At 46.5% G+C, this 70,495-nt stretch overlaps 5 protein-coding genes, 1 long non-coding RNA gene and 1 other non-coding gene across 7 annotated transcripts; 1 reads left to right on the top strand and 6 right to left on the bottom strand.

The window, feature by feature from the left end:
* Positions 1-11,316: 11,316 nt before the first annotated feature.
* On the bottom strand, positions 11,317-14,575 carry LOC127306423 (uncharacterized). The gene is made up of 5 exons (XM_051337058.2): positions 14,300-14,575; positions 13,546-13,888; positions 13,099-13,367; positions 12,399-12,598; positions 11,317-11,965 (listed from the first exon to the last, which is right to left on the bottom strand). Exons 1-5 carry the CDS (start codon positions 14,487-14,489, stop codon positions 11,519-11,521), a joined length of 1,449 nt encoding a protein of 482 aa, XP_051193018.1. The 5' UTR covers positions 14,490-14,575; the 3' UTR covers positions 11,317-11,518.
* Positions 14,576-25,507: 10,932 nt separating this feature from the next.
* LOC127306424 (beta-amyrin 28-monooxygenase) lies at positions 25,508-27,215 on the bottom strand. The gene is made up of 3 exons (XM_051337059.2): positions 26,768-27,215; positions 26,493-26,680; positions 25,508-26,200 (listed from the first exon to the last, which is right to left on the bottom strand). Exons 1-3 carry the CDS (start codon positions 27,213-27,215, stop codon positions 25,889-25,891), a joined length of 948 nt encoding a protein of 315 aa, XP_051193019.2. The 3' UTR covers positions 25,508-25,888.
* On the top strand, positions 26,515-28,164 carry LOC127306425 (uncharacterized). The gene is made up of 2 exons (XR_007854653.2): positions 26,515-26,634; positions 26,787-28,164. It is a non-coding gene; the product is annotated as an uncharacterized lncRNA (long non-coding RNA).
* Positions 28,165-47,771: 19,607 nt separating this feature from the next.
* On the bottom strand, positions 47,772-47,843 carry TRNAQ-CUG (transfer RNA glutamine (anticodon CUG)). The gene has a single exon. It is a non-coding gene; the product is annotated as a tRNA-Gln (tRNA).
* A 102-nt stretch (positions 47,844-47,945) lies between these two features.
* LOC127306427 (cysteine protease XCP1) lies at positions 47,946-49,664 on the bottom strand. Its single transcript, XM_051337061.2, has 4 exons — positions 49,165-49,664; positions 48,790-49,025; positions 48,562-48,702; positions 47,946-48,444 (listed from the first exon to the last, which is right to left on the bottom strand). Exons 1-4 carry the CDS (start codon positions 49,625-49,627, stop codon positions 48,211-48,213), a joined length of 1,074 nt encoding a protein of 357 aa, XP_051193021.1. The 5' UTR covers positions 49,628-49,664; the 3' UTR covers positions 47,946-48,210.
* Positions 49,665-50,699: 1,035 nt separating this feature from the next.
* On the bottom strand, positions 50,700-53,032 carry LOC127306428 (ribose-phosphate pyrophosphokinase 4). The gene is made up of 6 exons (XM_051337062.2): positions 52,743-53,032; positions 52,238-52,649; positions 52,067-52,135; positions 51,815-51,943; positions 51,252-51,351; positions 50,700-51,172 (listed from the first exon to the last, which is right to left on the bottom strand). The coding sequence occupies exons 1-6, from the start codon at positions 52,892-52,894 to the stop codon at positions 51,039-51,041; spliced, it is 996 nt and encodes a 331-aa protein (XP_051193022.1). The 5' UTR covers positions 52,895-53,032; the 3' UTR covers positions 50,700-51,038.
* A 781-nt stretch (positions 53,033-53,813) lies between these two features.
* Positions 53,814-59,979, bottom strand: LOC127306426 (uncharacterized). Its single transcript, XM_051337060.1, has 9 exons — positions 59,434-59,979; positions 59,161-59,222; positions 58,858-58,972; positions 58,591-58,714; positions 58,342-58,422; positions 57,458-57,799; positions 57,190-57,353; positions 56,279-57,111; positions 53,814-55,562 (listed from the first exon to the last, which is right to left on the bottom strand). Exons 1-9 carry the CDS (start codon positions 59,778-59,780, stop codon positions 54,097-54,099), a joined length of 3,534 nt encoding a protein of 1,177 aa, XP_051193020.1. The 5' UTR covers positions 59,781-59,979; the 3' UTR covers positions 53,814-54,096.
* Between the last annotated feature and the right edge of the window lie 10,516 nt (positions 59,980-70,495).

The raw sequence follows: 70,495 nt of genomic DNA, 5'->3' as shown, positions 1-70,495 counted from the left end.
AAAAAAGAAAGAATGAAATGCTAATATACAAAATGAATTGCTGCCAGTGTAGGTGTTGCATGCTCATGCTCATAACATGAATGAAATGCAAAATTGATTGCTCATGCTCATGCTCCTAACAAGAATGAAATGCAAAAATGCTGCACCAGTTTGAATTCTCTCCATCTCTGACCACCTGGTTCATTCTCCACCAGTAGGCACTTAGGCTGTAGCTCTTTGATACTCGAGCTGTATGCAAGATATTAGAAATGAGGTAGACAATTTGGTGAATTTAGAAAATGATTTTAGTTGCAGGTTGCTAGGGTCTAAAAATGATTTTAGTTGCAGGTAGCATTTAAGTGGGTACAAGCTCTCTATGTTGATGTAAAATGGTTATGGTGTAAAATGCTAAAGATGGTTTGAATTCTGGTTTTTATTTTACTGTTTGAATTCTGGTTTTTATTTTAGTGTTTGAATTCTGGTTATGGTGTAAAATGCTAAATAATACAGAGAACATAGTCAGTAGCTACCGTAATGCTCTTTGTAATGCATGCTACTGATCGAGGGGTTTACTAGCAGTAGCTAGTATGCAAGGTTCTCAGTAGGTGCCAGGGATTTAAAGTGTTAAGTTGCAAATATTTCATTTGTTTATGTAAATAAGCAGTAATGCTAAGTTGCTAGCTACTGCTATGCTAGCAGTAATGGGATTTAAAGTGTTAAGTTGCAAATATTTCCTTTTCTGGTTTTAAATGGATGCTGTCAAGTGTTATTTTTATGCTAATGTAAAATGCCACTGTAATGTATATGCTGAAATGCTACTGTAATTTATATGGTGATGGTTATGGTGATGGCATGGTTATGGAGAGGTTATGGTTATGGTTATGGCATTTATATGTTTGCATTTCTGTTACAGGGATTGAGTTGCTATTGAGTGCCGGAATGTCGATTCATTTCCGTTCCGGCAATTCTAGCACTCGGCATGACCAATTTTTAGCAAAGGTCATGCCGAATTTTTCCGTGAATTCTAACTCTTTTTCATCTTCTATTAGTGCAAGCCACCATGTCGTCTCAAGAAGAGTTAGAGGAGCACTACAATAGGCACTTCTTTAGGACGGAGGAGGATGCCGAGGCCGCTGGTGTTGGCGGCGACGAGGACCATGAGATGGAGGATGCCGCTGGGGGTAGTGCCGACGAGCCGAGCGGCAACGAGGCAAGCGCCGCCGCCGGGGGTAGTACCTACGAGCCTAGCGGCGATGAGGCAACCGGCGCCGCCGGGGGTGGCGGCGAGACAAGCGGCGACGATCCTAGCGGCGCCGCCGGGAGTAGTGGCACCGGGACAAGTGGAGCCAAGAGGCCGCGGAAGGCAAGGCGCCAAAACACGGTCGGCACCGGCAGAGACACAGTCAAAGAGGTGGACCCCGCCAGTGGTTTGCCGGTGGAGCCTAAGGATGTTGCCAAGGGTACGGCAACCAGCGGCATGTATCCTCCGAGAGGTCGTCAATCTCAACGAGACGGACCTCCGAGCTGAGAGCAAAGCGCCTTTGCGAGCCCAGCTCATTGCGAGGTTGCACGCACGATACAAGTTCCTAGGCGACTACGCCTCCAGTCATCAAACCAACAACATTGTGAACTCACAAGCCCTCCTGAAGTTCACCAAACACCTCAGCAGCTATAAGTACATGGTGCGGAAGCTGATTGCGGAGGGCAAAGGTTTCGAAGAGGTCCACTCCGCCTTTCCGCATGTCACCCAGGCGGACTTTGATGCTTTTGTGGCCAATGAAGAGCTACAAGCAACCAAGAATCGCAAGTTGTGGGGGAAGGAAATGCGGGAGCTTAACATCGGCAACCACAACCTTGGGAGCCGTGGGTACGAGGGAAAGGAGCCCAATTGGGCGAAGGAGGACGAGGCGTATGTAAATGCCGGCATTGAGAACCCCTGGCTCAAGTACAAGGACCCGCTTGAAAGAAGATTCATCAGGTCCCGGTACCATAAGAAGAAACTAACCGGGGAACTTGTCACGGACCCGAAGGTCGTAACCGACATAATTTGGTTCACGAACGACCAGAAGGTCCTGGCGTTGGAGAAAAAACGGGTAAGCAATTTACCGGTTTAATTAGATCAAGTATCGTTCATATAATAGTAGCAACATTTCTAAATGGTTCGCGTTTCTTCCGCAGGAAGAAGAAAGACAAAGACTTTCTCAAGGTGACGAAGGCTCCTCGTCCCAGGCGTCGACGGGCAGGGTAGCATGGGACAAGCCTCTCGTACGGGCGCTAAACATCGTTAATGAGCATTCACCGATGAGAAGGCCGCATAGAGGCCGTGTGGCTGGCGCCGGTACAGGCTACAAGCATGGTCACTATGGCTTGTCGTCTGCGGCCGATAAAAATGCGCGTAATGAGAGGAAGCAGCGGGAGGCGGAGGAAATGAGGGAGTCAATCCTAGCCCAAGTCCAAGCTGGTTTGGTACCGCAACTGGTACCGCAACTCAAAGCTACACTCGTACCTGAAGTCAAAGCTGAAGTCACCGCTTCAGTCCAAGCAGATTTCAACGCTCTACAAGCGTGGTATGAGGGTGGCAAACAAGCCCCCCCCCGAAAATGCAAGTGGTTAGCTTCAACGGCAGCAACTCGATGGTGCCGCCGTCCGCCGGCAATGACAATTCCTCCGGCCGCCGGCAATGTCGCTGGTGCTAGGGATTCACCGTCCATGCCGGGTAGCAGCCCCTCCGTCACTTGCACGCCCGCCGCCGCATGTGCTGGCCCGTCGACATTAGCCGAGCTCAACGCCCTCACGGTAATTAACTAATGTGTACATCAAGTTAATATATTAGTTTCGTCATCCTTGCCCTCTCTCTAACGCCATACACATGTTCTCGCAGGCGCTCTCGACGCCATGCACCTTCTTGATGAGAGTAAACGACGAACTCAAAGACGTCGCGAGGGGGTCCATCCTTCGGCCCCTGGATAAGAAGTGGCACACACGAGATATGGCGGATGACGTTTACCGGGTTGAAGTGGATCGGGCGTTACCGGGCTATGAGGATTTGTTTCCTCCTAATCAACCGCATGGTGCCGATGACGATAGCCCGTTGAATCTGGCCTCACTGAAGGGTTGGGTACTGCTATGGCCGAAGACCCTAATTCGGATCAACACCTACTCGGGGTCGACGGCAAGCAAAGACAAGCACCTTGCGGCGCCACATGTCAGCGTCCCTCCACGACAGCCAGCGGCGCCCGTGGTCATCGCCCCACCAGAACGGCCAGCTGCGCCACAGGTCAGCGCCCCACCACAACAGCCAGCTGCGCCAGAGGCCGAGGAATACGAACGTGACAACTTCCAATGGGATATTCCTACGTCTTCACAAGTTGTCCATGAGGATGCGCCGGGCTTGAAATATGTGTGCTCCAAGAAGCTGTTCGATTCTCAAGAAACGGCTGAGGAGGTAACTCCTGAGGAGGTCGCCACCGCCGCCGTCAAAAATATGTTGAGCCCAAACACACTCCGTGCTACGGCCACTACGGCGATGGAGGGTCCATCAGTACAACCCAAGAAGAGGAAGAGGCAAAATAAGAAGGACGCCCAAGACAAGGCGGCGGCGGCCAAATCCAAGGACAAGGTCCCACTCCTTGACAAGTTGCCAAACAATTGGCGACCTCTGCATCACTTGGGTCAACCGATGCCGGAGCATGTCGTGAAGAAACTCACCCCGGATATGAGGAGCTTGCATGAGACTTGTCTTGCATGTGGAGAACCTTCTTCTCAAATCAAAAGATCCCGGTTACCCTCTCTTCGTGGCGAAGGTGCCAACTGGCATGAACTTTGTCGAGAAGTACCCCGCGGACTTGTGCTTCATCCGGTTCAACGACATCTTCAGCATCTATCGCATGCAAGCGCTCCACTTTAGTGTGGTTCGCCTAGTTGCTCTTAGCTTGTCTGCCCAGATTGTTAAGGAGGAGACGCCGACCATCGCGATAATGGACCCCTTCTATATGCGGGAGAGCATCATCTGCAACGCTGGGGATCGGGCGATTGCCACCCGGCAGGTCGAGGATTTCATGCCGGCGAACATTAAAAGGGCGCCATTCTCATCCCTTACTTCCCCGAGTAAGTAATCACTCGCTAGTCCCCCATTACCATTCTATCCTATATCTCCATTTGCATTTCCAAAGGTTAATCCGTGTGTTTTCCGCAGAGACAAGTTCTGCACCCTCATCGTCGTGCACCCGCAACACTCGCATGCAGTCTATCTCGACTCGGGTAGGGACCACAAGAAAGACTACACCCACATCAAGGCCCTTCTCAATGATGCTCTCACCGGCTTCGCCAACAAGGCAGGCCCCCTCAAAGTAGAGAGGAAATCCCGAGGAGGCTTGGTCTTAACCCACACAATCAACTTCCCCTGCCTCAGGCAGTCGACGCCCGACAATGGGATGGACGCGTGGTACGCCATCCTTCAGATGCAGGAGTACATAAAGTACGCAGATGACATGTTGCTGCCAGAGAATCTCAGAAACAGGTTTGCAAACATGGCGGATGTTCCTGATAGAGAGATTAGAAAGAACTGGGGTCGCATCCAGCAGTTCATTTGCACGATAATCCTGCAGGATGTCAACAATAGGTCTGGCGAGTTCTTCTACGGCTACGGTCTACCACCTAATGACGAGATAGAACTCCGCTTGGAGATGTCGCGTGATGAGAGGCCGTTCAACTCGCTTTCCCCCCTAGGCGTACAACCTGATCCTACGACGGGAACACTTGTTAAAGCTTGAACGATATGTCCTTGAACTTCCGTACTGTAATAATTGCTATATATTCCCATAGAATCGACTAGTTGCTTTTATTTAGTTGTATGAATGTGCATGTGAACATGTGTCTATAGTTTCATTTACTTTGCTATATATTTCAAGATTATGGCGTACATAGCTTAATAATTATTTGCATTTACTCGACCACTACTTGCCTCGTATTTGGAGTTCGCCGATGATTAGAATGTTCGGTCACTCGTACACTCGGGGGTGGAGCCAGTGAGCCTTGGTGCGACGGCCACAAGTATCAATCTATTGTGCATCCTACCTAGCCTCACTGACTCCATCCCTGGATGTTAATATTTGTTTCGACCGACAAAGTATGAGGCACGCTATTTAATTCGTACTACTTGTCTTCTATTTGAGTTCGCACTTCTTAATTGCATTGGCCGATGATTAAAATGTTCGGTCACTTGTACACTCCGGGGTGGGGCTAGTGAGGCTTGGTGTGATGGCCACAAATATCAATCTAGTGTGCATCCTACCTAGCCTCACTGACCCCATCCCTGTATGTTATTATTTATTTCGACCAACAAAGTATGAGGCACATGCTATTTAGTTCATACTACTTGTCTCTTATTTAAGTTGGCACTTGTTCATTGCATTGGTACTAACGTTTTACTTGTCTTGTGAATGGAGATGCCGACGACATATGTCGTGTACAAGGGGAGGGTTCCTGGAGTCTACGACGACTGGGAGGAATGTCGGAGACAGGTGCACCGTTTCAGCGGCAACAGCTACAAGGGATACCCCACTAGGGTGGAGGCGGAAGGAAGATACGCCCGTTATCTAGCGGGAGAGATGAGGGACATGAGGAGGAACCGGATGAAGACCATGGCCTTCGTGATGATGGTCATCATGACCATGTTGGTCATGTTCTATGTGATTGTAGTTTAGGTTAGGACCTACATTGTGAGGTGTATGACGATACTTGTGACGACTATGTACCGAGACTTCTAACTTTGTGAAACTTCGTCGTTCGGTGTTGCATATGCACATGTGTTGTATGAATCAACACATTCCGGAACGAGACTTGCGTAATTGTGTATTGATACCGAAATGAAACTTGGCTCTCTATGTGCTTCTCATATTGCATGTAATGCTGTCTAAATATGAACTGCGTAGTAAATATATACTGCTGTCAAATATGTATTGTAATATGCTAGAAAAAAAGCTGTAAAATGAATTTTCGAATATAATTACCGGCGCACCTAAATGCCCTACTACCGGCGCACGTGGCATGCGCCAGTGCTGGAAGACCTACTGCCGGCGCAGCTGCAGGTGCGCCGGTGGAATTTCGCTTTGCCGGCGAAGCTTGGGTGGTGCGCCGGCAGTAGCTGACATATCGCCGGCGCACTGCCTGGTGCGCCGGCAGTGGCCATTTATCACCGGCGCGTTCGCACCGGCGGGCTCGTGGTGCGCCGGCAATGGGCCTTTTAGGTTCACCGGCGGTAGGCCTTTTCCTAGTAGTGATAGGTGCTTATAGCCTAGGTTGAAGACGACAACATGATGTTGGAGACGACATGGAAAAGAGAGTGGTGGAGACGACGAGGGCTCGTCGGTGCTGCAGATATACGAGCCCCACCGCTATAATCACTGCACGGGAGGAAAATTGAGGATGGATATGTTCACCACTGGTGGTGACCGACTAAGAGAACGGAGAGGCTACATTTCACGTCAAACCGTGGAGCCAATTTTCCAGCTCCCGCCATCAGCAAGCTTGCTTCCCCACGAACGCCTTCTCTCTTGTTGTTCCAACCAGAGCCTATCCCAGCGATAACGCTCGATTCAACCGTACCTTGCGAGCCTGTCTTAGAGGTGCTTTAATGTTCGTGCTAGCCAAAAATGTGAAACCCGGTTAGCAACCGAACTACGGATTTTCGCATCCTTAAAGCCGGAAGCAAGTTCCCGGCAACCAAACTGACCCGAAGTGTCCTGTCCTGTCTGATCTGCACTGCTAGTATTCGCTGGAATCTATGATCAATCCATGATCATCTCAATGATATACAGGAGTAGTTAGCTCATATCTTTACCCCAAAAAAGGAATAGTTCGTATAAAAAGGCCCGGTAGCGGCTGCACTACGTTTGTGTTTGTTTGATTAGCTTTCGAATAATGTAGGCAGCTCCGGACTCCAGTCTCAGAAAACGCAAAAGGATGCACGGGAGAACATGGGGTTGTGCTAATCATCCAGACGCCATGCATGGCCCCTTGTTCCTACCGGAACGGTTTGTCATCTTCCAGGTACTCATGGGAGACTTTAAGGCAGGCCTTTCCATGAACAGGCGCCCTAGCTTTTGATCGTGGCAACGCATTCATGCGCACAAATGATGCCACGCCATACATTCACAACTCACAGGCATCTTTCGTAGAGTGGAAAAATTATACTACGGAGTACAAAAAAAATCTAGCACACTGCTCATCGTTTCAGCGCATTTCACGCCAAAATCAGGGGACGCCGGCCGCCCTACAGCCTTCCACCATGTGTTCCTTATGCGACGGTGACGCGCAATCCGAGCATGTTCCAGCCGGAGTTGTTTGTCCAGGGCGCCGGAGAGAGATGTGGCTCTGAAGGAGCGCGCGGCGGCGGCTGTACAGTTGCCGTTGGGAAGTCCAGCTCCGACACAACACTCGGCCGGCCCCCCACCCTTGTAGTATTCCCTATCGTCGGTTGCTTCCTCCCGCCGACACCAACCTCTGCTAAATGAGACGGCGAGGTAGGTTAGGTAGGTGGAAGAAGCATCACCCCTCCCGAGTGGAGGGCCACAACCGCCGCTCGTCTGTTCCTTTCTTCCCTCTTATTCGTTCTCTGCCAATTTCCTCTCTTCCCTCGTGGAAGCAGTTTGACTGACCCCCACCTGTCTTTCGTCACTGAACTGAAGCATCAGGTTGTAATATGCTCCGCTCGCGCTCCCGGTTCAGAAGTTGGTGGTGCCGTAGTGGTGGTGTAGCTACAAGCAAAAAACAAAACCAAGCAAGGCAAATACCTCAACTGAGTTTTTATATGCCTCTTCTGCACAGGCAAAGATAGAGACATTCTGCAGATGCTCTGGCTAGCTGTGGTACGCGAGCAAAACGAGCTGTGTTTAGTTCCCAGATACTATTATACAGTTCAGAGTATACACCTTTCACAATTTCATCCGGTGGACTGGACGCTCATGCTAATATGCTATACCTGCTAGTGACTTGTTAACCTCTCGAAACAAATGACATCAGATAGTTGTGATATGCATAGTATAACCCGGCCATGTGGCGATTTGCTGACACCTTTGTTCACGCAAAGCTCATGTAAAACATGGGTAAAGGTACCTTTGAGAGATGGCAAGGTCATGGGTGTATGTTAAAAGGGTATTTTACATAAGTAGATTACATATGTTACGGCTGTAGGAAGTGAGAACAGCTTAATTGGTTGGGAGAGTGGATGTACAAATCCAGGCTCTGAGTTCAAATGCTCACGGATGCAAATTTAGATTCTTATTTATATACTCGAGGACAGGCTAGACCGGGTGTGTGCATCCATCCCTGGCCGGCGTTGGTGGCGGCCGCCTGGATGCCAAAGGCAGCGGGCATGTTGGCACTCCTCTACGCGCGGAGGGGCAGCGAGGCAGCGGCCGTGCTAGGTCGGCTGACGGAGGACAAGGCGAGGTGGAGGCGTTGGGCTGCGGAGGTGAGAGCATCTCCAGCCATGTCCCCGGGAAGGCCCCCAAGGCCTCTTTTTTTCACCCGGACGGATGAAAATGGCCTAGTCACGCCCCCAGCCCTTCTCGTTTTCGTCCAAATTTAGGCTAAATCCGTCCGGACTCCCCAGGCCATCCTCGGTTTCCCGGGGTGCTGCCGGGGACTCCGGATGGAGCAAATTCAGCGCTCTGGCCCGCGTGTCAGTGAAGATTCAGTGCTCTGGCCAGCGTAAATTTCCCGGGACGGCTGGAAAATCGTTGCTCCCCATGCTAAAAATAGATCCAATCCGAACCAATTTCCATCCGAATTATAGCCCGAGGGCCTCGAACGGCTGGAGGCTCGATCTGGGCCTGATCTGCTGCTCGGTAGACAATATGCAAGTGGGGGCGACAACACTGGTGAAGTTCAAGTTCAGACTCTTACCTTTCATGGTGAAAATCCAAGATCTGGCCTTAATTGGTTGTGCCTCGCAATAAAACCTAAGATCTCGGACGACGATGGCGCTTGTGCACTGTTTTCTTTTTGGAGGTGTCGCTTTTGTAAAGTCTGGAGTTCATGTGTTGTATTGGTGGTGGATGTACTGTTGGAATTCCGTAGCGGGACTTTTATTTTCTTAGTTTCATTTTTCTCTATTTTGGCTGTGTGGCCATTAGGGTATTGCGTTGTTGCAGAACCTGAATATAATTGGCATCTCGGCGATATTAATATATTTTCTTTATAAAAAAACATAAGTTACGGCATTCTGGCTGGAATCTACTGTTATGGAGGTACTCCCTCTGTCGTCACTGAACTGAAGAATCAGGTGTGCCAATACGCTCTGTTCGCGCTCCGATTTCAGAGGTTGGTAGTGCCGTAGTGCTGGTAGCTGCAAGCCAAAAACAAAACATTGCTGGGCAAATACCTCAACTGAGTTTTATATTCCTGTTCTGCACAGGCAAAAGATAGAGACCTTCAGATGTGCCTCTGGCACGCGAGCCAAACGAGCTGTGTTTATTTCCCAGATACTATTATACAGTTCAGAGTGTGTATCTTTCACGTTTTCGTCGGTGAACGGTCATGTTCGACCTGACAGTGACTTGTTATAACCTCTCTCGAAACAAATGGCATCAGATAATTGAGGTATGCATAGTATAACCCAGCCATGTGCGGATGTGCTGACACCTTTGGTTCATTTTTTTTTGAGGGAAAAAGTAGGGACTTTATTCATCTGATAATAAGTTTACAAAGTCTGGTGGGTTTATAAACCACAAACGGCGACCAAAAACTTGGCCTAGAGCATTTCTAGCTATGACACGAGCATCGCCATTTTAATGCCTACTTTCGTGATAAAATCTAACTGAATTGAGATGACTAGACCAGATAACAATCTCAGCTAGGATGGAAGTGTACAAAAACATAAACTTTCACCTTTCACGAATTTATAACCTCCAAGCAGTGTGAGGAGACATGGATTCCTTATCACTCCCAGTTCCTCCGCAAGCGACAGCCGACAGGGCTTCAGAACATACCATCGCTTCTAGGGTCGCGCTCGATGTGAGATGCCATTAATTGTCCTTTGGTTCATGAAAAAAAAAGGTCATGTAAAACATGGCCAGGATACCTTTCAGGGCTTGTTGGTAACAAGGGACAAAAGACCCAGGGAACCAAACCCCCAACACTGATCCATGTCTTCTGAATTTGCCAACAAATCAATAAAAGCATCAAGAAAGAAGTGTGATCTGTCACATCCAACATATATAACAACTGGAAACAAGGAAAGTGCATTCTTCTAACTAAGATACTATAGAAAGAGAAAGGAAATGTCCTGTAATCTTGGCATTAAAGTTGATGTTACTGTACCTGACATGAAGTATGCACACAAAAAGTGCGAAAAAGGAGCCTACTAGAACGCTTCACACTAGTTTATATTACGTCAAGAGATTTTCTAAGTCATGTCTCAAAGAAGAGTATACATCTCCAAGACCACGGAAATATCAATAGCGATGATCATGATGTTCCATTGCCAAGCTCTACATCTCCAAGATCAAACCATAAAATTTGACTAATGCGATTTGGAACTGAACCAACAAGAACAGGGAAGAGCAGGCTTACTAATTGGTGTGTTCAGAGAAAGAATATTTTTTGTGTGTAGAAACAGTGGTCAAACACTCAAACCTCACTGGTGAATTATGTAAATGTGTTACAGCAAACTGAAGCAAAAATTGCTTCAACACGTAACATATACTATGGATATATAACAGTTATGACAACACATTATGTTATATGCCTCTGTTTTCGGCTTCATGTTGAGAGGTTGGTGGTGCCGTAGTGGCGGTAGCTGCAAGCAAAAACAAAACAAAGCAAAGGCAAATACCTCAACTGAGCTTTTATATTCCTGTTCTGCACAAGCAAAGAGACCTGCAGATGCGCCGGCTAGCTGTGGTACGCGAGCAAAACGAGATGTGTTTAGCTCCCAGATACTATTATACAGTTCAGAGTGTGTATCTTTCACAATTTCGTCCGCTGGACGGTCACGTTCGGCCTGACAGTGGCTTGTTACAACCTATCGAAACAAATGACATCATATAATTGGGATATGTATAGTATAACCTGGCAATGTGCAGATGTGCTGCAACCTTTGTCATGCAAAGCTTATGTAAAACATGGGCAGGATACCTTTTAGAGATGGCAAGGCCAGGGATCTACCGGAAATCACAAATCTAGCCCGAGCTACACATAGCTCGTTTTCTTTGAAAAAAAATCAAAAACGGCATTCTGAAGTTTCAAAAAGTTCCAAAAACAATCCCAGATGTAGATAAGAAAGTGTTCTATCAAGATGCAAGAAATCAACTCCAAATACATTTTAGTCCTGGCTGTGTAAAAACGATAAATCTGACCTCTAAAAGTGTGAACACATGCCTGCTATATATGTTACAGAAGCCTCAGAAAGGGTACTTTACGGTAAAAGATCACATCTGCTGTGGCATTTTGACTCGAATCTACTGTTATGGAGTTCCCAAACAGCATGTGAAGTAGTACAACACATATTTTACACAGCAGCCTCACTTTGGTCATGCTACATTTGCTTACTCTCTCTTGCTCTCTTGAGCAGAAACTGGAGGGAAAAGAACCCCAGGGCCGAGGTTTGCCAGAACCACCCTGTAGCGTTCCTTGGGTCGACCTTTCTCGCCAAGAACCAGGCATAGATGCCTTCCAAGACGTGCAGTGCAACCGAGACCACAAGGACGAGCCGAATCACAAGCATTGAGCGGAAGACAAATAAATGGAGGGCAAGCACCCATTTCAGTGGACCAACAGGCGGAAGGCAAGCAGCTGAAAACACAGCGAGCATCCCCATTGTTACTGCCAACCAGATGAATATGGTCGGCCCATCAAGTTCTCTCCTCTTCCGTTCCTGCCAATAGGAGATAGTTGCAGCCAAGCCTTCCTGGGGACTCGTTATTGGCACATAGCCAAGTTCCCCCTTAGCTTTCAGATATGAAAAGTAGTGTGTAACACCCACCTGTCACAGTGAACTACCAGCATTAGTATATGATTCACGTACACATGGACTATCATTTGTTTGTTTCCACTAATCAGTCATCAATACTAATACCATAGAAAGCCTACTCCCTCCGGTCTTTTTTAATTGACTCAAATTTAGTACAAAGTTGTACTAAATCTGAGTCAATTAAAAGAGACCGGAGGGAGTACTTGCTTAGACAGGCATACGTATTTCAGCAAACATATCCCTTGAATATGACTATTTTCAAAGCAAAGCAACACTAAAATATCCGTGGCTGGTAAACTGTATATGAATCATCTCATTTTATTAGGCGAATAGGTTCAAAATCATATCAAAAAAAGAACAGAAGCCCCAAGGATGACACAAATTCTGAATCAAGATAAGGAATTGCACTATGTAAACACATTAAAACATGACAAATAGACTTTACCTTGTATACTTCAGCAGGAAGAACAAGAGGCTGAGGAATCCATTTACTATCTAACCATGGATAGAACAGTGTGGATATGAACAAAATAATTCTTGAAATTGTGAGGGCTACCGAAGTATCAAGTGTAACTCGAGGAACCGTATAGCCCAATTTTCTGAATAAGGGGCTGATGATAAATTTGAAACTGTTAACAGGCTCTCCTGTAAAAACAATCAGTAAATACCATGCTCAATAAGCTAAATACTATACTTCTTAGAGGTTGTACCAAGTGTAAACAATACTAATAAAACATCAAGTACATGTCACTGACAAATTCGTAATGATGAGCTTTTAATTATCTGAGTTCAGCAAAAGGAAAAGTAGCAAAAGAAACACTTCCAGGGTTATGTAATGTAGTGTGAAACAAAAAAGTGCCAAATTATTTTCAGTACATAGTGTAGTGCTACAAGTAGAATAGATATCCTTAACAATGGCGCTATTGTGAACATCAAGGATCAAATCACCGACATTCTCTTAAGTGGTTTTTTCTCCTGAGCAACTACACTTGCAGTAAAACTAGATAAAACCAAAAAGGCCACAGGACAAAGCAGAAGCCAGGATTAAAATTGAGAACATACTTCATGAATTTAACTGGGTAAAAGTAAACAAATTTGATAATACTAAGGCAGCAGTAGATATCATGCAGGCTAAAAAGAATTACCATCAGATATGAAATATGCTTGACCGGCTGCTACCGGAGTTCCCTTCCTGCCAGGAATGTCATCTAAGAGTCCCATGCTTGCCAATATCAGTGCAAGAACAAGATTATCTGCATAGACCCAATCTGTCTTCACATTTGGACCCCCAATTTTAAAGGATGCTAATCCCAATTTTGCAAGGGACATGATCCTTGGTAGATGACGCTCTTCACCTGGACCATATATAGCAGCCGGGCGAATTGCACATGTATAAAGATGAGTACTTTTACTCCTGTAGAAAAATATGAAAGCAGTAAGACGGCCTGTTTGGTGTAAAGTACTGCCACATGCTAGTCTGAGTTCCAAACAAAACAAAATTTTGTTTGTTGCTTTGGACCTCAGACTAGCATGTGGAGATACTAGAACTAGCATATTGCATGGCATTGATGCAGAGGCAGACAACAACTTACTTAGCTTGCCGGCCATTACTCTTCAATACCAGCTGTTCAGCGATGGATTTGCTACGCCCATAAGCATCAACATGATCTTCGATAGGAAAATAAGGCAACGTCTCGTCGCCATTTACGATGGGCTTCCCCCCAAACACCACGTTATACGTGCTTACATACACAAGCCTTCTAACACCATGCTCGTGGCAAGCATCCAGTACATTGCACGTCCCGTTTATATTGACCTCGTCTGTCCGTCCTGCTTGTACCATTTCTTTCCCAGACATGCCATATGAGGCGAGGTGGAAGACACAGTCCACGCTGCGGACAACTTTCCCAACATCCTCCTTCTTTCTAACATCCCCTGCAACACGCCTCAAGACGTTTGATAATTCAGTACGCGCATAAGGCATGATTACATAATTCAAGGCATGATGCTAATCGAGACTGTTAGTGTTAGTTTTACTGTGTAAAGAGTAATCATCCCTACTTGAAGCCAAACAAATTAGCCGTGTAGTGACAGACTGGCAGTGAAGGCTCCTTGGAATAGACACTAATTTGCAGCTTGAGTCAGTGGTAGAAGTAGTATAACCTAGTAACAACTGATAGCAGCATGGTGTATCCTAATTCGAAAAGCAGATCTCCAAATTGCGTGCATCTAAATCGCATGGAGCAAGCTGTCTACCACATCAACTGAACTGCACTTGAGGGGTTTAGTTATACTGAAGCAGAACCACGGTAAGTTGAGCGAGTGAGAGGGAGGGAGAGGAGGGACCTTGGATCAAGCGGGCGCCGGCGTCGAGTAGCTGCTGGGACCAGGGGGAGGAGGCGCGCAGGTCGAGGGACCGGACCTCCTGGGCGCCGCGGCGGAGCAGCTCCAGGCAGAGGGCGGCGCCGACGAAGCCCAGCCCGCCCGTCACCGCGAACCGCGCGCCCTCGATCCCCTCGTTCTCGCTCAGATGCATGTTCAAGTCTCCCCCTGTATCTACACCCAGCGATGGGATTCGGGGCCGATGTACAGCGCGTCACTGACGGGAGTTCCTCTTTCCAAATCGTGGAGATGTTTTTTTTTTCTTCTTTTGAGCGAAGCAAAAGACGGGAGTATTTCGAGCTAGGTTTCTCAGCTGAATATGATTTCATTTTGAAAAATTTAAAATCTAAGAGCATTCTCAACTGCGTCTCTCAAACAGCTTCCAGCACCCACGCTGAATAGATAGTTTGGAAAGCATCGACGCGAGGTGCCACCTTTGGGAGACATCTCTCTAGGGACGTCCTCCAAAATGCCCTTTCAACTAGGATTTTTTTCTCAATTTTAATTGTGTTTACAAAAAAAAATACTGTACCAAAATATAAACAGTCTAGCAAAGAAATAAATATTATAGCATGTAAATAAGTAAGTTTACAATAAAAAAATTATAGAAATAAAATAAGTATGTATGAGTTCCAACAAGTCTATCGCTCTCTTAGCAAAACTCGGGAAAGACGTTTTGGTAAACAAGCCGTGCATGTCTCGTATGATTCAAAATCAAATGAAGTTAGAAGACCATCACCATTGAGCTTTTTCATGTGTTTTTTCACATATATAACGCAAAAGACAATGGCCTAAATAGGTAGGACTCAAATCATTAGGCCGAAGACTTTTAGCACTTACATTTTAAACAAGTGCAACATCAAGATTCAAAATAAATAATCCATTTAAATGGGAGCAAAAGTTATAAATATAGAATTCTTAGCGCTCACACAACCATTGTTTTCACTCGCAAATGAATAACCATAATTCATCAAACATGAGGGAGATTACATGTTTGATCCATACTAGGAAAAAAATAAAAATTATTCAATTCCATAATAAATCCTGACGGAAGGTGAAATTGCATGACACCGATAGACATCAAAGCAACACTTGTAGTATTTCTGATGCGAAAATTCCCTTCTCCTTTCAGCACTTCCCTAGTCCCTATTAGCCCATGCATTGAATTGTAAATATGAGCAAACGATCGTGTATCAAATACCCAAGAGTTAACATAGGAATCAACAAAATACCCAAGAGTTAACATAGGAATCAACAAGAAAAATATCTACAACATTTACGACAAGTGTACTAGAGTGGGAAGTACTCTTACTTCTACCCTTCTTCAAGGAAGACTAGTGCAGACTACAATTTTTCTTCTAGTGACCCGTCTCATGGCAAAAGAAGCATTCAGTGTCTCCAAACCTTCTGCTTGGGTGGAGAGGCTTGGGCTTAGAGGTCGTATCTTTAGCCTTGTCATTCTTCTTCTGGCAAGAAGCACCCCTTTATATTAAAGGTAGGCTTGTTCTACACATCCATCACATGGATATACCCTGCACACTTCCTAATGTCGCACTATGATGTTTTGAGCTTCCCTCATAGCTCATCCAGACCCTTCTCCACCATGTGCATATGGTAGTTCGCAATGAAGTGTCCATAGCTAGGTGGAAGAGATGCTAAAAGGAAATACGTAGCCAATTCTTGGTCCAATGAAAAACCAAGCTTTTCCAAAGTTTGACTGCAACCAACCATTTTGATCACATGGAGAGCTTACTGTTGCTCCCTCTGTCAGTTTGTTTTTCACAAAGATCTTAGCGATATTAAATTTTTCAATCCTCACATGTGTCTAGAATATGTCTTTAAGTGCTATCATATCGTACCCTTCCTGATCCTGAAACTACTTTTGAAGATCAGATTCTACGCATGCAAGCATAAGACATCTAACATCAAGAGATTCATCACATGCTTTCTTGTAGACATTTTTAAAGGGCAGTGGTTGCATTATCAGCATGTTCTTTTGGGATTGGTGTATCCAGAACGGTTTCCTTTTTATCAGCCTTGAGAACAATTCTCAGGTTACCGACCTAGTTCGAATAGTTTGTTCCACTTAGCTTATCTTTCTAAAGAATTGAAGGCAAAGAAAAAGGTGATGTGGTGTTCGATTCCATTGATCTACAACATAAAAACATGTAAAATACTAAGCCAAAAATCCATGATAGAGTAAAATGTATTAAACAGTTTAATAGCATTTACTCCCACCAAAATTAACATCCCTCTATTGATACTTAGTGATTCAAGATACACAACTAACAAGTCGAGTAGTGAGCTTTAGCATCACCGCTAGAAGACAAGGTAAATCGGTAAGTAACTTTTGCTAATCGTATCACATATATGACTCTTGTTGTTGCGTGACATCTCTATGTCATAAACTAGGCTCACAACATGTATGCCCCAAGGTCCTTAATCGTTAAGATAACCTTCTTAAGTTTACCAACCCTTATGCATATAGGTATTCGATACAAATTCATCCGGCCAAGGAAAATTGATGGCACGCTAATTTCATAGACCCACCATCAATTGTACATAGCATGGGATGGTGCAAGGTTTAGTTGGGATGACACATTTTAACTTATATTTGTGAGGAATCGTTCTACTACTATCATCATAACATGCATAGGAGTAAAACAATAAGAATATTATTCACATACACGTGACACAGTGACGAGGCGTCACCTCGGCAATGTCCATGGATATGGACTTAGGGTTTCGTGGAAAGGTGTTGCGTCAATTGGTCAGATAAACAAGGCTATCCGATAGATTGATTATGAGGTTGGAGCGTTGTAAACTAGAACAAACTAGGGTTTACAACAATGATTCGATGTTCTCCCGCTGGCTCCTCCTAGCATTTATATAGGAGGCTAGGTCTTAGAGTTCAGCCCGGGTCGGTTTACTTATGTTTCTTGCCTAACTAGTAGTATGTTGGCTCTTGTAGTGGGCCTTTCCTTATTCGGCAAGCTTCATCATGTGGGCTTCGCCTTCTATCATCACGGGCTTCTTCAGAATACGCACCAGGGTGACACAAACCGTAGGCCCAATTAGGTATACCCATGTCACACAGTATGACTCATTTTCTCATGGTGATCTCCATCGCCATAGAACCTGCCCACCATGATGATCTCCATCTCCATGGTCCATGCGAGCCATCCTCCAAGTGATGAGTCCTCTAAGAACTAATACAAGCTATTACCCCTAACAGCTAGTAATCAAATATAACATAGTATCATGGAACATCACAAGTTAGCATGCATGCCATAATAATACAATAATATGACAACACATTAGGCTCCAGCCATGTTGCCCTACTCATGACTCGCAGGTCATAGAATATTACAAACATGTATCACATACATATTTGGGTCATAATGTTAACATACATCCTGCAAAAACAAGTTAAGCATAGAATCGTCATTCTACCAGATTATGTGAACTCGCAACTCCCTATGAACCTTAATGAATAGCAATAGGGGCAACAATTATGGGGATTGGGTGGGGTTTCCCCTGTGGGGTTCAAAGGGACAGCCCCCTCGCGGTATCTTTTGGCATCCATAAAATCGTGAGAAATCGTAGATCCAATCCTTACAATTTTCATGAAAAAATTTGATCGGAAAATCAAATTTACCTCAATCAACTATTGTTCCGATTTAACCGATTTCCTTTGGTCTTCGTGTGCAGTGGGTGGTGGCTTGACAACCGAATCAAACCCTTTGGCTCTCATGGAGCCCGCTCGCACGATCATGGTACACCAATTATTAATCTAGGTTCTGATTCGATCAATCACATTGATCTTCGTGCACTGCAATTGTACTTATCTGTCAGTGTCTACCCCGATGGAGGAAATCAACCGGTAGGTGTAAGTCGTTCCACGACCTTTGCAACACGATCATGGTAACAAGATCTTAGATCAAGCCTGAACCACCGCCCTACAATTGATCACATCAATCATACCGATCTACATATCACCATATGCGAACTTCCCAAACCTATAACTGTACACCATCAGCTCTCGTACCACTGTAGGGGTACGTTTAGGTTACACTAGCACAAAACAAAAATTTCTACCGCGTAAACCAGGAACATTGTAGGCATAGATCACAGGATTAGCACCCGACACGGAGTTGCGAAACTCAATGAAGTACATCGGGGAAGTGTAGTCGTACTATATATGTCATCCCCCTCTTTGTCCCACAAACAACTGCCTCTTGTGTGACTCATCCAAGTGATACAGACGCAACACCTTGAAGGTATCCACACGTACGGAGTGGAAGCACCAAACGTTGTACTACTAGGTCTGCATGTGTGTAACTGGGGCGTGAGAGGAGTGACGGCTAGGTGGAGTAGTTCTAACCCTAATAAGCTCACCCTACCCTCTCTTATATAGGCGTACCTGATGGGTTTGAACACTTGAGGCCTATTGGTATCTTAAGCCTGGTCTAATGTGGATCCAATCTGAATTAGGATTTCAGCCCCTTAAGTGTGCGACCGCATAGGTTCACACATGAACATACATGACATGAGTACTTCTACTCGATCAATAGTTGGTAGCAGCCTCTAGCAAGACGTGACAACTCCTATACACGCATAAAGGCCATATCAAATGAACCATCACAATGTTTTGTACATTCCATTCCCTTTGCCTCCCAGTATTCGGTTAAGCTCTAAGCTTTTTTTTTTTTTTTGTGAAGTGAAATATATTAATTAGTCATCAGCGTCCTCATGACAAAGAGCTACAACGTTCTCTGGGCCAGAACCTCTCCAGAACATACTACGAATCTGGGAGCGACCGATATTTGCCAACAGGTGGCTTACAGAATTTAAATCCCGAGATATAGCTACTAGCTCCATGGATGGACGCACCTGCAACAGCCTCTTAATCTCTTCGACTATGAAAGTAACATGTGAACGGTTTAGCCTTTTCTCCTGGATCATTGTGACAGCTTCGGCACTGTCCATCTCTATTATACAAGGTCTAGCATCAGCTTGCTGAACTTTCAGTATGCCCTCCCTGCATGCACTGAGTTCCGCCTCCAAAGGATCCGCACATCGATCAAGGTGTTTGCATGCTGAGAAGATTATAACGCCCCTATCATCTCGCAATACTATGCCACATCCTCCGTTTCTTAGCGTCTCATTGAAACTTCCATCCACGTTCAGCTTGATCGTTCCAGGCTGTGGCTTGCACCATTTTTTCAGAGGATCCGCTGTAGGTGAGATTTGCTTCTCTTTCTTATCACTGTAGTGAGCGGATACAATTGTTTTCCCTTTAACCACATCCGCATTTGGGGCACTCTTTATAGAAATCAAGGATTCTAGATAGCTGCACAGAAAGCGCTTCGAGCTCTCGATTGTTGGTGCAGGCTTGTGATGTACCACTTCATTGCGGACATGCCAAATCCTCCACAACGTCATGAGGATCATCGTTCTCATCGTCTCCGACTTGTGATCTAGCAGGTTTAAGAGCCACTCCGACCCTGTGTTGGTTATGTCAGCCAAATCAGGCAGACCCCACTCTTCCGCCATTGCCGACCATAGGGAAACTGCCAGGGGACATCTGCAAAAAGTATGGTATGTGCTCTCACATTCCACACCGCAAACAACACATGTATCAGTTACTTCCATATTTCTTTTCATTTTGTTCTCCCATGTAGCAAGGGAATTAGTAGCCAATCTCCAAGCAAATATGTGTACCTTTCGGGGGGCAGGGCACCCCCAAAGTGATTTCCAAATGGCCCTCTGGCCATCCGGTGCCCCGCTCGTGGCGCCACGAATTGGCCGATTTGTTTCTTCCATGGCGAGCCAGTATGCGCTCTTCACTGTAAACACACCCGTATGTGTATGAGCCCAGGATAGAACATCCTCATGTTGTACTGACGGAGGCTTCATTTGACTGATCGCTTCGACATCTGCAAGCTTAAAGTATCGATGCAGGAGATGCATATTCCATTCCCCTTGTCCATTCAACAATTCAGAAACACATCGCAGCCTGCAACTGCGCTGTTTGGAGACAGGCCGGAAAGTATGTGGCCGTGGAATCCATGGATCACGCCAGATACGGATCTGATTACCATTTCCAATACGCCATATGAGCCCTTTCTTGAGCAAATCAAGGCCATGTTGTACACCTTGCCAGGCCGGCGATGCATTAGCCGAGAACACTGTGTCCTGCAGCTGTCCTCTAGGATAGTATTTTGCCTTGAGCACCTGGGCACACAAGCTGTGTGGAACAGTCAGCAGCCTCCACGCCTGGCGGGCTAGTAGTGCTTGGTTGAATAAGCGGAAGTCGCGGAACCCCAATCCTCCCAAAGCCTTAGGTAGCGTCACCTTGTCCCATGATTGCCAGTGCGTTTTTCGTTGTCCTTTCCCTGATCCCCACCAAAAGTTTCTCACAAGCCGGGTCAGATCATCACACACCGATCTGGGCAACTTGAAAACCCCCATGATGTATGTAGGGATTGCTTGGGCGACAGCTTTGATCAGAATTTCTTTTCCACCTTGAGAAGGAAGGCCATCGCCCCACAACATGATTATCTGAGTTAACATTTCCTGTAGGTTCTGAAATTTCCCCTTGTGCATGCGCCCATCAGGTGTTGGGAGACCTAAATACTTTTCTTCGAAAGCATCAGCTTGGACATGCAGCGCTTCCTTCACTTCTTCCTGTAACCCTGCTGGGCAGTGTGTACCAAAGAGGATCGAGCATTTTGATCTATTAATGAGCTGACCCGTGGCATTTGCATAGGTCTCCAAGATCTGATTTACATGTTCTGCCTGCACTCTGCTTGCCTTGAAGAACAGAATGGTATCATCCGCAAAAAGAAGATGTGAAACCCCTGGTGCACCTGGACACACTTTGACTGGTTCTATCTCCTCGTTATCCACACCTTGCTTCAACAAAGCTGATAGACCGTCAGCAACAAAGAGGAACAAAAAAGGGGAGAGGGGGTCACCTTGCCGTAGCCCTCGCGACGGTGCAAATGAATCCAGTAGGGCTCCATTGAATTTTACGGAGTATCTCACCGAGGTCACACATGACATTATCCACTGTACCCATTGGCGAGCAAAGCCCAACTTCATCATCACTTGCTTCAAGAAACCCCAATCCACTCGATCGTACGCCTTTGAAAGGTCTAGCTTATATGCACAATACTCCTTTCCTGGTCTCTTCTCTTGATTGATGTGGTGGATGCACTCAAAAGCCAGCAACGCATTATCTGTAATTAATCTCCCTGGGACAAATGCACTTTGTGCTTGTGAAATGATGTCCCCAAGGATTGGTCTCATCCGGTTAACCAAGCACTTGGATATCACTTTATAAATAACGTTGCATAAGCTTATTGGACGAAACTGAGACATACCCTCTGGATCGTCAACTTTTGGAATAAGCACTATAGACGTGTCATTGATACCAGGTGGCATACTTCCAGTTTTAAAAAATTCCTTGACAGCCACAATAATCTCCTCCTTTAAAGTACCCCAATTCCGTTGAAAGAACCTCGCTGGGAAGCCATCTGGCCCTGGGGCTTTCAACGGTCCTATTTGGAAAAGAGCATCTGAAATTTCCTTGTCTGTGAACTCTTCACATAATTTTGTATTCATCTCCGGTGAAATCTTCTCCTCAAAAAGGTGTATGAGGGGAGTGGGATCCAAGGTTTGATCTGCTTCAAACAAGTTACGGAAATAAGATGTAGCCATATCACCAATACCTTTGGATCAGATTGCCATTCACCTGCATCGTCTTTAAGCCTTTTTATCCGATTTTTTCTAGCTCTCCAAATAGCACGGCTATGGAAAAATTTTGTATTTTTGTCCCCTTCTTTTAGCCAATTTATCCGGGATCGCTGCATCCACATCATCTCCTCTCGGTAGAGGAGCTCATTCATCTTGTCCGTGACAGCGCGTATCTCATTCCGGTCTGCATTCATTCTCATTAATTCCTCAAGTTTATTTCTTGATTGTTCAATCTCTTTTGTAACAGCACCAAACTTTAGCTTGCTCCACTGTTGCAGCTGGCCCATCACCTTACCCAGGCCTCTGTGAACATCTTTCAGATTTGATTTTGGTCCCGCATCGGCCCATGCGTTCGCCACCCGCTCCGGAAGGCTGGCATCCCTTTCCCACATAACTTCATACCGTTTGCCACTGGGGCTAGGCCCACTAACCTCCTCGTGTTCACATCGAAGCAGTATTGGTAAATGATCAGAGCATGGTGACACTTGGTGTATTACTCTCGCTTCTGAGAAGATGTCTCTCCATCTATTGTCAGCAACAGCCCTATCTAGCCTTACTTGGACATTGGCTCGACCTCTTCTTTTATTGTCATATGTGAAGGCAGGCCCCGAGAAGCCAAGATCTACTAACTCACACATTTCCAGTGTGTCTCTAAAAGCCAGCATCTGAGACTCCAGTCGTGGTGTAGCTGATTGGTGCTCAAAGGACCAGAGAGCTTCATTAAAATCACCTATGACACACCAAGGCAAATCTGACCTACGCCTTAGTTCCCTCATTTTACTCCACATCAGATGCCTATTCTCCGTGCGGGGTTCACCGTACACACACGTTAGCCTCCAGAGCGGATCATTTGGAGAAAGACGTATGTGCACATCAATATATCTCTCAGTAACCTCTTGCACATCAACAAAGATTTGGTCACACCAAAAGAGAGCCAAACCTCCTCGCATACCATCACTATCCAGACCTGCAAAACCACGCAGGCCTAATCTATTGCGAAGACGACGAATTCTATCAGATTTCTGCCTTGTCTCACAGAGGAAAACTAGTTTCGCCCTTGTCGCTTTTATAATGGCAACAAGGTCCTGAACTGTCGGTTTGTTCCCCGCTCCCCGACAGTTCCATCCGAGGCAATTCATTGCTTCTGACGGGGCGCTCCATGCGTCCCCGTCAGTTGGCCAGCGGCCCCATGGCTGGCTGCCTCCAAAGATGCTACTCTCTCCCTCTCTCCTGCATTCGGCACTCTAGCATTCACATAATTCATCTTTTCTCTTTTATGCACACTCCCATTCTCCTTTACAATGGCATTCGTGGGAACCCAAGATCTTAGACCATGCAAGGCTGGCACCATATCAGAGATTCCCGGGCGAAGAGGACCCTGCAACATAGTCAGTGGCTGCACAAAAGCAACCTGAGGCAAGACAAGGTGCACTATATCCTCTAGCTCCGGTATGTTTTCCACCAAAGAATTTTTCAGTATGTCCCATTGATGCCACCAGCTTTCCCCGATCACTGACAGTGATTTATCTGTGTACTGGACCTGCAGCGCGCGTAACAACACCGCAAGGTTGAGGTCAGTCTTCGTTATGTTGGCGATGGTAGCCTCCTTCTCCCTTTCTGTGTCCAGTTCCTGTAAAAGTTGTTTCCTCGGACAACGACGAGATGGTCCGTCCACCCCACAATTTTCACTGTTGGGCAAGGCCGGGTCTGTGCAGATGTTTGCCATGATGCCCTTCGCCTTGCCGCTGGCGGGAATGCCCTGCTTCTGTCCCTCCCACTGTGCGATATTAATTGGCACGCCCTTGTTTTTCTCAGCCATGGAAAACGATGGAGCATGATTGGACTGATACCTTTGAGGACTGGTGATGTGATGATTCGTGTCCATTTTCATCTGAAGTATATCTCCTCCCGGGTCTGCGATCCATTTTTCGCTTGCACGTATGTTCCCAGTGATCAATAGCCCTTTAAACTCAATAGTAATCGCAAGGTTGGTTCCAGTGATCAAAAGCCATTGAGCCCAGTGGGTAATCGCCTCCCTTGATTCCACCCTACGCCTAGGCCTCCAGCTGGTAACGGCGATCGTCTCGGGATAGATTTCAGACCTGAAGGTTTCTGCTGATTCCCCTTCTCTGAGACACTTTATTCTGTGATTACTGCCATTGAAAAATCCCGAAAAATGGGGGAGAATTGTCCGCCTTGCAGGAAGATTTGCCACAATGCTGATTACTGTATCAATATTCTCACACAGGCTCACACGGATATGCTGCTGATTTAGGTGCTTCTCAATCAGAACGGTTCCCTCTATCATTTTGATGATACGTAAATCCTTGCACTCCAAGGTTGGCTGACTAGGGATTAAATTGTGGCATACCTGATGGTCAAGCCTTCCATCGCCGGAAGGAATCCCGAGCGGGATCTCTGCCAAAATTTCCTCCGTCTCCTCTGACTCCTGGCTGGACTGCTGATGCGGATCGGCTTCGCGGCTAGCTCCGCTCGGGACACTCGCCGGTCCCAAATCGACGCACCGGTCGAAAAGGGTGGAGCATTTAGACTGGAAGTAATCAAGGCTCTTTCGGGGATTTGTCGACCTTCGGATGATTTCTCTCAATCTCTGTTTTGTGGCAAGGGGAATGAAATCGGCGATACACTTGCGGCTCAGTATGGTGGTGGCGTGGTTAGCGGCGGGCGTGGCGGCGGTCAGGGCGGCCGGAGATGGCTCTTCCTCAATCACTACTCTCTTGGGTGTAATCTTCTCCCCACTCACTCTCACAGATCCTCTCCTCGGATCCGTACAGGCGGAATCGCCAGGATCGCCTCCAGCTTCGCCAGAGAGGCGAAGCGTCATATCGTCCCGCTTGTGCAGCTCATTCAGTGGTTAAGCTCTAAGCTAACCTCTCTTTCTCGATCGTGATTCGGAATCCCTTACTAGGTTAACTCTTACCTTATGTAGCACGACCATGCATTTCTAGTTGCGATCACTCGAGGGGTCCCAAAGATATCTCTCTCTTGAAGAGAGGGGCAAATTCCATCTTGATTGACCAAGCCTTGCAACATGCTTCAGGTCTTTATAACTACCTTGTTACATTGTAGTGTTTGATGGCCCCTACCTAAGTAAGTCGATTCACATCTCAAGTACATGCGACAATGTCAGGTCTAAGGACAAAGCGGGCACATTGTGTAGAAAGAGAACTACAAGTATAATTTACATGTCTCGTTTTGGGCCAACCCTACGTTCATAACATGTGTTAACCTCATCGGTTTGACATCTCCATGTCGATGACTTACGAAACATAATCATCAACCAATCGATGTGCTAGTCTAATATTCACATGTATCATCACATGAACTTCGACTAGGAACAACTTTAGAAAACCATAGAAGTAAAGATTTTCATAAACAATTCACGTACTTGCCAATCAATACAAGTTGCCTCATATGGATATGCAAGAAACATTACAACAACTTATGGATACAACGAAATATAATCATCCCTATAATTGCCTCTAGGGCATATTTCTTACACTGGCGGCTTAGATATGCAGAGATCAGATTTAATGGTTAAACCTTTTAAGTATAAAAACACATTTTAATGATTTTTTATTATTTTTCTTGTAATATTTATTTCTGGCAAAAATAGAGATAGCACAATACAAAACTCTACAATTGTGCATATATCATGTATGCATTTCCCTCTTCTCTGCCTCCAGCTACATTTCCATTGACCCCTCTACTGTAGCGCTGCTCTAATGTTGTTGGCCTTTATACCGAGATTTATGTGAAGCTTGATCGCGATCAAGGAGCGATCCTCTGCCCGATTTCGATCGGCAGGCCATGCAGCGGAGTCGGCATGGGGTCCCTGACGAAAGTGTTCTCCTTGCAACATAGCTTCCATCTAAACTGCCTCACCAGGTGGTGCATGGTCACCAGCGTCTCGATCCTGGAAAACTCTATCCCGGGGCATATCCTTGGGCCACCGCCAAAGGCGACAAAGGAGCACGGTGGTATCGCTGACACTGTTTGGCTTTCAAACCGGGATGGGTCGAACTTGGCTGGCTCCTGGAAGATGCTTGCATCCATGTGAGTCACGTTTGCCGTCCAAAACACCTGAAAATGGTGTAAGAGTTTGAAAAGTATATTGAGTGAAAGGTTTGGATTTTAGCATATGGAGCTAACGAGTTGATATCAATTGGAATTTTTTGAACGAGGGTGGATGACAACTGCTTGTCTATCTGGACCATTGCCACGTGACAATCCGTCGGCTCTATACTGGGGTTTGAGATGAAAAATTATATTGAGCGAACATTTGGATTTTAGCATGAGGCTTCTCGGTAAGTTGGTGATGCTTGGTACGATTAATTGGTGTGAGCTGTGCAAGGATGCAAAGTTAGCAAATGACCTGCCATCCTTTGGGGATGAAGTAGCCATCGAACTCGGTGTCCTCAAGTGCTATTCTGAAGTTGCCGAAGAGTGGGGGGACGACGCGAAGCGTTTCCTGCGCGACTGGCCATGTGAGCTTCATCTTCGTCAGGTCTTCCCAGGTCAGAGCCTCTCCATCGGTCTTGTTTTTCGCGATCTCCTCATGCTCTGTGCCAAGGAAGACCATCATGAGTTCGTGACCATGGCGGTGGTGAGTCCAGTTCTTGTGCAAAATACAGTGAAATGTTTACTTGCCTTGTACCATGGCGGCCAGGGTTACCGGATCATTGGCGAGTTGGCGGACCATGAACGTCATAAGGATGGATGACGTGTCGTGGCCAGCGATGAGGGCGACCATGGCGTTGTCCACGATCTCCTCATCGGTTAGCAGCTGATCGCCCTGGTCGTCCGTCAGGCTGAGCAGGCAGGTGATGAGGTCGCTGTTGGAGTTGGACGACGCCTTGCCGTTGCGGTGCTCCAGCAGCAGGCTTCCCTTCTTCTCCCGCGTGATCCCCTCGAGCACCCGGCGAGCCCTGCGGCTAGCCTTGAGGCTCCGGCTGAACGCCGTGAACGGCAGGTTCGCTGGGATGGCCCACATGCCCTCGAGCATGCGCGCGAAGTCGTCGGCGAGGGCGTCCCGAGCGGCGCCCCGCTCGAGGCCGAAGAGCAGCGCCGAGATGATGTCAAACGTCAGCTGCTTCATCAGCGGCATGATGCAGCCCCGCCTATCGTCGACGCTACACCATGGCCACGGAATCCCCCAAGTGGACCGATAACCCGAACCTACGCGATACATGACAAGGTGAACTCATCCCTTTCGACACTCGACGTCGTCAATACATTGGATGGTATACTACCTCATGGATATGTGTTATGTGTCATTAGGTACAAACATCGACAAGAGTTCACAAGAGGGAGTCCATCATGCTTAAGGAGGAAGAAGGAAAGAAGAGAGGAAGAAGAAGAAAGAAGAAGAGAAAGAAATAAGAAGAAAGGAGAAGAAAGGGGGAGAGGAGGAGGCCGGAGCCTCCACCCAGGAGGGGGCCGGAGCCTCCAGGCCTCACTTGGCCAGTACCACGCCCAGGAGAAGGCCACCACGCGGGAGGGGCCAGGCCCGGTACTACCGGCCAGCCTTGGCCGGTACTACCGGCCAGCTCTAAGCGCCACCTCCAGCCAGATGCTGAGCGGCACCTCTTGGCCGCGGGAAAGAAGGGGAGGCCGGTACCTCCGACCATGGTACCGGCCAAGGTACCGCTGGGGCGCCCCGACCCCCAGTAACATGTGATGCAGCTCCCCGGTACCTTGGGCGGTACCTCCGGCCGTGGTACCGCCCAGAGGCCCCGTCTCCCAGTAACTCTTCGACCAGATTTTGGTGTATTTCGGGTACCACGGCCGGAGCCTCCGCTCGAGGTACCGCTCGGCCTAATCCGCCTCAAATCTGAACCGTTCATCTTCATCTGGACGTCCATCCTTGATGCCATGTAATACCTAAACTACCCTTGCTCGAATCTGAACCTATATGTATCCCCGTACTCCCCATTTGTTAGGGTTAGACAAGATTTGGCTTAGAATAAATTTTGAGCTTTGTCTCCCTAGGGTATCATCCCTCTGTAATCAAGGCCACCCTTGTTGTTGATTGGATTTGTGAGTGAGATTCTAGTGTGGTGCACTCTCTCTCCCTCACCGATCTCCGTCTCCAACACCGGGTCTCTCACCTCGGAATTCTACCGCGGTCTCTTCCGTGGGTGATTCTATTCGGTGTGGTCCATCGAGCCACGGGGGTAAGTATCGATTGTATCGGGCTGGTGTGCGTGTGTGTGTCCTCGTGTTCTTCGCGTTCGTCGTATTCATCGTGTTCTTCGTTTCCCCTCTTTTCCCCTTTCGAGTCCGGGTCAATTCGCGAGATCGGGCCACAAACGGGGTCTTAGACCACATCATATGGTATCAGCAGCCTTTGGTTTCCGCGAATTTGACCCCCCACCCACCCAATTTCGTCTCTAAAAATTTTCCCCAAAAATCCCCAAAAATAGCCCTAAATTGCCTTTTGACCGATCTGTGATTTGGTTGCGTTTTGAGTGGTTTTGGTCCATGTATTTGGTGTCTCTAGTGTTGATCTACTAATTCTCCCACTTTCTATCCACAAATTCCTTCGATTTTCGAGTTTTGGGTCAATTGGATTTGGATTTGGTGAAGAACAGGAGAGAGAAAGAGTGGCTCGCGTGAGCTCCCAGGAAAAGGAAGAGCTGAGCGGTACCTCAGGGTGGAGGCTCCACCCGTGCACGAGCGGTACCTCCGGGTGGAGGCTCCACCCTCCACTACCGCTCCTCCTCACCAAGCCGGCCACCACCACCATCTCCACCCCACCACCGTCGACCACCACCACTCCTCTCCGCAGCCGACAAGCACCGCCACCCCCTTAATCATCGGCAAACACCGCCACCCCCCTTAATCACCGGCAAACACCGCCACCCCCCCAAACCATCGGGAAACACCGCCGCGGCAAACCACCACCGCCGCCGCCACCGCAAGCTCACCGATACCGCCATCGGCATACCACTGGCAAGCATCGCCACTGCCCCACCATCACCACCGCTGCCGCTAGCTCACCGATATCACCACCGGCATAACACCGCCATCGACGCCAAGCTACTTTGACCCGACTTTTCTCTTAACTTGTGTTTGCTTGTTCCGGTTTGAGTGTCTTGTTTGTGAAACTAACCGCAGCTCCGAAGCAAGCGACGACATCCTCGGCACCCCGAACTTGCAAACGTACTCTTGACACCACCGCCATCATCGCAAGTTGTGTGTTCATCACCGCCTAACATCTTAGGTATAACTTGCATTCCCCTTGTAACCCCTCTTCTTTTGCGATCTATCCTATCGAGCATTGCTTATCGAGTGTTGCGTGACATTGCACGAGGCCCCGATTGTGAGGTGTGTGTGTAGTGTGGAGTCAAGCTTCTAAGCAAAACTCGTGTGGCAAGATAGCAAAAGCGAGCTAACGCTATCATAGAGCGAGAAAAAGAAAGAAAAGCACAAAAAGAGTGCAAGTGCCATCATACATACAAAAGTGTGCAAGTGCCCCATATACATAGAAAAAGAGTGTCAAGTGCCACCAAATACAAAAGAGAAAAAGCTTCTAAGCAAAAGAGAGAAAAGAGAAGAGATGCCGCGTGCGAATTTTGTTGTCTCTCCGTTTGCAACCAAAGCTTTGCCTCTCCTTGTGTTAGTGTGACACCGAGCACCCTTGCTTTCGGGCTTCTTACACTTTTCCGCTCATTCCTTGGTCGCACTAACCCCGTTCATCTCGTGTGTGCGTTCCATATCTTTTTCGTGTTTATAGTGATCATCGCTTTGACATTTGATTTTTGGATTTCACCCACTCTTGACAACACACTTGATTTCGGATTTCGTCTTTTGGCTTTCCACCACACTCACCTAACACCATATTTGCTAGCTTTTGCGTGTGTCTTTGAGTGAGTGCCCGATACAATTGATTTTTGACCTCGGCTTGTTGGATCGCCCCGATCTTATCATACCACGGTAAGGTTGCGAGGTAGTGTTCTTCCACTAACATACACCATATACATACCATCGTGCTAACATGTATAGCGACAAAGAGGATACGGAGGAGTACACGGAGCACTCCGAGGAGGACACCTCCTCAAGCACCGCGGATGTGGAGGAACATGTGGAGCTCGACACCGACTATGGCTCCGCGAGCATCGCCGACATCTCCGACATCGAGGAGCTCACCAACGACCATAGCTCCCCAAGCATCCTCGACATGGACGACATGATGGAGCGCCACCTTGCGGACGACTTCGACGAGCTCTACATCGACAATGGCTCATCAAGCATGGACGACATGGTGGAGCAACGCCACACCTACGACATCGACGACATGGCGGAGCCACACCAAGAGTACGATATCGACGACTTGGTGGAACAACGCTACGCCTACGACATCGACACCATGGCGGAGCCTCACCTAGTCTCCACAAGGAGCAACGACGATGCTCCCAAGTACCACCACTTGGCCATTGGAGCTACATATGAAGATAGAGGACCTCCACGATGGCACCATCATATGGATCATCAAGAGCGTCCCCATCATGAGCGTCATCGACACACTTCTACGAGCTCCACAAGGCGCCATCATGAGAGTGTTTATGCACAAGATCGTCGACTTCAAGTACATCATATGGAGCATCAAGAGCGTCCCCAACATGATCGTCGTCGACACTCTTCTCCAAGCTCCACAAGGCGCCACAAGCGACATGCCACGCCACATGAGCCATCATCTAGGCATGTCAAGGATCGTCATCGACATACACCATCTCATGATCGTTGTCGACCATCACCACCTCATGGATCCCATCGACATACGTCACCACATGATCACCGCCGACACAAGCTACTCCATGAGCGCCATCGACACACATCTTCCACGGATCTTCGACGACACCACTCAAGCCATGGTGATGATGCCCTAAGACGAGAGCCTCGCCATGAAGACGACAAACACCATCATACGGTGTCTACCACTCCAAGGATGGCAAGTGCACATCCCGCATACCTTCCTCATACGGCGACTTCCACCTCGTGTGCCACCACCACAATGGCCTCTAGCTCGTCACATGCCTATGGACTCCGATGCTACAAGTGCAAGCAACAAGGCCACCTTCCTCGGGAATGTCCCAATCTCCTTTGTGAGGTATGCAAGGCCAAGGGTCACATGGCATGGCAATGCACATCGACGAGCGCCGACATGCTCCACTTCGACGAGCTACAAGGCCAAGCCACCAAGAAGCCTACGGCGCCCACACTTCAAGATGAAGACCTCCAAGGCCAACGCAAGGATGATGTGGATCCGAGCCTAGCTCTCCACGACACTACGGCGCCACCGATGGAGGACGACTTGGGAGACGATGGAGTTGAGCATGGTGAGCATGGGATCTTCCCTTCACCTATGGAGGCGCATGGAGTTGAGATGGTTGAGCATGGGAACTTCCCTTCAACCAAGGAGGCGCATGGAGATGAGGAAGTCGAGCCTACTCCCATATGCTTTATCGATGAGTTGGTACCAATCCCATGTGAGCTTGAGAGCCACCTAGCCCACTTGAGCGAGAGTGATAGTGAGTTGAGTGACTTCTACTCCACATGTCAGTTTGAGTGCTTCCAATTGGAGGACATGAGTGATACACAAAGTGAGTTGCGAGAGGTAGATGATAGGTCCATGGAGGACATCGCATTTGCTAACACATTAACCTCTCCCTCTTTGGTGTCTCCTTATGTTGCACTAGGTTCCGAGGAGGACGAGTTTCCGATCATGGAGACGATGTACATGGTGCATGACGATGAAGATATCTCACCATGCTTGCTCCAAGATGCACATGCCGACCACATGGATCCTCCTACTTCCACCACACCTACTTCAAATGAGTCGGCCTACAAAGGTAACAACATAGGTGTTGGTGATGCCATGATCCCACTAGTGGACATGATGACTTATGAGTGCATGCATGATCTTGATGATCCATTTGCTACGTCACATGCTACTTTCATGTTCCCTTGTGATACTTTGCTTGACAACATTGTTGATCATGTGGATTTGAGTGCTTGTGATACCTTGACCATGCCATGCTATGAGAGCTTTAATTTCTCCACCATTGCTTGCAACATGTCGACCAATTGCTCTTTCACATGTATTGCTTGCAATGACAATGATGACATTAGCGTCCGCATGCTTTGCCCAAAATGTTTGCACTACTCCACGATCCTTGCATCCAAGATTGTGAACAATTCCCCTTTCTTATGCTTGGTATGCAAACATGCTTATTTCATTGTCCACGAGATGGCCCCCATAGCCTTCTCCATTTTTGATGATCATGAGTTCCCACATGCCACGCATGCAGCTTCATGCCATTTGCACTATCGCCATGCATTTCATACTATTTTGCTTGACACTCATGGTGATGCGCACAAGTCTTGGACCATCATGATGGATGATGTGTTCCTCTACCATGCACACACGCTTTTTGTTTCCTCTATTGTGTGTATAGGTACCCGCATGACAACTTCCACCGCCACGGAGCATGAGTTGACGAAACGCGCAATTGAGAGCTACCCCAACAAGGACCTAACCCGCGGGAATCACACCAAAGGGTATGTTCCCACAAGCTTTCGCCCTCGTGTGTTTCCGGCTTGCCTTGTCGAGTTTCCGGTTTGGTCCAACTCCTCGTCACCTCTTTTGCCTCTTATGTAACGTATCTTGACACATCTTGTTGGCACAATGATTGTTGTATGTCTTGATGATATCATCATACACTCCAAGAATCTCAAGGACCATGTTATACATGAGAGAGACACCTTATGCATCTTGTGCCACATGTCACACACAAAGTTGCTCATCTTTGGATTTTTCATTTCATCTTTGGCATTTGCAATGGATTCTTTCACACTTGAGGAGGCTCATACTCGGCTCACGCCAACCATACTCTCCCAAGCTCGAAGTCTCCATCGTTTTGCCATTGCACATAACAATTTTGCCCCAAATTTTGCCGCCGATACTTGCCTTTTGTTTGTTCCATTTGCTTGGGACAAGGCCACACCACACATTCTTCACACCATACAACTCTTACATGCACAAATTTTTGCCCTACCAAATTTTGGACACATCCACACTCTTTTGGTTCCCATTTTTGCCAAATGTCTCTTCGAGAAACGACTTGATGCTTCGTATTTGATTGAGAGCCTCTTGTTCGCCGATCACCAAATTGGCATCCACAAGCTTTCCCTTCGCAAGTTGTTTTTCCCCAAGTGCTTCTTCGACTGCTTCTTCGACAACCAAACTCCCAAGTACGTGGTGAGCAAGACGTTCACCATCTCGGACCTCTCGTCACAACATGGAGATGAAGAGGAACAAGAGTCGAGGACGACTCTTCCCCAAGGGGGGGGAGATGATGCAGCCCCGCCTATCGTCGACGCTACACCATGGCCACGGAATCCCCCAAGTGGACCGACAACCCGAACCTACGCGATACATGACAAGGTGAACTCATTCCTTTCGACACTCGACGTCGTCAATACATTGGATGGTATACTACCTCATGGATATGTGTTATGTGTCATTAGGTACAAACATCGACAAGAGTTCACAAGAGGGAGTCCATCATGCTTAAGGAGGAAGAAGGAAAGAAGAGAGGAAGAAGAAGAAAGAAGAAGAGAAAGAGATAAGAAGAAAGGAGAAGAAAGGGGGAGAGGAGGAGGCCGGAGCCTCCACCCAGGAGGGGGCCGGAGCCTCCAGGCCTCACTTGGCCAGTACCACGCCCAGGAGAAGGCCACCACGCGGGAGGGGCCAGGCCCGGTACTACCGGCCAGCCTTGGCCGGTACTACCGGCCAGCTCTAAGCGCCACCTCCAGCCAGATGCTGAGCGGCACCTCTTGGCCGCGGGAAAGAAGGGGAGGCCGGTACCTCCGGCCATGGTACCGGCCAAGGTACCGCTGGGGCGCCCCGACCCCCAGTAACATGTGATGCAGCTCCCCGGTACCTTGGGCGGTACCTCCGGCCGTGGTACCGCCCAGAGGCCCCGTCTCCCAGTAACTCTTCGACCAGATTTTGGTGTATTTCCGGTACCATGGCCGGAGCCTCCGCCCGAGGTACCGCTCGGCCTAATCCGCCTCAAATCTGAACCGTTCATCTTCATCTGGACGTCCATCCTTGATGCCATGTAATACCTAAACTACCCTTGCTCGAATCTGAACCTATATGTATCTCCGTACTCCCCATTTGTTAGGGTTAGACAAGATTTGGCTTAGAATAGATTCTGAGCTTTGTCTCCCTAGGGTATCATCCTTCTGTAATCAAGGCCACCCTTGTTGTTGATTGGATTTGTGAGTGAGATTCTAGTGTGGTGCACTCTCTCTCCCTCACCGATCTCCGTCTCCAACACCGAGTCTCTCACCTCGGAATTCTACCGCGGTCTCTTCCGTGGGTGATTCTATTCGGCGTGGTCCATCAAGCCACGGGGGTAAGTATCGATTGTATCGGGTTGGTGCGCGTGCGTGTGTCCTCGTGTTCTTCGCGTTCATCGTGTTCATCGTGTTCTTCGTTTCCCCTCTTTTGCCCTTTCGATTCCGGGTCAATTCACGAGATCGGGCCACAAACGAGGTCTTAGACCACATCACGGCAGCACGGTGACGGTCGGTTGGCCGGCCCAGCTCTCGTCGAGATGGCGCCGCACCTCGCCGTCGATCTTGCCGACGTACGTCCTGAGCATGTCCGGCCTGAGGAACTCCATCAGCGCGCCGCGGATGCGCCGGTGGTCGGCGCCGTGGATGTCCAGGATGCTCTTCTCCCCGAGTATACGCTGCACGGACCGGGGCTGCTGCGTCGACAGCGCGCTGCTGAAGAAGGTGAACTTGTTGGCCGCCGGCCCCGCGAGGAGCACCGTCGGCGTGCCGAACAGCGACAGCTTCGAGACCGGTCCATACCTGTCGATCCGGTCCCGTATCCACCGACTGCTGCCGTCGCCGCGCATGGCCCGGAGCAGGGCGAGGCTCTGGCCGATCACCGGCAGGCCGAGGGAGCCCGGGGGCAGGTTGGGCGGACATGGTTTCTTGGCTCTGGTCAGGAGGTGGATGATGGCTATGGATGCGATCGTGACAACGAGTACCACGACCACGGACAAGTAATCCATTGGAGAGTGAGAGCAAGTTGCTAACTGCAAACGAGGAATATAGGGGATAGGAGTGAGTCGAGTTGACTATGATTTTCTTTCTTCAGATTTCTTGGTATTGACCTTTAAACGAGTCGATCGTTTGACCACGTGCGGTGACTGAACAAGGCACATGCACCACTAGGCCACTACGTATGCATCCCCAAGTACTTGAGCGTGTAACACAAGCTTAGCTAGCTTTTTTTTTCTGAACCTGGGAAAGGCCCAGAGAGGCCTAGAGATGCATTAATATCAACGGTGGAGGTACATATTGTAAACAGGACCCTAAAGAAATAGCAAATACAACATAATCCTATAAATTAGCACAAAGGGCCCTAAAGAGTAAACAAGAAAAGCAATCAAGCCCTTCTTCTCCACCACAACAGCAGAGACTCGACCTCCAGCTGTCCATCTTGGGACGAGACCACTTGGGAGAAGAAGAGCGTCGCACGGCGGCAGGAATCCCTCGGAGGGCCTTCATCTTGGAGGTTGAACCGATGCCTTCATCGACATCATGAGTGGCTAGCCTAGGATCATGGCAGCGAGCTGAGGCCGCCATGTGATGAACTCCAATCTGCAGCAAAGAGTTTCCCGGCCGCCACCCAACTCGTCCCCAAGCACTTGATTAATTGCTTTAGTACTTGAGCGTGTAACATAAGCTTAGCTAGCTTCATGTACTTGCTTACACACATGTACACCATAATTATAAAGATTGTTGAGGGAGAAAAGGAATCAAAACCCATACTTTAATCTATTATTTTTAGCAACTAGTCCCTCTTTTCCAAATTAAGTGAGTTTCTCTAGATTTACATCCATTGGAAGGGAAGAAGTATCATACTCCCTCCATCCAATAGCTGGCAATTTGGGAAAGTTCAATTGGGCAAACCAAAACCCATGCTCCTTGTCATGATCAATAAATGTCCGTTTTAATATGTTTGGGTTGGGCCACGGGCATAAAATTAGCTCTCCTGACACATGTGTTAGTTTGGGTTGGGCCGCGGGCACATGTGTTAGTTTGGGTTGGGGGTAATCCAGCGGCCCGATGCTTTTGGTCCAACTATGAAGGTTTGACTTGTTTCTCTCCAGTTTCACTAAATAGGAAAATGCATGCGGGAAATATGCCATATAAATTGATAGTATTGCCCAAAACCACGACTATTTTGGGCACTGGCGGAGCTTCCTTGAGACAAAACTGGGCCATGGCCCGCCCATATTTTCTGCTAAAAAAATTACTCCTATGTATCCAAGCCCAGCTGGTCACAACTCACAACACACTGGCTTGTTAGGTTGTGTGTGTGCTTCGCTCGACTTTCTCACTTTCGTCGCCTGGCTATCGCGTGTACAGCTTCCTTGAGGCATCTACGCCGCGCCATCACATGTAGGCATATTCCTTGGGCGGGCCAGGACATTGCCGCATCGGAGGGGCAGGGCCAACGGCCGAACGCTGCTATTGAATCCAGCTCCCTAATCATCTCCAGTTTTTCTACGTTGTATCTCTAGCAGGTACGGTAAACCCCAAAGGCCCAAACCCCAAATCGGCGTATCCAGAGCATCCCAACGTCGGTTTAGGGTTAGAAAACACGAGCGTAGTTCAGATACGACATATAAAACTGCAAATGTAAATAAAAACACGCACAAGATGGAAGATCAATTCGATCGGACAGTTCATGCGTACTTGACCCTAAATTCGACTACATTTACATCAAAAGAACTCGAATTTCCTAAATTCGAGTTGAAATCCGTTGCCACGGAAACCTATATCAGCAAAATCGACTCCGGGATACTCACCGGAGCCTGTGCCGTGGCGAAGGCACGTCGGAGCGGCCTCCCTCCGTGTCGCTGCCGAGGTCGATGAAGACGCGACCCTGCTCCTCGACAAAGATACGGAAGAGGACGAGGCGCGGCGGCGGTAGCGCTCCGACTCCCGCTTGGCGAAAGCTGGCGGCACCGCCACGCCGTAGTTGCGGTAGCGGTAGCTACCGAGGATGCGCGCCGCGTCGGAGCGGAGCTTCTCCGCCTCCGTCTTCTCCTTTCGCCGGCGGGAGGAGGGGTGGAGCTCCCACCGCAGCCAATCTGGCCGCCCCGCGCCCGCTTCGGCCGTTACCCGCCACCATCGTCGCCGGCAGGAGCTCGGGGTGCTCGATCTACGCGCGGCCTCGCTCGATTGGCCGTCGGCAGGGCGTCGATTTGACGTCGGTGGGAGGCGGAGAGGCGGAGGAGCGGATGGGGTTTGGCCCCCATCCGCCTCGCCGACCGTCATATATGGGGGCATTTCGCGCTTTTAGGCTGCGGCCCGGATGTTCGCCAGGCCAGACCGCCGATGCGGGGTGTGGTCTGGCCCAAAAAATGGCCGAAGACCCAATATCGGCCCGACCGAAGTGGCGTTTGCAGGCCGATATGGAGGTATCTGCTATAGATGCTCTAATTTTCTTTCTTTCCTCAAATTCTTGGTTAGCAATTTAATAGCACCTTTGGACTGTTCATGAATTTATTCCTCAATTTTGCGAATTTAACCGCCATGGTGAGAATAAATTAATTGAGTAATAGTTAGTGTCTAGGTATGGTTAAGAAAAAAAAGAATTATGTTTTCTTTAGCTGGCCCGCCCAAGGAATTTCTTCAAGCTCCGCCACTGATTTTGGGGAATCATATAGTTCACACAAATAATGTCGAACGAAGGTGCAAATTTGACACAAGTTACCCCACTATGATGGGCTTAGGATTGACGGAATCCTACCTATAGGTTAGCGCTAGACATCGGATACCAGGCGAACAAAGAGAGAGTTGGTACCCACGTTTGGGGTTCTCGATGAGGTAAAACCCTTACTCATGCTTGTTTGATCTTAATTATAAATGAAACTGATTACAATGGGGCAGTCGATAGACTGCGTGGTGGGAATCTCGCCGGGAGGAAAGTATTCTGGGGTTTGATGTATGTGTGGTTGTATGCGATTATGAGGGTATGGATCCGGCAGGCCCTCTCCTGGCCTTTATATAGGAGGTCAGGTACCGAGGGTCATGCACGGATTCGACTAGATTACAAAAAAATCTGATCTATCCTTTCTTTATTCGACGCCTTCATGCCTTTCCCACCAAGAATTCGTCTCCTTCTATCTTTCCACTGTTGCAACCGACGCTTTGGTCCACCTTGGGTTGCGATGATGCTCATGGGCCCCTTATTGGGCCAGAGGAGGTAGGCCAATATTGGGTACCCGAAGGGTAATGCCCACATCATAGCCCTTCTTCCAGATAACCTAGAATGAATCCAAAGCACGGGGTACCAACACAGGCACAAACCGCTGGATGTGCTAAATTGTAAAGCCATGTACACAGTCAGTTTGATAATGGCCTTACCACATAAACAACGCCGAGGCCACTAACGGGGCAGGAAATTGTGACATCCTGGTCCAAGGCTCAATAGGGTTGATAGGATACCTATATCAATAAGTTGCAACTTCTTTTCCAGAAGCTCATCGTCTTGGAGAGATTTGAGGATGGGTGACTGACCGGGAAGTCCATCCCGGGTACGCACGAGTGAGGATAAAGTGCACAAAAAAGACATGTGTTGGTTTGTGGGGCTAATCTAGAAATCCTAGAGAGCTGCAGAAAATTGGGATGGGATCCTTCTAGTTTCTGGCGTCTCTTCCCTGGCACTTCGTAGAGCCGGTTTCCGAGTGGTGGTCCTTTGGATCTGTCCTGGCCGTAGGGACTTCCTTTTTTGCACTAGACATGCAGGTATTGGGGTCGGAAGCCAACCTCTGCGAGGTGTCCGCCTTGTCCTACTGCTCCAAGACTTTATTGAGGAGGTCCAGTACTTGACCTTGAATATTGCAACCGGGTCTTCACGCTCGTCCAAGATTCGTTTGGCCACCCTTAGGTTGTCCTTTGGCATCACCATGACCTCTCTGTCGTTCTTGTCTGTGTAGTTAGTATGTCACTTTTGAATTTTACGTGGGGGTGCTTTTGTGGCGTCGTCGAAGTTGAGGTTGCGCGCGGGGAGGGTGACCTTGCCGCTATGCCTCTTCTTTTTTTCTTTTATTCTTGCACCCGCTTGTATTCCATTTGAAGTTGCTTCTGGACCGCTTCAGCCTTCTCCTATGTGCGGGTTGCACCCTCCTGGTACTTTAGAGCATTTTCTTGCAGTTTCATGGTTTCTATGCTGGTTTTTTCGATGTTCTTCGCCTCCCTTCGGAGTTCCTCACGCATCCCATCAAGCCTAGTTACCTCTTTCACACGATCTATCATGATGGGTGTAACCAGTAGCTCTCCATACCTGGCAATATCGTCTCTAAGTCCATGTGGGGATCTTCAGGTTCCGGGCGGAAACACATCATGTTGGGGGGAAGGGTTTGGTGGCTGTTCTAAATTGCTCCGAGCATCATCCGCCATATCTGCGTCCTCCTTAGGTGCCTCTAGTTCCACCTCCGGGTTTCTCTGATTGGCGGTGTCGTCTCCGGCCAGCTCCATCATGGTTGCGAAGACCTGTTGGGTGGCATGTGGTTGATCAATTGTTGTGAGCTCAGCGTTGTACTCCTTCATGGCTACCTCGTATTCATCCAAGTTCATGGGTGAGCAACTATTGTGAGCTCATCGTATGTGCATGGCTTGTTCCGGCAAACCTAGTGGAATCACTAGTTTCGTCGATGAGACCGATTGGGATGATGGAACAATGGACGGTGTTCTCCTTCTCGGAATCCAGCACTCTTCATTGGAGACGATGGGGTAATTGCCAGCATAGAGGATGCACCCGACGGCGATGGTGTCGTTGATGCATGCGAAGGCGGATCATGTCCAGGTCCAGCCTTCCAACGTTGTTGGGGCCACAATGGGCGCCAATTGTCGTTGTGTGATCGATGGTACTCCAGTGAGGGGTGTCTCACAGATCATAGAGAGGGGGAACCATGGGGCGAGGAGTCACCGGGACGGGGATACACGAGTTACCCAGCTTCTCGGAACCTCGCGACAGTGGCAAGGCCCTACTGTTGCTTGTCTAAAATTATCATGCAACAAGTGCAAGATTACAATTAGTTGTTGCTGCTAGCGTGGTAGTAGTAGCTTCCTTGTGACGGTAAAGCACTCGTCCGTTGGGAACCCCAAGAGGAAGGTATGATGTGTACATCAGCAAGTTTTCCCTCAGTAAGAAACCAAGGTTTATCGAACCAGTAGGAGCCAAGAAGCACGTTGAAGGTTGTTGGTGGCGGAGTGTAGTGCGGCGCAACACCAGGGATTCCGGCGCCAACGTGGAACCTGCACAACACAATCCAAGTACTTTGCCCCAACTTAACAGTGAGGTTGTCAATCTCACCGGCTTGCTGTAACAAAGGATTAGATGTATAGTGTGGAAGATGATGTTTGCAAAGAACAGTAAGAACAAGTATTGCAGTAGATTGTATTCGATGTAAAAGAATGGACCGGGGTCCACAGTTCACTAGTGGTGTCTCTTCGATAAGAATTAGCATGTTGGGTGAACAAATTACAGTTGGGCAATTGACAAATAGAGAGGGCATGACAATGCACATACATATCATGATGAGTAGTGTGGAATTCAATTGGGCATTACGACAAAGTACATAGACCGCTATCCAGCATGCATCTATGCCTAAAAAGTCCACCTTCAGGTTATCATCCGAACCCCTTCCAGTATTAAGTTGCAAACAACATACAATTGCATTAAGTATGGTGCGTAATGTAATCAAAAAATACATCCTTAGACATAGCATTGATGTTTTATCCCTAGTGACAACAACACATCCACAACCTTAGAACTTTCTGTCACTGTCCCAGATTTAATGGAGGCATGAACCCACTATCGAGCATAAATACTCCCTCTTGGAGTTACAAGTATCAACTTGGCCAGAGCCTCTACTAGCAACGGAGAGCATGCAAGATCATAAACAACACATAGATGATAGATTGATAATCAACATAACATAGTATTCCATATTCATCGGATCCCAACAAACGCAACATGTAGCATTACAGATAGATGATCTTGATCATGTTAGGCAGCTCACAAGATCCAACAATGATAGCACAATGAGGAGAAGACGACCATCTAGCTACTCCTATGGACCCATAGTCCAGGGGTGAACTACTCACACATCAATCCGGAGGCGATCATGGCGATGAAGAGTCCTCCGGGAGATGATTCCCCTCTCCGGCAGGGTGCCGGAGGCGATCTCCTGAATCCCCCGAGATGGGATTGGCGGCGGCGGTGTCTCTGGAAGGTTTTCCGTATCGTGGCTCTCGGTACTGGAGTTATTATCGACGAAGGCTTCTTATAGTCGGAGAGGTAGGTTTAGGGGCGACACGAGGGGCCCATACAACAGGGCCGCGCGGCCAGGGCCTGGGCCGCGCCGCCCTGGCGTGTCGCCGCCTCGTCGCCCCACTTTGTTTCCCTTTCGGACTTCTGGAAGCTTCGTGGAAAAATAAGATCCTGGGCGTTGATTTCGTCCAATTCCGAGAATATTTCCTTACTAGGATTTCTGAAACCAAAAACAGCAGAAAACAGCAACTGGCTCTTCGGCATCTCGTCAATAGGTTAGTGCCGGAAAATTTATAAATATGACATAAAGTGTGTATAAAACATGTGAGTATCATCATAAAAGTAGCATGGAACATAAGAAATTATAGATACGTTTGAGACGTATCAAGCATCCCCAAGCTTAGTTCCTACTCGTCCTCGAGTAGGTAAACGATAACAAAGATAATTTCTGAAGTGACATGCTATCATAATCTTGATCAATACTATTGTAAGCACATGTAATGAATGCAGCGATTCGAAGCAATGGTAAAAGTAATGAGTAAACAACTGAATCATATAGCAAAGACTTTTCATGAATAGTACTTTCAAGACAAGTATCAATAAGTCTTGCATAAGAGTTAACTCATAAAGCAATAGATTCAAAGTAGAAAGCATTGAAGCAACACAAAGGAATATATAAGTTTCAGCGGTTGCTTTCAACTTGTAACATGTATATCTCATGGATAGTTGTCAACATAAAGTAATATAACAAGTGCAATAGGTAAACATGTAAGAATTAATGCACACAGTTGACACAAGTGTTTGCTTCTAAGATAGAAAGAAGTAGGTAAACTGACTCAACATAAAAGTAAAAGAATGGCCCTTCACAGAGGGAAGCATGGATTGCTATATTTGTGCTAGAGCTTTTATTTTGAAAACAAGAAACAATTTTGTCAACGGTAGTAATAAAGCATATGTGTTATGTATAATATATCCTATAAGTTGCAAGCCTCATGCATAGATTACCAATAGTGCTCGCACCTCGTCCTAATTAGCTTGGATTTACATGGATTATCATAACATATGTTTTAACCAAGTGTCACAAAGGGGTACCTCTATGCTGTCTGTACAAAGGTCTAAGGAGAAAGTTCGCATTGGATTTCTCGCTTTTGATTATTCTCAACTTAGACATCCATACCGGGACAACATAGACAACAGATAATGACTCTCTTTAATGCATAAGCATTCAACAACAGATAATATTCTCATAAGAGATTGAGGTTTGTTGTCCAAACTGAAACTTCCACCATGGATCATGGCTTTAGTTAGCGGCCAAATGTTCTTCTCTAACAATATGCATACTCAAACCATTTGATCATGATAAATCACCCTTACTTCAGACAAGACGAACATGCATAGCAACTCACATGATATTCAACAAAGTGAAATAGTTGATGGCGTCCCCAGGAACATGGTTATCGCTCAACAAGCAACTTATTAAGAAATAGAACACATAAGTACATATTCAATACCACAATAAATTTTAAGCTATTTTTCCCATGAGCTATATATTGCAAAGACAAAGAATGGAATTTTAAAGGTAGCACTCAAGCAATTTACTTTGGAATGGCGGAAAAATACCATGTAGTAGGTAGGTATGGTGGACACAAATGGCATAGTTTTTGGCTCAAGGATTTTGGATGCACGAGAACTAATCCCTCTCAATACAAGGCTTAGGCTAGCAAGGTTGTTTGAAGCAAACTCAAGTATGAACCGGTACAGCAAAACTTACATAAGAACATATTGCAAGCATTATAAGACTCTACACTGTCTTCCTTGTTGTTCAAACCCTCACCAGAAAATATCTAGACTTAGAGAGACTAATTATGCAAACCAAATTTTAACAAGCTCTACAGTATTTCTTCACTAATAGGTGCAAAGTACATGATGCAAGAGCTTAAACATGAGCACAACAATTACCAAGTATCACATTATTCAAGACATTCTACCAATTACCACATGTAGCATTTCCCGTTTCCAACCATATAACAATTAATGAAGCAGTTTCAACCTTCGCCATGAATATTATGATTAAAGCTAAGGACGTATTTGTCCATATGCAACAGCGGAGCGTGTCTCTCTCCCACACAATGAATGCTAGAATCCAACTTTATTCAAACAAAACAAAAACAAGAACATAAAGACGCCCCAAGTAAAGCACATAAGATGTGACGAATAAAAATATAGTTTCACTACAGGTGACCTGATAATTTGTCGATGAAGAAGGGGGTGCCTTGGGCATCCCCAAGCTTAGATGCTTGAGTCTTCTTGAAATATGCAGGGATGAACCACGGGGGTATCCCCAAGCTTAGAGCTTTCACTCTCCTTGATCATATTGTATCATCCTCCTCTCTTGATCCTTGAAAACTTCCTCCACACCAAACTCAAAACAAACTCATTAGAGGGTTAGTGCATAATCAAAAATTCACATATTCAGAGGTGACACAATCATTATTAACACTTCTGGATATTGCACAAAGCTACTGAAAGTTAATGGAACAAAGAAATCCATCAAACATAGCAAAACAGGCTATGCGAAATAAAAGGCAGAATCTGTCAAAACAAAACAGTACGTAAAGACGAATTTTTCTGGGGCACCAGACTTGCTCAAATGAGAAAACTCAAAACTAATGAAAGTTGCGTACATATCTGAGGATCACGCACGTAAATTAGCATATTTTTCTGAGTTACCTACAGACATAGCGACTCAATTTCGTGACAGCAAGAAAACTGTTTCTGCGCATTATTCCAAATCTAGTATCAACTTTATCATTAAAGACTTTACTTGGCACAACAATGCAATAAAATAAAGATAAGGAGAGGTTACTACAGTAGTAACAACTTCCAAGACTCAAATATAAAATAAAAGTGCAGAAGTAAAATCATGGGTTGTCTCCCATAAGCGCTTTTCTTTAAAGCCTTTCAGCTAGGCGCAGAAAGTGTGTATCAAGTATTATCAAGAGATGAAGCATCAACATCATAATTTGTTCTAATAATAGAATCAAAAGGTAACTTCATTCTCTTTCTAGGGAAGTGTTCCATACCTTTCTTGAGAGGAAATTGATATTTAATATTCCCTTCCTTCATATCAATAGTAGCACCAACAGTTCGAAGAAAAGGTCTTCTTACCTTGTGGAGCTCTTTCCGTGTGCCATTCAGAGTAATTAATCATCATATCATCAAGAAGCTTTGTTGCGGCGCCTAGAGTAATGGACATAAAGGTACCTCCAGCAGCTGAATCCAATAGGTTCCGTGAAGAAAAATTCAATCCTGCATAAAAGGTTTGGATGATCATCCAAGTAGTCAGTCCATGGGTAGGCCAATTTTTAACCAAAGATTTCACATTTTCCCATGCTTGAGAAACATGCTCATTATCCAATTGCTTAAATTTCATTATGCTACTTCTCAAAGATATAATTTTAGCAGGAGGATAATATCTACCAATGAAAGCACCCTTACATTTAGTCCATGAATCAATACTATTCTTAGGCAAAGATAGCAACCAATCTTTAGCTCTTCCTCTTAAGGAGAAAGGAAATAATTTTAATTTTATAATGTCACCATCTACATCCTTATACTTTTGCATTTCACATAGTTCAACAAAATTATTAAGATGGGCAGCAGCATCATCAGAACTAACACCAGAAAATTGCTCTCTCATAACAAGATTCAGTAAAGCAGGTTTAATTTCAAAGAATTCTGCTGTAGTAGCAGGTGGAGCAATAGGTGTGCACAAGAAATCATTATTATTTGTGCTAGTGAAGTCACACAACTTAGTATTTTCAGGAGTACCCATTTTAGCAATAGTAAATAAAGCAAACTAGATAAAGTAAATGCAAGTAATTAATTTTTGTGTTTTTAATATGGAGAACGCAAACAAGATAGTAAATAAAGTAAAGCAAGTAACTAATTTTTTTGTATTTTGATATAAGAAAGCAAACAAAGCAGTAAATAAAGTAAAGTAAAGCAAGACAAAAACAAAGTAAAGAGATTGGAAGTGGAAGAGTCCCCTTGCAGCGTGTCTTGATCTCCCCGGCAACGGCGCCAGAAAAAGTATGCTGCTAGCGTGGTAGTAGTAGCTTCCTTGTGACGGTAAAGCACTCGTCCGTTGGGAACCCCAAGAGGAAGGTATGATGTGTACAGCAGCAAGTTTTCCCTTAGTAAGAAACCAAGGTTTATCGAACCAGTAGAAGCCAAGAAGCATGTTGATGGTTGTTGGTGGTGGAGTGTAGTGCGGCGCAACACCAGGGATTCCGGCGCCAACGTGGAACCTGCACAACACAATCCAAGTACTTTGCCCCAACTTAACAGTGAGGTTGTCAATCTCACTGGCTTGCTGTAACAAAGGATTAGATGTATAGTGTGGAAGATGATGTTTGCAAAGAACAGTAAAACAAGTATTACACTAGATTGTATTCGATGTAAAAGAATGGACCGGGGTCCACAGTTCACTAGTGGTGTCTCTCCGATAAGAATTAGCATGTTGGGTGAACAAATTACAGTTGGGCAATTGACAAATAGAGAGGGCATGACAATGCACATACATATCATGATGAGTAGTGTGGAATTCAATTGGGCATTACGACAAAGTACATAGACCGCTATCCAGCATGCATCTATGCCTAAAAAGTCCACCTTCAGGTTATCATCCGAACCCCTTCCAGTATTAAGTTGCAAACAACAGACAATTGCATTAAGTATGGTGCGTAATGTAATCAATAAATACATCCTTAGACATAGCATTGATGTTTTATCCCTAGTGGCAACAGCACATCCACAACCTTAGAACTTTCTCACATCGTCCTGCATTTAATGGAGGCATGAACCCACTATCGAGCATAAATACTCCCTCTTGGAGTTACAAGTATCAACTTGGCCAGAGCCTCTACTAGCAACGGAGAGCATGCAAGATCATAAACAACACATAGATGATAGATTGATAATCAACATAACATAGTATTCCATATTCATCGGATCCCAACAAACGCAACATGTAGCATTACAGATAGATGATCTTGATCATGTTAGGCAGCTCACAAGATCCAACAATGATAGCACAATGAGGAGAAGACAACCATCTAGCTAATGCTATGGACCCATAGTCCAGGGGTGAATTACTCACACATCAATCCGGAGGCGATCATGGCGATGAAGAGTCCTCCGGGAGATGATTCCCCTCTCCGGCAGGGTGCCGAGGCGATCTCCCGAATCCCGAGATGGGATTGGCGGCGGCGGCGTCTCCGGGAAGGTTTTCCGTATCGTGGCTCTCGGTACTGGAGTTATTATCGACGAAGGCTTCTTATAGTCGGAGAGGTAGGTTTATGGGCGACGCGAGGGGCCCACACAACAGGGCCGCGCGGCCAGGGCCTGGGCCGCGCCGCCCTGGCGTGTCGCCGCCTCGTCGCCCCACTTTGTTTCCCATTCGGACTTCTGGAAGCTTCGTGGAAAAATAAGATCCTGGGCGTTGATTTCGTTCAATTCCGAGAATATTTCCTTACTAGGATTTCTGAAACGAAAAACAGCAGAAAACAGCAACTGGCTCTTCGGCATCTCGTCAATAGGTTAGTGCCGAAAAATGCATAAATATGACATAAAGTGTGTATAAAACATGTGAGTATCATCATAAAAGTAGCATGGAACATAAGAAATTATAGATACGTTTGAGACGTATCATTGTGCCATGCCTTTAGGCTCCCAGGATTCGGCTTATAAAGGCGATCGAGTTTAGGGTTACAATGGTAGAGATCTATCCGGCTATGAGTAAATCTAGGTTAAACTAAGTTATCTTGTCGTGCACGTTAAACATCCGACCGAGATTTACTATGGGCCAGATCCGACTACTTATCTCCGGACTGGACTCCTCCATCTTGGTTTTCTAGCAAGTGAGCCACCTGGCTCGCCTACTTACCGGAATTAGAATCCTGCTGTGCTATACCTAGTTGATATTTCCACAACAATGGCGGCCTAAGGTAAAAGATTATCAAGGAGTAAAATTAGATTTTTTTTTTTTTGCTTCTAACACTTATATTTTCTCATGCGGTGAGCATGCTCTCGCTAATAAGTTAATCTAATGAAAATATATGGTTATTTTCAACATAAAAATGCGTGGATGCTATCACTCGAGAAGAAACAAACTTGGCGACTGTAGCCTCTTTTTTCTCTACTACTACATATAAATTTAGGACTAAAACTGCCATTCCACTGCATTAAGTCGTCGAACAAAAATAAACAAAAAAGAGGTCCTACCGAGAATTGAACTCGGGTTACTGGATTCAGAGTCCAATGTCCTAACCGCTAGACCATAGGACCTGTTTGTGCTAATCGGAGGAATTAGATTTAGTATTCAATGATATACTCGTTATCAATAGCATTCTACTCGCTGGCTCGATCACTCCTGCACTGGGCGGCCCAGGACTTCCAACAGATCAAGGTGTCACACACACGGGCATCTGAATCACCATTGCCCCTCCTTTACCCAACTGTGTTACCTGAATATGAAGGCGAAGACAGGAAAGTGGTACTACAGGCGTAGAACAACTGAACTGAACAACGGAACGAAGAACAGCTATCACTAGTTTGAATGATGTCACTTCGTGTTCTGGGGAAAAAATGATCTTGCTTCCATGTGCTAGCACTTGGAATGAATGAATCTCAAGACATCTGCTGTTTACAAAAATCAGCCTCCCCAGCCTGTACTGTTGCTCTTGGTAGGGTAAGAAGCAATCTTGTAGATGTCACAGACGCCCTCGGGTTTGCCGGTGCCCCTCTTTATCCTGAGATACCCTTGCTCCCCCCAACTCGTGCCCCACGAGTTCTTCATGATGATGTAGTCATGGCCGTCGGATGAGCCGTATCCGACGGCCGTCAGTGCATGATCCAGCTCGGTGCCGCACGTTCCTTCAAACACCCCCTGCAGTCAGGCACAGACACACATACCCGGAGGAAGGTAATTATCAGTTTTTTTGCGTCATTTGTTTGTGTCATGGTGAGACAAAGAACAGATACCAATCTTTTGTTTTTCTCTTACCCCTTTGTAGAATTGGAAGTCTTTGCTCCCTGCAGCTATACCCACACTGACAGGCTGATGAGCCAACGCTTTCAGCAGGCTAACCTCGCTGTTCTCCGGCACGTCCTCGAAGCCACTTATGGTGACAACTTTGGAGCCAGGCTAAACACCAGAGGAAATATCATCAATGTCCATTTGTTAGAACTACATGACTGAATTGCCTCTGAAGAATTTGTTCCATGTACCAACCTGTTTTCCTTTGCAGTAGCCCTCCTCCATGAGGTACGGGTAGTCCTCGTCGGTGTGGATCCCCTGGTTCCCCATTATGTAGGCGAAGGCGAAGTCCATCAGACCGCCTCCGCAGCCATGATCGAACGTGCTGTCACAGTCCATCAGCTCCTGCTCCGACAGCGACTCCAACTTGCCAGTTACAATCTGGTTTATCCCTTCCACGGCCGCCACCGTCGTGAAGGCCCAGCAACTCCCTGCAATCAATTGAATTAATATGCCTTGTAGCACTCTTGACACCTTCAGCATATTTCAGTGGAATGTTCAGAGAGATGGTGTATGTTCTTACTGAAAGCCTGACATAGATGTCGTGCAATGCTCAGAGAAGGTGCTTACCGCAGTCTCCTTGGTTCTTCACGGGCGTGACGGCTCCCTTGTTTCTCCAGTCCACTTCCCAGGGCAGATCCACGGCGCTCTCGTACCTGAACGTCGTCGCAGCGCGTGTTCCATTTGTTCCTGCTAAACCAATGCTCAATCCCAAATGACTGGCCTTGAATTCCTCGTGAGCGACGTCGGCGAACTGGTTCAAGCCTAGCCAGTAGCTCCCATTCCTCCTGTTTGTTTCCACAATGTGCTTCAGGTTTTGCCTGAACACCTCGTACCTCTTCACTTTCTCCTTCGGACTCGCATAGATCTTGCTATGCTTGACTGACCACGAACCAAAGAGATCATGGATCCTATTTGGAACCGCGATATCCTCCTGGGAGTATCCCACAACCGAGGGATCGTGGTGGCTAGCGCTACAAGAACATGCTGCAAAACCTAGCAACAAGAAGAAGACTGACAGCTTTGATTCCATTGCGACAGGCTAGCACGATTTCTTGTCATGGAAATGCCAGAAAGACATGAACGCATTTATATACTGATCATCACTGGCCATGCATGTTTCTTGCAAGCAAGCAATTCGTCTCACCTGATATGGCCCTTGTGGAGGAAGTTTGAAAGATGGTACCTTGCTTTATGAGGAAGCTGCAGGTTGCAGTCAGGTTCAAATTGGGTTTACGTAGCACTATGCATTACAATAGTGAGTAGCCTATGCTTGCAGCCTTGCACACCGACGGACTCGGAGGTAACTTGTTCAGCCATGCGAAGCAGCTGCATAATGGTTATTTAGAAGGATGGACAAGTATCTTTTGCTTAGTTGCTCAAGTCATTCATCACCAAACAGATGTGCACCTCATCCCATTTTATAATTAGATAGTAACAAACTACTTGTATTTTATTTTATTTCCTGTTCGACTTCACAGCCTCACAGGTCCAGTGGCTTGCAGAGTAGGCTGTATGTGTGATGTACAGGGAAGTATCAGGTGGGAATGCCCTAAATGTTTAAATTCACTGAAGGTTGCATAGAGTTCAGACATATAACAATCTAAGAATACATTTTAGACGAAACTTCAATACTTGAATCAAATGTGCCATACGAGCTTATTTCAGAACCATATGCGGGCACACGGTTCCACCTATACAAATAGGCAGTATCATTGTCACATGGGTCGAGCACTAACAAAGGTGATTTGAATTTCTGTGGAGGTTGATGTTCTCCATTGGTGCACTCCAGCTAATTTAATGTGTCAGTTACGCATGTAATCTCTGCTGTTTAGCAGTACCAATCCTGAAAAGTCGAAGACCATTGTGTGTTGCTACTACTAGTTGGTTGCACGTTCCCGTCTAGGTGCCACCATGCACTCGCTGATCACCTTTCTCCATGCTGCAAGGCTGGAGCTTGGACCGGACGGAAAAGGCTTTGGTTACGTTTTGAATGATTAATATTCCCGAGAAACATTGCCATCGTCCATCAGACGGAACACAATGCAAAACCGGCTGACAGTAACACTAAAGGGTTTATCTGTCAAAGAGCAGAAGGAACCAGATAATTAACCCAGCCGGTTTCGATTATGGTTCAATCTGCTGGAAATTCAACAACCAGGAGGTCGAAACCTGACCAGGATTCTCAAGATAACTCAATCAAATGCACATACACACTCAGATTTCATGACATTGGTACCCGTCATGTCATGTCAGAAAACTTAAACACTGATCTGAGCATTTTCCGTGGATATCTAATACAAGGTTTTATTATCCAAACATGGGGCTGATAGCGGAAGTTTCAGATTCGACACAACTAGATAACTCGCTCCACATTATTTGTTTTGCTGGAGCTGGAAACTAAATCTTAAATATGGGAGGAGCCCATCCCAGAGTACAAGTTCTCATATCTGAAGGGCATCAGCAATGGAGCTAGCAAGGCTCAACACCTCAAATGGAGGATGTTGGCTGATGGCTTTGACCGTTTGAGGGCGTGAATCCGTGATCCAGAAGTAAGCAAACTGGTCATCTGGCCCAGCTGCAACGAAGAGAAAACAATGAGCAAATGCAAGTTTGAATAGCTGAAAGATGGGGAACAAGGAGAAACCACCAATTACCAGAATTGGCGGTCATGAAGCGTTCATGTGACTGATTGGGGAACACAGCATGAGTCACATATGCGCTAACTTTTGCGGCACCGTGAGCTGCCAGAACTTTCTGCAGAACACAATTGGACAGACGATAAATATTGATGATAAAGCAACAATATAATATAGCCCGGAAAAAAGTCCAGGGATTGCATTATAATTAACACATGACGTATGTAACTTCTATTTGTCTGAACATTGACACAAAGCGAGTATGCTACACCAAGTCCACCCACAGCATGAAACAAATATTCATATGCCACTGACTCGTTAGAACTACGTTCCACAAGGGAATGAAACTAAACTTCTATACTTTTCAGGACTTAGCCTGCTGACAGTAGTGTCAGATGTGGATGCTCAGATGAATTTGTGGATGCCATTACTTCTGTTTTTTATTTCAATAGCTAAAGAAAATTGATGGCACGAAATTGTAACCATCTACCATCCTCACAGAACAGCAGATGATTCACTTCACGAAGTAAGGAAACCGAACATAGAGCAGTGAAACTTGTAATAGCTTGATATGTGGATACCTGGCACTCCCTAAGAGTTCCGCCAGATTGAACTAAATCATCAACAATGACAACATGTCGGCCTTCAGGGTTCCCTTCTTTAATCCGGACTATCCTCTTGTCGCCTTCACGGACCTTCGCACAGACAACCTGCATATCCAAACAGCTCCATGGTCAAACACCAAGTCTTTCAGACTGAAAACTTAAAATTTGACAAATCTCTCTTTTATAAGATAAACATGAAGGAAATTGAATTGGACAGAACATGCTGACCATAGGGAAGTTGACCAACGACTTGTGGAAGCGCTTCCACGCCCCATCATCAGGGAAGGCAATGGTGATCTGCAAGCAAGCACACAAAAGTAGTCAGAGCAGCAGCAGCAACAACCGCAAGGGTTGGTAACACGCAAGGGTTAAAATTAGCAGGAAAGAGGGGTTGCATACGTTGTCGGCGTCGGGTAGCTGGCTGAGGCGCTTGAGCAGGAGCGGGATCCCGGTCTCGAAGCAGGGCAGGACGTCGTCCCCGAAGTAGAACCTCTCCTGGAGGGCGTGGATGTCGTAGATGACGAGGCTGGTGGGCCCGCCGCGCGACTTGGGGATCATGGAGAGCACCCGCGCGAGGGTGAAGGCGGTGGCGACGTCGCCCTCCTCCTCGACGCGCTCGAAGGAGCCCGTGGGGAAGAAGGGCAGCACGAGGGTGAAGGAGGCGATGAAGCACTTGGGCAGCGCGAAGATGGCGGAGATCTGCTCGAAGATGACGGCCGGCGAGCTGAAGGAGGCCAGGAAGGCCACGTGCTGGCCCCGGATGTCGTGCGCGTTGCTGATGAACAGGTTCGGGAACCCGTCCGGGAAGGTCCTGGCGGCGCCGGCGGCGGGATGGGAGTGGGAGGCGTCAGATTGAAGGAAATTGGTAGGGGGAGGGGGGAGAGAGGGGTGGTGGGGTGCTTACCTCCAGGCGATGGACTGGAGCTGGATGGCGTCGGAGGTGGCGGCGACCTTGGCGGCGAGCTCCTCGCACTCGGCGCAGTAGAAGAGGTTTATCTGCTTCTTCACCTTGTGCCTCGGGGTGATGGCGGTGGCGGGAGCGGCGGCGGCCTCCATCTCGTCGCGGCAGGCGGCGGCGGCGGGTGCGGGGACAGGGGAGCGGCGCGGGAGGGAGCCCGGAAAGAACGGCTGCTGTATCGAGACGCGCGCAGCCACGCAGGTCAGCGAGGAGTATAGATTCGATTCCCAGCCCCTCTTTTTCTTTCCAACTTTATTGGCCCCCCTAAACCCTAGGCCCCCAGTCCCAGCCGCCGCGCTACGGAGCGAATACGCGGTAGCCGTCTTTGATTGGCTTTGGGTTTAAGAGCCTGTTTGGTTCCTAGCCACACTTTGCCAAATCAAAGTTTGGCAATTTAGCATGTGTTTGATTCTTGCCACACTTTAGAGCTGTCACACTTCACTAATCATATGGCCCACTTGTCATAGAGTGAATTTTTTGCCAACTTTTGCCACACTTTGTGGCTTCCAAAATCCTAGCCACACTTTTGTGGCTGCCACACTTGCCAAAGTTAGGCTTGGCAAACTGTGGCTGGGAACCAAATAGGCCCTAAGGCAAGTTGGCCAATTGGGTAAAGATAGCGAATGCGATTTTTATGGGCAAAATTGTTTGGATTTTATGGACACACATGATCTTTCGGTTTGGTTAGAGGCAGCATGGACAGTGCCGCCGCCGGGACGGTGTCCGTCGTGAACCACGCAGCCAACCGCGCCGCCGTCGATCGTATCAGCTTGGATGTCTCTTTCAGGGCATTGATTAACACAACGGTTTCTGTAAATTCACAAACAAAAAGGGCACGAATTTCATGCGAAAATGGTTCAAAATTCACACATGAAACAGTGAATATGCAGCGTTTCAAATGAAGGGGAACTGAAAGGGGACAACATTGTACTACATCAGAGGTGCCAGTCTAGCTAACACAGTTCACAGAAACAATGGGGCTCGATCCTGAGAAGCATAAAGGAGGAACCTGAAGAATGAACATAAACTTCTTCTGAGAGACATGGGGCTCGTTTATTCCCCACTTGCCTGGTGGGATGCTAATTTACATACAGCACCTAGCCCAGCATGTGTGTGTAACTATTCTTGGGCCAAAAAAATGAATCGATTACAATCACAAGTTACATGCATATGTGGTCAATCCAAATGGTCTACAAAAAATCAAATAAGGCCAAAACTTTTAGCATCTTGCTGGCCACTGTTCACAACAACAGCATTTTGCTTCAAGCCTGCTCGGCGGGATTGCTGAGTTTCTGAAAATCTAGCTCACCAATTCATCGGATATGGAATGGCTCTTCTCCAGGTTGAATTTGGGCTCGCTGGGATACACAAAGACGGTCGTCGCTGCCGTTGGAGGAGTCAGTGCAGCAGAGTACCTCACTGAAGTCACCGTTATCTTTGGCAGCTGCTGAGAGCCGGAACCGAGCGGCACGAGCTTGTGGCTGACAGTATGTTCGGTTTTCGGCAGGATGAACGCAGCATGGTTGTGAGCCCCAGAGAAAACAAAGTTCTGGGAGTCGACAAGAGAGTACTTGATTTCCTGGAGTAAGGATGTCGAGTTGTGGACCTTCACATAGAAAGTGAACGGTATTCCGAGGATGGCGTAGGGAGGGCACTCGATGCTCACAACAAGCGGCGGCTCCTCGATGTGAACCTCGGGTAATCTTTGTTTCATTACAACATGGGTATCTTGATTCTCTCCAAGCCGTAGATCTCTTGACCAGTTCAGGCAAAGTTCACCTAAACAAAAGTCCGGACTGCTGGCCCGTGGATTGACTGAAAATATTGCTTTGTATTCCGTGCTAGGAGCAACGACTGCGTATTCATCAGATAATCCACTGATCTGTTCCACTGAGCAGAGCTGCTTCCCATCATCATCAGATTCAATGGCTATCGAGTGCAGACGCAATGGCACCTCCGTGCAGTTTCTAGCGCTCACAATAAGCATATTGGACTCTTTCATAGCAAGCGAATCTTTTTTATCATCGCCGCTCGAGGATCTGACCCTAGATAGCAACAAGGGTTCTCGCCTAAATGGTCTCAAAAACTGGTGACCAACTATCATGGGTATCTTCCCTTCAACTTGCAAGCTTCTGTGCACGTTAAGTCTGTGTAGCGATGCATCTTCACTCGAGTCTAGGGAATAGCCAAGTGAAACATATAGCATGACTGACTTTGCTCCATGCCATTTAATTTCCAGTTTGCAGGACCAGGATTCACCCGTGGCTAACGTGGGAACTGATACAACCCCAAATGAGTACTGGATTTTCTTTATGCTATCTACTTCTTCCTTTGACACTTCATCCCCAGTTACAGTTGAAACACCAAGAAGTTCAACGTGATGACTTTCAGATTCTTCTGCTTCCGTTGGACTCATTAAAAGACCACCACCTTTGGCATCAACGAGGTTAATCTTCAGCTCACCAGAATGAACTGAGTGCCCTTTGGACAGTATGGTCACTGGGACAACAAATAACTCCCCAACAAGCGCAGGACCATTAGAATCTAAGACAAGGTCGACTTGAGCGTCCGGCTCTTCGACTTGGGTCAGCTTCTGCCCGGAAAAAGCAAGCACAACATCCTTTGTAGGCAATGTCTCAACTTGGTCCTCAAATTTCCACAAAGGAGAGTCTTCCATTGAAGCAGGACTTTCAGCCTGGCAGGAAACTACAAGGCGTTTATTTAATACTGCCTTCACCGACAAACATTCCAGCTTTCCACTCTGTCCTGCAGAAAGTACTCATAGTATTACTTTGATTATGGGACTCATGGCAGGAAAAAAGAATATCAGCATTAACAATTGGACAAAAAGCTTGGTATCCCCATATCAAGAAGAAAATAGGCAGCCATAGATTATGAAAAGTGAAGAGGTCAAAATATAAATAAGCTACAGATATAGTTTCAACGGTCAAGTATAGCAGTACAATGGCTCTGCTCTCTACATCACCTACTCATGAAAAGCCTTTTTTTCTGCCACAACCAGCCAACCAGCACAGGCAATTGCATGGTTAATTCTTCCCATATTAATAGAGTCTCTTTCCTCCACAATTGTCAACTCTCTCTTGATTAATATTTCGTGCTGATCTTAGTTGGTTTATTTTCCAAGTTAGTAACTCTGCTAATTGAGTCCATGAAAATGATATGCATTAACGTTATGTGTTGTGGAGCACGGAGTCTTTTAAATGATGAATCACAACTGTTATAATTGGACTGCACCATACAATAAATGGTTTAGATTATTTTCCTGATCTCCAATCAACATGAGATGTTTCCCCTTTTTTCATAAATAATAGGACCGCTTTTTTATTCTCCAACTGATATGGTGCATCGGTGCATCCAACTTCACCAGCATTTTTTGTCTTAATAAGGCAACTAATGTCAATCCTACATATCATGGCTGGACATGTAATGAAACAAATAGCACATAGCTGCTAAAAGAGTACCTGATTTAACTTCATGTGTCAACCGCATCCATTTATTGCTGAACAGTGTAAGAGAAGGAGAATGAACAACTTGTCCATGACCTTGTGAATTCAGCATAGAGGAATCTTCCTGTGCACTAACCATGACAAAGTTACACTCAGATTGGTTGAACTGAACCTCCAACCGATCAATCGTAACTGGAGAAGGAAGATGAGACAACAATGACACGCTGACAGGCAGAGGCGAGCCAGGTTTTACAGATTGATCATGAAAAGCAACAGATGCAACAAGCACTATTCTTAGAGGACTTATTTGATCGATAACAAGGTGAGTAGATTCTTCCGTCAATTCAAGATTAAATTCATCGTCGGCAACTTCTGATGTATGTTTCCCCTCGAGAATATTAACAACTTCTTGCTGTATTTCCTCTCGCCTGGAAATGGTAGGCCAACCTGCTGGTCCACACTTACTTTTATTTTCAGAGTAGCCCTGTACACTGTCGGAGAATACTGGTAACGCAGCCATCTCTAGTGAATAGCTGATAAAATTCATCAGAGAATTAAGTTTCCTTGAGCATTCTCTCAAGTAACCCAGGATCTCCCAAAGCAAAGTAGTCCAGCCCTCTTGACGGTATAGACCAGCAACACCATCAAAAAGTTTTTTTGCGTTACCAAATTCCCCAGCTGCATAATATTCTATAGCCATTCCAGCACTACAGGAAGAAGCCATTCTAGTAGCACCTAGACTCAGAAATGATTCATAAGCTTTTCTGAACAATGCAATTATCTCATACGAATCTTGAAACCTTTCAGCTTCTGACAAAGCATAACTGGTGTATTCTGTATCAGAAAGGCTGCAACCATACTGTGTGGTGTAAGTATTCATATTAAAGTTGCGTTGTCAGTTAAAAACGAGCATCAAGAAAACTTACGGAAGCACAGAAATAGTATCTCCTTGCTCAAACAAGCGGACATATTGGCCAACATATACAGAAGACATTATTGAGTCAGGTATTTCATTATCACCGGTAAGGTTTGCCCTTGACGAAGGGCACTCTAAAGCACACCTCTTCTCTCTCAAGTAATTTGCCGCTAACTGCCAGAAGGGAATGTATAATAAATAAATAAATAACAGGTGTGATCCAGTAAAAAAATGTATCTCCCTGTCGCAGTGCTGTGCAAAAAAGATTTAGATTGAACCTGGTAGTAGTAAGCTGGCTGAAATTCCCACTCGGTCAATGCATTGTCAGCAGTTCCGAACCGAGGAGAAAGTGTATCTGGAACAGTTGTTGATGTTGTCTCCATTAGCTCGCCAAAGACAAGGAACTGCCTGCTAAACCATTCCCAATGAAGAAAAGCAACCTCTGGTGATCCAACAACACGCTCAAAGCTTCGAATATGTTTGCGGAACCATGTGATTGCTTCTACAACTTTCCCACCATGAAGTAGCAATGTTGATATCTTAAAGTAAAATAGATCAGCCACTGCTTTAATCTCCACTAGGCGTTGGGCTGGAGGCAACCTTGTTGAAGTCCCAATCATCTAAATTTGAGGAAATTGTCAATGGATGGTAATGAATGTAAATTGTTTAAGCAGTGGTGACAAATCAACCGAACAGTAATGAATTTAGAACGTTCGAACACAAATGGAGAGGGTGGGAAGAGCTGTTGCTTGGACAACTTTATGTGAAAATGTATTATGAAACTATGAGATGCTTTCACGGATTTCTTTGTTATATGGAGGCTGTTGGAGCTAGTGAAGCAAATGATTGCCCCATCATGTCTTCCAAAGAAATGGAAAATAGCAAAAATTTCAAAATGACAGCTACTAACAATGATTCAATTGGCATTGACGTAATAAGAATATTTCTTCTATTAAGTAGGATTCGCGTTCTCAAGTAACATTTGCTCAATGATGCTTATATACGCAGCGCTGCAAATGGCCAAATATATGATGAACGAACACACGGTAGCCATAATTCCTTTCCTTTTTTACTTCTAAGAGAGTTTAGCATGTCATTGATGTACTTAATTAGGACTGTTGACAAGGCTATGCCACTAAAGGCATAGGACTGTTGATCACACCTCACGCAAAACACGAACTCCTTCCTCGTAGAACTTCTGTGCTTCTGCCCAATCCCGCCTAAACTCCGCATAAACAGCAACCTGGTGTAAGAAATCGGACACATCAGAATAATGCAAAAGTAAGGTGGAAAATTGTTCACATGTTCTGATGAAATAGTTGAGCAGGTGTAAATAGAAAACTTTGTTTACAACACTTAAACACTGGTATTAAAAAAGTAGCACCAGAATGGATGAGACAGAGATTCTTACCTTGTAGCAGTAGCGAACACTCAGCTCGACTGAAGAGAAGTTCCTCTTCTCAATGCGGGATTTAATCCTTCGTCCTTCCTCCCTGTAGTATGTGGAACATAACTCCGCAAAAATAGTCCTCAATCTGTCAATATGGTTAGAACATCATATTAACTATGAGACGTACCTTCATGGAAATTATTATGGGAAACTGGTACAGCCTTTTTTTGGCACAAAAATGTACAGGTGGAATAACGGAAAACAAAACAGAACGCCTGAGAAACTAACTTGAGGAGAGATTTGTTCCGTTCTGTTTCATCACTCTCAACCAGCACAATCAAGTGTTTAGAATCAATCTCAGCACGTTTTCTCAGGGCTACTATAACTTCTTCGCCCAGCTCATCTGCAGGACATAATTGAGTATTTGCTTAAAACCGTTATCGTAATTGGCATGTCACTGCTATATGAACAAAGGTTGGTAGGAGATTTGAAACATCACAACTAGTATAGGGCACAAGCCGTGCAGAGTCTTGTGACAAATGGTCTATTGATAAAAGAGATCACTAGGGGTGGTCAAGAGGGCACACTTACCACCAGCTTGAGCCTGTACAAGGATCACCACCAATTTACTATGTCTTCCCTGGATTATAGACCTGCGAAAGGAAAAGAACATCAATTGGCATTTGTAAATTCAACATGGACTACACTTGCTAACTGTTACAGGGCATGATGCTTCCCAGAAAAATCACAATCCCCACGAAGACAAAAAAAAAAGGTTGCACATTCACATTCTAACACTGATAATTATAGCTGTGATACTGCACATGTCGATTTGGGACCAATGCAAAGGATGAAGGGAGGTACTTGAGGTTCTCGAGATCGGAGCAGGCCTGGAGCCACTGGGCGGGGTCGCCGGAGACCTGATCGGCCCGGAACATGGCGGCGACGACGGCGGGCACCCGGGTTCGGTGCTTGAGGAGCCAGTCCTTCTTGAGGATCCCCGAGACGGCCTGCGGCGGGGCGAGCGGGTCGCGGTTCCTGGCGGTGCGGGAGAGGACGTTGGTCTTGGCGAAGTCCGGGAGGGCCAGCGTGTTCATGGGGGGCTGCTGGGAGCTGAGCGCCGCCGAGATCGGGCCGTGCATCTCCGGGCACCCCACGATGGATACCAGCGACACCGGCGGCGTCCGCAGCTCCTCCGGGTAGTCCTCCATGGCCGCCCAGCCGCGGCCGCGGCGAGGCTACCGGGGCAGAAGTCTCGGGTCTCGGAGCCGCGCGCTTGCGGCGGTCGTCGCGGCGGTGGTAGTGGTGGCCGAGGCGGAGGCGAGCTCGGATCTGTGATGGCTGTTGGGTTCGTTTGGAGGAAGAGAACGGGGACGAGGAGGACGCGGAAGTAACAGTGAAACATGTGCCGGTTTCGCTAGTGTAATAGCGAGCATAGTTTGTGTTTTTTTGTAAAGTTCAGATGGCATTTGCATAGGTTTTAGCAGAAATACTTGAGCACATAAAAAAAGTACTAGTATATACTTGAGCACATCTTAAAAAAAAACTAGAAATACTTAAGAGCAAATTTTGCGAAAGATAAGATGTTCTCCGCTGCTCGCCCAAATTCGATCTGAGATCACGAATTAATCCAACAATTTATTTCGAAAATAAAGGGATTGTTTCATCAATTACTTCTTCACCGATTCCGACCGAGGCATGGACAACAAAGACGCAACCGTCAGTCCTTGCTATGTACAAGATGGAAATGAGGATGTATCCTGAAGTTCACACCTTGAGGGCTAGTCTCCTTTTGAGCGGTGTGTTTTGAGCGGTGTGTTGATACAATGCCCACCAATAGCCACAAAGGATCACCGTAATCTCATCAAGCCTTCACATAATTCGAAGTGTCTCGATCCACTACGCAGTGACATTGGAGGCGGCATCCTAACCTTTACAAACAAATTTAGGGTTATCTCCACAGTTTATTTGGAGACTCCCAAGAATGCCACGAAGCTAGACTTTTAGGCTTATCCTTCCTTCCATCATATACATAACAAACTCATCCGTCATTAGTTTAGAAACTCCATCAAGCTTTCTTATTAGAACCAAAGATAATGGCGCAAACATATAGTTATCATATGAACAATTCTCCACCATATCTCTTAGTAAAAAGAGTGTGATTGATTTTCCTAATTTTAAACCCTCGGTCAACTAGAAAATCCTTAAGGTGTTGATACCAAGAACACAGAGCTTGCTTTGAGGCCATATAGCACCTATGGAGTTCATAGACTTCCTTGGGAAAATTTTAGGATCCTCGAATCTTGAAGTTTGTGCTACATACACCATCTCACTTAAGGGGTCATTAAGAAACACACTTTTCTCCATTTGCAATAATGTTGTGATGGATAAGCAAGAAAGATATGAATAGATTCAAGATGAGCAACGAGGGCGAAAGTTTCACTGTAGTCGACTCCTTCGACTTGGGTGTAGCCTTGAGCCACCAATATCGTCTTTTTGCGGACCACTCTGTCCATGTGCATATTGCTTGTTATTGAAACCCCACTTGGTCCTTATTACACTAGGGTTTCTATCTTTTGCCTTTCCACCAATGGCCACATCCTATTGCGCTCAACTTTGTTGAGGTCTTCATGCATGGCATTGAGCCCAAGCAGGTTCTTGAGCGCCTCATGTACCTTAAGGGGTTCAACACAATAAACCAAAGAATGATGTCCATGGAATCCTACTAATTGTTTTATGAGTAGTTGCTTTAACCGCAAAGCAATGATAATGTCAGGTCGAGCTTGAGCTTCTTTTTGAGATTCTTGGTTTGTATCTTGATCATCAACTTAAGCTTGATATTGGAGATTACTTAGTTCATCAGCACCATTAGCTTGATCACCATCATCGTCATTGGGTTGATCTTGTATTTGAACTTGCTCACTAGCTTGAGGTTCTTATTTTTGTTATTGGATAGCTTGCCAATCTCATGTCGAGGCACATGGTTCCACTTGCAAAATAACTCTCTCCCTCTCTATCTTCAGCTTGCGTCTCATTTGGTGCGTGTGGCGCACGCCCACTCGTGTTCGTTAAAATCAAAGTAGGCAACACTCATGTGGCAACCATCGTTTATGCACTTGAACTCAAACCGTGAGAGATTTTTTGAACTTCATGCGTCTACGTTCGAAGATGCCTCCGTGCTCACATTCCGGGCATGTATATGGTAGATGTGAAATAATACATACCACATCTACCACAAAACCCTTTTTGTGTTAGATGTGAGCATGCATGCCTTGAAAATTCGTAAACCATGTTGATCAAATCTACCACGCATCTTCAACAACGGTTTGTATTTCGTCATGCTTGTGGTAAAAGTCATTTGGAGATGAAAAAGACACTTCTACCACGAATAAAGTTAGTGTTAGAAGACAGTTTCCTTATAGTGTTGTACTGCAGCCTTGGCACGGAAAGGGCTGCATGGTCATTTCATTAATCTTATCCACACCTGCATCTCTTCTCCCAGATTCTCTGTCATTATCAATGGTCAGCCTTATGCTAATTTTGTCAGTACTAGAGGTATTAGACAAGGCTGTCCCCTTTCTCCATATCTTTTTGTCCTAGCAATTAATGAGCTTTCTCTAGCTTTGCAGGATGCTTTATCAAGGTCAGACCTTTCTGGCATTGTGCTTGGACCAAATTGCCCCCCAATTCACTCCCTTCTTTTTGCAGACGACCTACTCATTTGTGGAACAGCAACCATCCAGGAAGCGCAACAAATGAAGAACATCATCCAAACTTTCTGTTCCAGTTCCGGACAACTGCCAAACTGGACCAAATCGGGGGTCGTATTCAGCAAGCATGTGGATCAAGGAACCCAAGAAAACATTCAAAACATTTTCCATGTTCCTTTGATAGATGAAACATTTTCTCATCTTGGCCACCCTCTCATCCTTCCGGCGAAAAATAGATCTGAAGCGTACAACTTTATTCTGCAGAAATTCAAAACTAAACTCTCCACTTATAAAGCAAATTCTTTGTCTCATGCAGCAAGAGTCGAGCTCATAAATTCTGTTTTCGCTTCCATTCCGGTGTACTACATGTCTAACATTATCTTCCCCAAGAAATTCTTAGCAAAGATTACTGCTATTATTAGGAATTTCTGGTGGACTGGTGTGAACTCTGAACCTAATTCTAAACCTCTCTGCCTAGCAGCCTGGAAGAATATTTGTGCGCCAAAAGAAGAAGGGGGCCTGGGAATTCGAAACTTGACTGCTATTAACCATGGGCTCATTCTTTCTTCGGCATGGAGAATTGCAGAGAAGCCCAATAGCCAGATCCACTCCATCCTTAAATCCAAATACTTCAGTGACGGATCGATATGGAGGCCTAAGCCAAACATACCTAAATCTGCCTTTTGGACTTCGGTTCTAAAAATTATCCCTCTGCTGCAACATAATTCCTTTTACCAAATCACGAAGGGTAACATCTCTCTCTGGAGCACGCCTTGGTGCACCTCCTGGACAAGAATCTATGATGACCTCATTATCCAACCTGGAAGTTTCTCTTACCCAGCTACAGTTAGTGATTTGTGGCTACCCAATCTAAAGCAATGGAATATCCATTTAATTCAATCTTTGTTTCAATGTACCGTCTTTGCAACAATCATTTCCACTCATATCCTTCCATCAAATGAAGATGATATTTTGTGTTGGAAGCTAACCCCTAATGGAAAATGCAATTCCAAATCTACCTATAAAACTTGTCTACAGGCTTTGCAGAATGATGGCCTACCAAAGCCAGCACCAATTGATGACATCACGCTGAAAATTCTCAAGCAAATTTGGAAATGCAAGTCAATGATTCCAAGGGTCAAGACATTTATTTGGAGGCTTTTAAGAAGGGCAATTCCTACTGGAGACAGAGCATCCAGGTACTCTTCTCATATTGACCGGCTATGTTTATGTGTGGTATTCCTGAAGATGACCGACATCTCTTTTTCACTTGCTCCTTCGCTCGAGCTGCTTGGTTTCATAAGCCTTGGTTTCTTAGAGCTGATGCTTTGGTGCAAAATGTGGATTCCATATCTCAGATTATTACTAATATGCTAGCTCTCAATCACCCTTTTTCAAGATTGCAAAATATTTGCACTTTCCTTTGGTGTCTTTGGAAATCCAGGAACGATGAGTTATTCAACAGGAAAGTCGGATCCCCGCACCAGGTGGCAATTAGGACTCTTGCGCTTCTTAACGACCTGGAGATGGATGCAGTCCCAACGAAACCTCCTCCAAATCAAATATCAGCGATCAATCCTTCTAAATCGCAAGGATCAACTGTGCCTACTGACTTTGTTTTCACAGGACCAAAATTGTATGCAGATGCAGCATGGAAAAGGAGGGCAAACGCGAGGCCAGCTTCGGCTGGAATAGGAGTATATTTCTCTGTTAAATTGCAGGAATCTCACACTGATGTGTTCATCACTGCAAAATCGAGGAGTGTTGATTCAGCAATTCAAGCGGAGGCTCATGCCCTTCTACTTGCCGCTTCCTTTGCAAAATTGCAGCCGGATTCAAGCCCCAGTGTTCTTTACCGATCGCAGCAATCTTGCAAAGGCGGTGGCGGCGCCAGGAGCAAATGACCCAAATAGCTTTATGGGAGATTAGGAGGCAGGTCATACAATTTCAGATTTTAGCAAAACCTCTAAAATCTTCAGTTTATCATATCAGCAGAGAAATCAATGGGGTAGCCCATTCCTTGGCTCATCAGGCAAAAAGATCTGTACGATCTGAGGCTACTTGTTCTTGCAGGAACATAGCTCATAGCAACCTTTCTTGTCCAATGCTTGCAGCGGTTCACTCAATGCAGCTTCTGGACTATGTAATCATTGATGTACAATGCTTTTGAGCTTAATGAAATTTTAGGGTGCTTTGCACCCTATCTCGTTCAAAAAAAAAAAAAAAAAAAAACAAATCACCTCAATCCATCCTAGTCCATAAATGTTTTGGGCTAGTGTGAACTCAACTTCTAAGGAGAAAATGTGAGGTCAAAGTGACTTTGGAGCTCCGAGTAAGCCTATCCAACAAACAGAGCCGCACCAACGACTTGATCTTTGGGTTACATATGTCTTAGTTTATAGCTCTATTCTTACTTTTTTACATTGTGCTAGATCATGTAAGTTTTGCATGTCGAATCAATCCTTAATTCTAAATCGCTCAAATTTTGATAATACCCTCTACGGTTTAATACATGTAAGGGTACATTGCACCTAAGTGTGTTTTTTGTTAATTAATGACAGTCCTTTTGGACTAATGTTTTCACTGAGTTTATATCAAGGAATATTCCATAGGTAATTTCTTGTAGTCCATGTGTTGGATTCAAGTGTGGATGCCATGAAGATGAAGATATCCTTTTAGTATTGGCATCAAGATCATCAATTTCAAGAGAAAAATATTATATGATAAAGACCTTGAGAGTTTGATTTCAAGAGATGAATTCAAGATATGGCTCTAAGCGGGTGTCATGATAGTCTCATGAGTTGAGCTATGCATGATTGACTAAGGTTTAGAGCATCCACTCAAATGAAGTGTTCTTTATGTGCCTCAAGATATTATGATAGAGCGTGAGGAGATACAAAGTTGAACAAGACTAGTGAAGATCAAATTCAAGTTGGTCAACACATGAAGCATAAAGATTGTATCACTTTGGATCATGCGATCTTGTGGTAGGGTAAGCCTTGTCAGTTATGCTTCATGAGCTAACCCATCACATATGTGTGTTTGTTTTGTCTATATGTGTTAGGTTAGGTATCTCGAGAAGATCTTATGGGTAAAGCTTGTCATCCATTCGATGATAATGGACTTGTGAAGATGTACTTCAATGATGCTTTCCCATAGTGGTGTGTGGGGGGGCAGTTGTGAGTCTTCACGAAGCAATAATGATCAAGTAAAGCATTCGGGCTTTAATAGAGCTTGAAGCGTTATCATCAAGATCAAGAAGGATGTGTAAGGCAAAGGTGTGGCCTTACTATGTTTTCCTTTTACCGGTCTCAAGGTGTTTGTTGGGAAACTGGGTTACAGGATAGATAGCCGCACTATAAAGAGGAGCTTTCGGTTGGGTAACTTGATCACATCGTCGTAGGGAGCTCAACATTTTGCATACTTTTGATCCCTATATTCTTGTTCCTTCTTGGTGTTTATGTGTGTAAGGTTCTTAAGCTTGTTGCTAGCTTTTCAACAAGCCCAAGTGTCATGGGCATACCTTGTAAACAGTCCTAAAGCGGCACGTTCTGAATTACGCCAGTATATATCCCGAATTCGTGTCCGGGGACACGAGTTTGAAGTAGATTTATCTGGATTTGCCACTAGAGCAATTAACTGGTACATGATATGTCAGATGAACCAGCCACATTTACCAATATCCCTGTACAATACATTTGTCGAAGAAAATATAGCGTCTCCTTGGACTTGAAGAATTTGAACAAGAGAAAAGGAACGGAAATTTTATTCGATTCTGTAAATATATAAAGGTATGTACACTCAACTCGACTCTGTGACTCAAGTGGAGCCTACTCCCATCGGGAGCGCATGGATTACATCAAGTCCTCCAGCAGGAGTCGATAAAAAGAGGGGTTGCGCCCAGAAATATACTCAAGTTCTTCATCGAGTAGTACAACTTCAGTCCATGCCCAGGTGCAAACACCTGCACATAGACTCGGGGGCTACTCCCATCGGGAGCGCTGGTCGTGCACCTAATAGAAAATAACTTCGAGAATCATCGACATCATGATCTACGACATTGACCTGATGTATTTCCAGATCAGTGGCCTCGCCTTGTATTTCTTTAACTTCGGAGATAATTATGATTCGAGTCTCTACGCAAGTCTTCGAGTTCCCTAGACACTCGGGGGCTACTAACATGGACATATCTTTCGGGTACCCATTAATAGTATACCTGGCTCGGCCCAATATGGAGAAGGCCCAACAAGGCAAGACGTAGTCGACTAGGACTCTTGTAAACCCTAGGCTGGTTGCATATATAAAGCTAGCCAGGGCACCCGATAGAAAGAGGACAACAGATAGACAACATAGCTCCGCCTACGGCGGCCCCCTGTAAACATACTTATGATCATATACTAGATTGCTAGTAGCACGTAGGGATCCTCCACCGAGGGGACCCGAAGTTGGGTACATCGTGTGCCTAATCTCGCTCCCGGAATCTCCATCGTCGCTCCCTCCCGAAACCCAAGTCTACAATACGTAGGCACTGGCGAGGTGATCCCTCGTCACCAAGTTCATAAAAAAATGGAATTAGTATGCATCTTCTATTGCGTTTTCGAGTTTGTACGTCTTTATCGTCTCTTGATGTTGAGTGGATTCCTCTCTAAAATCATGTAAAACATTTTGTGAGGAGTTCTAATATTCGTTGTTATCTTTTCAACAAAATTGGTTTCATGTCAATCGGAGTTCGGGAACATCGTGAAAGCTTAAGTTCTTTTGAGAAAACTGCGTTTGAGTGGTTTCTGACGAAACCGCCAGGGCCGACCCCTATGCCGGATTCACCGGCCGAGCGTTGGTCACCATGCTGGTGACCGTCAGATGCCTATACTAGGCGGCCCGCCGGTTGGTCCAGCCTAGGCTCCGGTGCTAGCCCGGCCCACCAGTTTGATTCGGTGCTTTCATCGGCCCACCCGTCTGGGCGCTAGTTGGTTCATCCTGTGGTTTGGCGCCATCGACTTCCCGCCGGACTGACTTGCAAGAAACCTTCCAAACGACTAGTTTTCTCCCTTGGACTATAAGTAGCCTTTCTTCCTCCTTCAGGAGGTAAGGTCAAACATTCTATTTGATCTATCTCTCATACTCCATTGTTGAACCTCAAAATCTTGCTTCCTCGCCATTCCCTCCTATGATTCTTGCATCTTCTTGAGGGATTTGGAAGAGGAGATCTAGATTTACAATCTTGTTGCCTGCCAAAACTCACCGGCGAGCAGTGGTTAAGCAACACGAAGAGCCGGGAGGCTCCCACGACCGCTTAGTGGGCCCTGGCGCCTCGCGTCGTCCCGCAAAGTCCTAGCACACGTCCAGGCGGCTGCAAGGGCGTGCCACCTGACCTAGACCTGGTCAGGAAAGTGTTGGATTGCTTCGACTAGTCTCCTGCATGGTAGACATGTAAACATTAAATACGAGCCCGATCGGCTCTCAGGTTGCCCTGTGGATCGGCTCAAAGAGCCGATCGCCCCATGGTTCACGTTGGATTTACGATGACATGGGGATCCTGCTTGATCAAAACAAAGCTAAACCAATCTACGACAGTTTAGGGTTTTCACCGCATAACCGGAACATCCTACGCGTAGCTGGGCCTAACAGATACGAAAGATGATGGAAACTACTCCTAAAAGAGGCCTAAAAACCAACATTAAGTCAATTCCCGGAACATCCCTTGTAGGAACGGTAAAACAACACCTAACGCACTACCGGATCATCCAACCCCAGCATAAGGCCTAATCATGCAGATATTAAACTAATCCTTGAAAAACAAGGAGCAACTATAACAGATCGGATCTACTAAGTAACGAACAAGCAAGGTGCTGCCCTTACACCTGGATAGGTGCAAGGACAGCTAGATATTGAAGGACAACATTGCTAAGCAAATATGTGTAAGAAAAGCATCAATGCAAGCCCCAAAACATCTACGATAAATAGTGCTACTCGCCATCAACAATGCTTCAGCACGAGTAACACAAGGTAATCGAATAAACGTGTACTGCCTAGATCGCAAGATGCGATCTAGGCAGCATGATGTTTACCTGGAAGAAACCCTCGAAATAAGGGGTGGCGATGCGCCTAGTTTGTGTTTGTTGTGAACGTGATTGTCCCCCTTTTCTCAATAACCCTAGATACATATTTATAGTCCGTAGACTTTCTAATTCGGAAGTACACCTGACCGTGTACGAGCCAAACTCTATCTTTTACTTCTAACCAACACGATCTAATATTATTTACAGATACACGGGCACGCTGGCCCAAATTCTAGCCCCAGGGCCGATTCAGAAACTCCTCTTAGATGTAAATCTTCCAAGCCCATCTTCATCACGGCCCAACTCCCATGCAGTCAAATTCTGGCGATAACACATGCCCCCCTGGTTTTGGCAATAGTATTTCCAAAACCACTCTGTTTTTCCTTTTCTTCGTCGTGTCAAATCGGGGCAGAACAGAACCGCCACGGTATCCCTTCATCATGATGCCTTGCCTTCTCAACTTCTCCGCACGATTTGACGGTTTTGGCACCACATCCTCGGGAACCGCTGCAGCATTGAATCATCTCCACCATATCGCCTCTATTTTAACCGCATCTTGCAGCTCACTTCTTCATCCCCTTCGCATTAGCACTCCAAAAGCCCTCCTCTGCCACCATGTCTTCTTCATCCTCTGCCTCGTCGGGTCTTTCCCTCCAGTCCTCCCCCTCCCGCGAGCCGACGCCGGAGTGGGACCCGGAGGAGGCCCACGAGGCCCACATTCGTCGCGCCATAGAAGACGGGGACGAGTCCAGCCACGACTTCTCCGTCTGGTCTGAGGACGACAAGTCCTCAACCGATGGGGAGAGTGACCTCCGCTTCCTCGCCGACGGGGAATCGGAGGAGGAGAGCGATGACGATCGCTTCTCCTGGGACGACTTCACCTCCTCCGAGGAGGAGAAGGAGGAGGAGGAGGAAGAGGACGACACCTCCTCCGATGAGCCGCCGGCCAAGCGCCGCCCCCGGCCGGGGAACCTCGCCGACTTCGACAGCCGACGACGACGCCGACGAGGAGGACGAGGACAACGAGGGCCCGCCGGCGGCCGCAAAGAACAGCCGACGACGAGCTGCCGGGAGTAGCGCCGATGGCCGGCGACGACGGCGACGACGAGGGCAGCGACGGCCCGTAGATAGGATCCTTAGCATAGGACCAATAGTAGTAGATGGGGCAATGTATCCCCTGGTACTTCCTTTTGAGAGCAATCAGCTCTTTATGTAAGAAACCCCATTATCAATGAAGAATTTCCTTTAATTTGATTTTGCCGATTTCCTTTATGCGAATTTAGCCGATTTCCCCTCACACTGACTTTGCCGATTGTCAACTTGGTCAATGCTCAATGAGCCGATGGCAACGCATCGGTCCCTCACGATAACTTACGAGATAGGTCAATTTAGTCACCCCCTCAAACGGTAACCTGCAAACCTTACTCAAATTCAGATCCCCAAATTTCCAATCGAACAGTCCAGACCGCGATCGCGCGAACCCTAGATCTTGGACACGCAAATCCAAACTCCGCAGCGAACCCAATGGCGGAATCATCCAGCGCCAACGCCACGGTCTCTCGGCCCGAAGGTAATCCTTAACCGCTCCAAGTCACCCGAGCGTAATGTTAGATTTAACGGCAAAACTCCTAAATTAATGCCTGGTCTCATCATTAATTTTAGGTTTCGTACATTCTTCGCCGCATCCTTCTCTTCCAAATTCCTCCGCCTTGGTCCCCGTTCCACCGAAAATCCATCCAATTTGATTTCCTCCGAGGCCAATAGGATTCCCTTCGTGAACCAAACCCCGGATCTAACCTCTTGGGCCGACCGCTACGAGCCCGGCCTAACCCTCCCGAGGACCGGGTTTCTTGGTACAATAGAGTAGCCAAAACTCACCAAGCCAAATGGGAAACCATAGGAATAGCCGATGCTCTGTCTTTGTCATTGTCTCCCCTTGAGAAACATGAAAATCTCCCGAAAACCATCGGCTACTTTTGGTCCGACGCGCTAAATCGCTTCATGTTTGGCCATGGCCCCATGACGCCAACCTTGCCGGACGTGGCCATGATCACCGGCCTAGGCATTTCATCTCCCAGCCCCTCTCGCTTTCATGCCGCCAAAGGTGCCATTCAAACTCTCCTCTAAGGAAGAGTGCACTAACCGGGTGCCTATCTT

This window comes from Lolium perenne, chromosome 6, assembly GCF_019359855.2.
Source record: "Lolium perenne isolate Kyuss_39 chromosome 6, Kyuss_2.0, whole genome shotgun sequence".
NCBI classification, from domain to species: domain Eukaryota; kingdom Viridiplantae; phylum Streptophyta; class Magnoliopsida; order Poales; family Poaceae; genus Lolium; species Lolium perenne.
The sequence above is the reverse complement of the archived record's forward strand: the minus strand, read 5'-3'. Positions and strand labels throughout refer to the sequence as shown.

Bases quoted from the DNA above. Each gene is read 5' to 3' on its own strand.
- LOC127306424 (XM_051337059.2), bottom strand. From the start codon at position 27,215: ATGAAGCAGCTGACGTTTGACATCATCTCGGCGCTGCTCTTCGGCCTC. The intron at 26,681-26,767 runs GCAAGTAAACAT...TCCTTGGCACAG, and splicing joins CCTGGCCGCCATGGTACAAG to AGCATGAGGAGATCGCGAAA. The intron at 26,201-26,492 runs GTCATTTGCTAA...CACCATTTTCAG, and splicing joins TCATCCCCAAAGGATGGCAG to GTGTTTTGGACGGCAAACGT.
- LOC127306428 (XM_051337062.2), bottom strand. From the start codon at position 52,894: ATGGAGGCCGCCGCCGCTCCCGCCACCGCCATCACCCCGAGGCACAAG. The intron at 52,650-52,742 runs GTAAGCACCCCA...CGGCGCCGCCAG, and splicing joins CTCCAGTCCATCGCCTGGAG to GACCTTCCCGGACGGGTTCC. The intron at 51,352-51,814 runs GTATCCACATAT...TGTGTTCTGCAG, and splicing joins GAACTCTTAGGGAGTGCCAG to AAAGTTCTGGCAGCTCACGG.
- LOC127306427 (XM_051337061.2), bottom strand. From the start codon at position 49,627: ATGGAATCAAAGCTGTCAGTCTTCTTCTTGTTGCTAGGTTTTGCAGCA. The intron at 49,026-49,164 runs GTAAGCACCTTC...AATTGATTGCAG, and splicing joins GAAGAACCAAGGAGACTGCG to GGAGTTGCTGGGCCTTCACG. The intron at 48,703-48,789 runs GTTGGTACATGG...TCTGGTGTTTAG, and splicing joins GCTACTGCAAAGGAAAACAG to CCTGGCTCCAAAGTTGTCAC.
- LOC127306426 (XM_051337060.1), bottom strand. From the start codon at position 59,780: ATGGAGGACTACCCGGAGGAGCTGCGGACGCCGCCGGTGTCGCTGGTA. The intron at 58,715-58,857 runs GTTAGTTTCTCA...CCATATTGACAG, and splicing joins CGGAACAAATCTCTCCTCAA to ATTGAGGACTATTTTTGCGG. The intron at 57,112-57,189 runs GTAAGTTTTCTT...GTATGGTTGCAG, and splicing joins GATACTATTTCTGTGCTTCC to CCTTTCTGATACAGAATACA.
- LOC127306423 (XM_051337058.2), bottom strand. From the start codon at position 14,489: ATGCATCTGAGCGAGAACGAGGGGATCGAGGGCGCGCGGTTCGCGGTG. The intron at 13,889-14,299 runs GTCCCTCCTCTC...GGCGTGTTGCAG, and splicing joins CGGCGCCCGCTTGATCCAAG to GGGATGTTAGAAAGAAGGAG. The intron at 11,966-12,398 runs GTAAAGTCTATT...TCACTGTGACAG, and splicing joins TTCCTGCTGAAGTATACAAG to GTGGGTGTTACACACTACTT.